Source organism: Phalangium opilio, unplaced genomic scaffold, assembly GCF_054372755.1.
Source record: "Phalangium opilio isolate 3A_F unplaced genomic scaffold, DU_Popi_V2 ptg000032l_1, whole genome shotgun sequence".
Taxonomy (NCBI): domain Eukaryota; kingdom Metazoa; phylum Arthropoda; class Arachnida; order Opiliones; family Phalangiidae; genus Phalangium; species Phalangium opilio.
In genome coordinates, this window is record NW_028324159.1 from 1385034 (window position 1) to 1457122 (window position 72089).

Sequence of the window (72089 nt, forward strand, 5' to 3'; positions counted from 1 at the left end):
CCAGTTGGGAAACGGTAGGTCGCGGTCGAATTATGGGAGGGACTGGGACGATAGCGGCGGCTTCTTGGTCGGCGTGGATTTCATCCGGAAGTTCTTCCCGGGCGTCGGTGGTGGTCGCAGGAAGTTCCCTGGGATTTTCTTCAATTGGGACTGTAATGGTTTCTTGAATTTCCCGTGGGACGTCTTCCTCCATAGCATCGGCTATGGCGGCAGCAATTTCCAACGGAACTTCGTCGGTTGGGTTTGGTAGGATCGGAGGTTCCCCTTGAGATTCATCCCCGGTTACATCTGGGTCAGCGGGAAGTTCCCTGATGGTTTGTTCATCTGCAACGGATGCGATTGAATTTTGGATTCGGATATCGATGGGGACATCGTCCACTTCTTCTTCCGGTAGTTCCGCGGCGGCTGCTCCGGTAACATCATCGGCTTGTTCCTCAGGATCCGGGTGGAGAATTATGACGTCATGGATAGGATGTGTAGGATTCTCGATTTTCGGGGTTGTAGAAGTTTCCGGATGAAAGTATGTGGCCGCAGGTAGGGAGACGATTTCAAAATCTCTTTCTAATGGAACTAACAGAAATTCTTCCGGCGCCATGGTTTCATTTTGTTGCCTCTTTATTCGGGGTCCTGTGGCCCAATATAAGGATTTTTTCTGGTTCTCTCTAAAAATTAATTTATCATTAGAAAATGAGGGCATAATAAAAAGATAAGAATAAATTCCCAAGGGAAGAAGTTAATTTATGTGTAAGGCTTCGCGATATTAGACGGCCGTTAGCACGGTACGTCGTGGGTGAGCCACGCGGACTCTTTCCCAAGGAGGTTTTGCTATCGGTACTCGTTTGAAAGTAAAGTCCTCTGGTGCTAAATTGACGATTCCTTGTTCGTGTAAATATTGGGATATCTCGTTTCTCGATCGTAGCATGCGGCTTTTTGGTCCTGGGGGATAGTAGTATACGTCCATGTCTACTTTTCCAGGTTGGACAGTGTGGCGGTAACATAACTCGCGAACCCAACCCTTTTTGAATGGTTTCTCGTAATTTGTCGGAAGTTGATCAGAAGACAGTATAGGTTGATAAACTTCTCCGCTACTAGGGGATTCTGAAAGTTCATCTACAGGAATTAAACGTTCAGGGGTCGAGGAGATGAGTGGTTCAGGATTTGTTTCTCGACGTTGTGGTTCTCCTTCTGGACTTGTCGATAGTGTATGAAGTTTTGGAGCCTTTCTCTTTGGTCTTGCCGAAGAACTCCCTGTTGTCGGAATTCTGGCTCGTTTTCTCCTTTTTTCTCTATCGGCTACTCGGTCTATTTCGTCTGAGGATGAACTTAGTTGATCTTGTGGTCGTCTTTCTCTTCTTTGAATAGGTGGATTTGGAATAATTAAGGGTTCTTGAGTAGTGGTACTACTCGATAATCTTCTTAATTGTCTCTTCTTTCGTCCTATGGAAGAAGAGGTGGTCATTGGGTGACTTCTCTTTCGGAGATCGGGGATCTCAGGTTCGTCACTGGAGAGGCTGCTACTTGATAATTTTCTAACTGGTCGCCTTTTAGGTCCAGGAGCGGCGGATGAGGTAGTCGGATGACCTCGTTTTTCCGGTTCCGGTTCGGACATTCTATCGTCATCAGTAAAAGTGCTCAGTTTTCGCAGCGTTTTTCTTCTAGGTCTGATTCCTTCTGTTGTCGTTGTTGTGGGGTGATCTCTTTTCGGTCTTTCGACTATCGGAATTGAAGGGGGATTCACTTGAATTTTCGCTGGAGGAGTTAGAGGTCCTTGAGGCAATGGCTCGGTTTCTGGATGCGTCTCTCCTTGATTGACAATGTTGTCCTGTAATTCCACTTCCGGCTGGATTTCTTCTGGTTGACGTATTTCTGGTTCTTGAGTTTTCTTTTTCGGTATTCTGTCAACAAATCGGAATGGGCCTATCATTTCTTCTACTTCCTCAAAAGACTCTGAGGAAGGCTGAGGTCTCTCTTCTAGTACTTCTGGGGGTGGTGTTCTTTCTGGAGTCGGAGCTCTTGATCTCGGTGGAGGAATAATTTCTTTTGGCTGAGTAGTTTCATCTTCCGGGATATTCTCCTCAGGGATGTTTTCGACCTGTTCGATTATTTCTTCTCTGGGAGTTTCTGAGTCTTCATTCTCCTCTAGGGGAACTTCTGAAGTTTGGTAAAGTTTGAGTTGAGCTATGTTTATGGGACCTGTTTTCTGTCTAGAGATCATGTCTTCGAGGATGTACAAAAGGGGACTTCTTTTTTCCACGATCTTGAAAGGTCCAGTCCATTTCGGGCACAGTTTTCCCATTCGTCCAAGATTGGCGTTAGATAGGGGATGAGTTAACTTCCATACTATCATTCCAACGTCGAATTCGAGATCTTCTCTTCTTAAATCGTAGTATTTTTTTCTGTTTGGCTTGAGCCAATTTTGAAAAGTTCTTTGTTAGTTTCCATTGGTCTTTAAGGATTTTTAGTGTCTCGGATCGGTCTTCAAATTCTTCCAAGGGCATACCGATGTCAATGTCCCATGGGAGTCTTGGTTCTCTTCCCATATTGAGGTAGAATGGAGATCTTCTGGTTGTCTCGTGCGGAGCTGAATTTATCGCGAAGGCGAGAGCGTTCAACGTTTCGTCCCACGTTCGGTGATTGTTCTCCACGTAAATTGAAATTGTTTCTCCAAGAACGCGATTAACTCTCTCTGTGATGTTTGACTGTGAATGATAGGGAGAAGTCTGGATGGGTCCAATGTTGAATAACTTGCAGGTATCGTGCCACAGAGAAGAAACGAACTGAGTTCCTCTATCGCTTAGTATCTGTTTTGGTGCTCCCCATCGGCAAACAAAGTTCTTTAGGGCTAGGGCGCAAGCATCCGCTGTTATTCTTTTCAGAGGTACTAATTCGACGAACTTGGTCATGTAGTCTGTGAACACGAGTAGGAATTTGTATCCTCTTCGGCTAACGGGAAATGGTCCCATGATGTCTACTCCTATCTTGTCGAAGGGTCCAGTCGGGACTGTGGATATCATAAGCCCGGGAGTTCTTCTGTTGCTTATTTTGTATTGTTGGCAGAGGACGCATTCTTTGACATATTGTCGGACGTCTTTGTCCAGATCGGGCCACCAATATCTATGTCCTACTTTTTCTCTTGTCTTATAATTTCCTCGGGGGGCGGAAAGTGGATGATCATGGAGAAGTCTCATGGTTTCTCTTCTGAGTGATTTTGGTAGATAGATTCTTGCTGGACGTGTTCCAGATGCTTTTCTGTATATCAAGTTGTTGACCATCTCGAAATCTGGGTGTTCTGGCGGGTTTTCTTGTCGTAATAATTCAATGATTTCGCGAATAACTGGGTCTTCTCCTTGGGCGGTAATGATGTCATCGCGGTCGAAGATGTGAAAGTTCGCGTGTGGAAATGGAGGAAGAATGTACGCACGATGAGAGTGATCCGAGGGGACATTCGAGTTTTCTGATGACAGTTCTTGATTTTCCTCTTCAACGTTGGAGGTGACTGACATAGCAAACAGTCCTAGTGGGGCTCTTGAAAGGGCGTCGGCGACAATATTTTCGACTCCTTTCTTGTGTTGGACCTTGAAGTCGAAAGTTTGGAGATACATGGCCCATCTGACGAGTTTAGAGTTCGGCTCCTTGAGTCCGAATAGCCATTGTAGTGCTTTATGGTCGGTTACGACGGTGAAAGGTCTACTTTCCAGGTACGGGCGGAAATGTTTATGGCCCAGTATATCGCGAGACATTCCTTCTCGGATGTGCTGTAATTTGCTTCGGCATTTCTTAGGTTTCTGCTGGCATAGGCGATTGGAACTTCAATTCCGTCTTGGATCTGTGATAGCATTGCTCCTAGGCCCGCGTCTGAGGCGTCCGTAGTTAGGATACTTGGCGCATCTGGCTTGTAGGCTGCTAGAGGCGGGGAACTGCAGATGGCTTCCTTGATTTTCTGGAATGCTTCCTCTTGAGCGGGACCCCATTCGAATTTGACTCCTTTCTTTTTCAGGTGGTTGAGCGGGGTGGCTATCTTTGAGTAGTGTGGTATAAATCTGTGGTGCCATCCAGCCATTCCAAGGAATCGTTGAAGTTGTTTTAACGTCTTCGGCTTCGGATAGTCCTTGATGGCTTCCACTTTGGACGGATCGATGTAGATTCCGGTTTCGTTGATGACGTGTCCCAGGACTACTGCTTCTGACTGGGCAAATCTGCATTTCTTCAGTTGAAGAGTGAGGCCTACGTTTTTCAATTTGGTCATGACCTATTCCAAAGCGTTCTTCTGCTCCTTCCAAGTTTCGGATGCGATCAGGATGCCATCTAAGTATTCGACGATAGAGAAATTTTGTCCATCTCGGAATACCTCATCCATCAGACGCTGGAATGTGCTTGGGGCATTGCAAAGTCCAAACGGGAGAACGTTGAATTCGTATTTTCCGGCGTGAGTGATGAAGGCGGTCTTTGGTGAACTTCCTGGCTCCATTTCGACTTGCCAGTAGCCTGATTTCAGATCCAACGCTGTGATGTATTTGGGTTTCCCCAACTTACTTAAGGTTTCGTCGATACGAGGAATAGGGTAAGGATCCTTTGCGGTGATTGCGTTTAGTTCCCGAACGTCGATGCAGAAGCGGTACTTCTTTCTTCTTGTTCCGGATCCGTCGTCTTGTTCCAGGATTACGACTGGTGAGGCCCATGGTGACGTGGAGGGTTTGATGATGCCATCTTTTAGCATATCGTAGATGTTTTGTTCGATGATTTTCTTCTTTTCGTCGCTAACGCGGTATGCTCTTTTATGTATAGGCTTAGCGTTACCTGTGTGTATTTCATGGACTACCAGACTGGTCCTTCCTAATTTGTCGCTGAATAGTTCAGGAAATCTGAGAAGGAGTTCCTTCAACTCTCTCTTCTGCTTGTACGAGAGAGAGGTTGAATCAACTGCTTCGTTGACGTTATTTACCATTTGAGGTGACGGGGGCAATTTGTCCTCTGACACCTCTAATAGTTTAAGTGTTAGTCCATTTATAGAGCATGTTAAAGTTCCAAAATCGATAATAGTATTCCAATCTTCTAGGAAATCTTGGCCTAATATTGCGTCACATAGGAGTGAAGGGACAATATGAAACTCTTGACTAAAATTCCTAATGATGTCTTGTTCAAATTTTATTTCAAAGTCTAATACTGTTGATCCTTTAGTAAAAGAGTACTGTCCGTTCCCCATGACTATGCATTCTGATCTTTCTGACTTAGGTTCTAGTTTGTTTTCTCCCCTAAATCTTTGTATGGCCCTCCATTGGTCTAGGCTTATCATGGATACTTCAGCACCATTATCGATTCTTGTATGTAGGATTGTGTGTTCAAATTTTATTTTTATTAAATGAGGGTTCCTCTTTGGGAGTCCTCTTCTTTGAATTGTGGCCAAGTGAAGTGGCGTGGTCACAATTCGGTCTTCTTTTTGATGGACTATTGAGTCGCGGGAGGGAAACGTCCTCTGATATTCCCCCCCGAGTTGGAGTTTCCCGGAAACTGACCTCGATTTCTTTCCATTCTGGCTGACGGACACTCGGTTGCGTAGTGACCTAAGCCACCGCAGTTGAAACAGGTTATTTGTCGTGCTCCTTGGTTGTTTACCGGAGGGTTTTGTCCTTCCGGGTTCTGGTCCTGTTGACGTCTGGGAATTGGTGGAAGGGCTAGCTGTCGAGGTTCACGTTCCCTTGGTTCACTAGTTTGATTTCTCGATTCAAAGACTCGTGTTCGGCGAGGATATTCGTCTCGTTGTTGGTTTTGTTGTCTTGGTTGATTTCTTGTTTCGGGGTTGGATTGCCTCGTTTGGGGATTGGGTCTCGGGAAAGGAACTCTATAATGTTGAGCTGGGTAGCTTTGAGGGACATATTGGACGTGGAAAGGATTTTGGGATCCTTCCGGAAGAGGGAGGGTAGTGTTCCCATGAGGGATGTACCGCTCAAAGTTTGTGTCCGTGTTTGAGTAATATGGTTCAATTTGCGGGATATACCCTTGGGGAGTTGTTACTGGCGTATAAACTGCTGTTGGGGGAGCTACCTGCTGTATAACTGGTTGTGAAGACATTATCGGGGGTTGGGGTATCACTTGCGACTGTGAGACTACATGAGGTTGTATCTGATATACTGGCTGTTCTCTGATTATTATGGGTTCCTGATATGTCTTGACTTGAGTCTCAGGGGTTTGTTGAGCTTTTTCCTCGCTGGGATTTGACTTACTGCTGGTTTGACTAGATTTTGGCTTATTTAGGCCTAACGTTTGCTCGATTTTTAAACAAGCGTCATGTAAATCCGCGGTAGTGTACAGGGGGATAAACATTAGAAGCCCTTTTAATTCATTTCTTAAATTCCGCTTTATCATTACGAGTAATTCATTATCCGGTATTGGGGGATGTAGATTTTGGTTTACCCTTGCAAAATAACCGAAAAATTCGTCTACTGACTCATTGGGTTTCTGTAGCCTATTATTTAGATCTATTCTAACCTTAGCTTCCTCATCCTCAATTTTATAATGTCGTTTCAGTCTCCCTTTAAATTCGGGCCATCCCATTCCTTGAGGGAGGGAGCGAAACCAGTATAGGGCATTTTCTCGTAAGAGGAGGGGCATAACATGCATTCTCTCATCCTCGCTAATTTTGTGGAAAGTCGCGTATTCTTCGAACTGTCTGAGAAACTCCGGTACACTTTCGTTTTGCCTGCCGTAAAAAGCTAGTCTATCCGGGGGATCTAAACCTTTTACGCCGCCTTGGCTAGCGATGGCCATATTTGCGAAAGATTGTAAAATAGAGGCTAGAAATGCAGCCTGTTGAGCACCTCCACTACTTGTATTATTCTGTTGGGGTTGAGGATTTGACATTCCTGGGGGCTGATTATAGCCTTGACCAGGAAGGGGTTGTGAAATCCCTTGTGGGATATTAGGTGACTGTCTAGGGGGTCTCTGTGTTTGTCCTACAGATACTGGAGTAGCTATATTCTGTCTAAGAGAGGCATTTGTGTATATCACCGAACTAGTACGTGGAATGGTTCCACAAGGAGGGGTATTAGGTACTGTGATTGGTATAGTAGACATAATTGGGTTATTCATTTGACTAGTTGGGGCCCAATTACTCATAAATCTCTTGGCCCTAGTATATGCGTTATCTTGAGCTACTTCTACTCTGGGTGTGGGTTGACTAGTTTGTAGGGGTTCAGGTACATTTACCAAGTCAGGGCTACTCCCTCCATACCTATTTTGAATGTTATTTGCCCTATGGGGGTTGTAAACTTGGCTTGTGCGACGGAATAAGGCTAAGTTTCTAGCGCGTTTATTCGATTCGTCCTCAACTGACTTTGGAATTGTTTCATTCTGCGAGGGATTTTCTATCCTTTCTTCTTGGGTATTTAAAAATCGGCTCAAATCATAAGTACTATCCCATAAGGGTTCATTATTTGGGTTAGGCGCGTATGCCATATTCGTTTCGGTTAGCCGAGAGGGACGTAGGATATTACTAAACACGAGGTTATGCTTAACTTCTGGCCACGTGTATCCCGAATTTTCCGATTCACGGGAGGAAACCGAAGAGGTATCCGAATCCTTGCGTTCGCGATATACTTTTAACTTTGGGCACGATTCGGGATGACTCATTAAAATTTTCAAAAATATTTAAATCCAAAAATCTATCTATTCGAAAAATAATTTGGGATATCACAAGATTCTATTCTAAAAATAAATAATACTAATCTAAATAAATACTATAATAATTAATTTCGATGATTGAAATCGATTTGAAAAAATGTGGAAGCACGCCTTCGAATGTTCGAGAAGGAAAGTTCCAAGATGGCGGCTATCTAACTCAAACTAGAACTATCCTATAACCAACACGCGAATCGGGCCCGACCACCCCGCCGACGAAGAAAAGCGACGGGACGGGAAAAACAACAACCAAGGGTTCAAAAAGACGGGCACGGCACCATTTGCAACGGTCTACCCCGGGGAAATTAAACTGGCCGGTCGTGGAAAAGGGGGATTTCCGTTACAGGACGTTAGGTAGCCCTAATTTAATTAAGGGGGACCTTGTGACAACGTTAAGTCTTAAAAACGGGAATTGTAAAGATAGGCCTAATTAATTAACTTCCTCCCGTTGGAATTCAATAAAAGAAATTATTCATACCTTCTGCTCATGTTGAAATCGACAAAAATTTTAATAACTTTAAATTTTACAAAAACGTCGCGAACTTTCCCGAAGGACGACGGCGCGAACAACAAGACTATCGCGTAATGTGGGAAGCAGGGCTTCTCCCGAGGGCGACTGCCGGCGACTTGACAGGAACAGAAAGAGAGAGAGAGCCGTGGGTCTTACACGCTCTTATATACAAAAATTAAAGGGGGGGGGGTAGAGAGAAGGAGGAAGGAGGTGACGTAGACGACGAAAGGAGCGGACATATTCCGGAGAATATGTCTGTCCCTTTTGTCGTCTGCAACGGTTTCTGGGCGAAACCGCTGCAAATGATCAAATCCAATTTGATAGGGAGAGATATTATCAAATAATGATCAAATTCCAATTGAAAAGGGGTGATATTATCAAATAAGGATCAACTTCTCTTTAATAGGGAAAGATATTATCAAATGAGGATCAAATTCAATTTGATAGGGAGAGATATTATCAAATAATGATCAAATTCAATTTGATAGGGAGAGATATTATCAAATGATGATCAAATTCCATTTGATAGGGAGAGATATTATCAAATGATGATCAAATTCCATTTGATAGGGAGTGATATTATCAAATGATGATCAAATTCCATTTGATAGGGAGTGATATTATCAAATAATGATCAAATTCCATTTGATAGGGAGTGATATTATCAAATAATGATCAAATTCCAATTGAAAAGGAGAGATATTATCAAATAATGATCAAATTCCATTTGATAGGGAATGATATTATTAAAAAATGATCAAATTCCAATTGCAAAGGAGTGATATTATCAAATAATGATCAAATTCCACTTGATTAAGAGTGATATTATCAAATATGGATCAAATACCATTTGATAAGGAGTGATATTATCAAATATGGATCAAATACCATTTGATAAGGAGTGATATTATCAAATATGGATCAAATTCCATTTGATAAGGAGTGATATTATCAAATATGGATCAAAGTCCATTTGATAAGGAGTGATATTATCAAATATGGATCAAATTTTGATTCATAGAAACAGATATTATCAAATATGGGTCAAATTTTGTTTCATAGAAACAGATATTATCAAATATGGGTCAAATTTTGTTTCATAGAAACAGATATTATCAAATATGGGTCAAATTTTGTTTCATAGAAACAGATATTATCATATACGGATAAATTTTGTTTCATAGAAACAGATATTATCATATACGGATAAATTTCGTTTGATAGGAAGGGAAAGAATCAAACAATGATCAACTTCTATTTGATAGGGAAAGATATTATCAAAAAATGGTCAAAATCATATCCAACCACCTTATCAAATTGTTATTTTATCAAACGTTCTATTTTTGGAAACATTTTTGATCAAATTCTTAAAATTGGATCAAGGTATTTTCGTAAGGGATACGTCGTTATCAGGTCGAATTTTCGTCTAGAAAAGTAATTCAGGTAAATAATTACAGTTAATAGAGGCTTTTATATCATTTAAAGTAAGCTTTTCGACGTTCTTTACGGCCAAGGCTTAAATTTTAGTTTGTCTATGTAATATGGTGTTTATAGTGTCTTTCCTTTTAAAGATTACAAGAAAGGTTATTTCGAGCACTGTTTTGGATTGGAATTACAAAAATACGCAGTCTGCTTCAATTCATGCTACAAATCCTAACCCTAGGGTCTAGGTTTTACGCTACGTAACTTAATACTGTATTCATCTTGAGTCGGATTATTATTCATGACTGTTTGTTGGCGCTTCTAGTTTGAAGTAAAAAATGGCATATCTATCCAAATTATTATGGTTTAGAAATCAACGGTAGTGTTTTCACCCTGTGAAGAATTCAACTTCAAAATATTACAGTAATGACAAAATGTTCAATGTGTTTTCCCTACGGCAGTTAAAAGAGTGGTGTTTACGTAAGCGCAGTTAATTCAACATTCTCATTTCAGGACAGGTATAGACGGTTTCATTATTTGTTAATCTCACTAAAATGGTACTAATTGTGAAGGTGTGTGTTATAATTCCTGAAACTAATGTAGAGGACCAGATTATTCGTTTAAACAATTTGGATCCTATTGAATCAGTCATACTGTGATGTTACGTTATCATTTTATAAACTATTTGTTACCAACAGTGGATTGTCTAATTCATAAGTAACAGTGATACTGTTTAGTCCAGGAGGCCAGTGTCGTTATATAATTCAATTAGTGAAATAATTTTCTGGTTTACATCACAGATTCTCTCAACGTAACCACGTTAGAAACGGAGGGTTATGTTGTTTGCTATTTCCACAGTCCACATTGCCGTTTGTTTACTGGTTTAAATTGCTATGAATTGTATAGGTATTTGATTAAATTACTGGTATTCAAGCTAAACTATAGAATAACATCATTCATTAACATATTGAATAGATAATCTTTACCACAAACCTAGCACTGGATATGAAAAAATTGAACGCAATGTGTTGGAAATAATCAAAAACTCCTCTAAACATTAGAATTAAGGTGAATTAATGGTTGAAAGTCCTTTTATAAGCTTAATGAGCACTGACGACAAGTTAATTTCAACGTAATTAAGTATAATTAACGTGAAATTAAACCCCAAATATACCTTTTTTTGAATAAAATCTCAAATAACTCTTAAATGATGTTCTTGATTAAGATCGTATCTATCCAAGCCGTTGGTAAAGCCCCATGTTTTCTCTTTCACACTTAAGCTAATTTAAATTATCTCCAAAGTACCTTAATAGGCGCGAAATTCAAAAGTTTTGCGTAAAATGAGAATCGAAAACTCCACTAAAAATTGCAATTAAGGTGAAGCATACATTTAAACTCGTTTTATAACCTAAATGTACACTGCCAAAACACAATTCTACGTTAATTTTAACTCAATTTAATATAATTAACGTGAAATTAAACCAAAATATACATTTTTGGATAAAAGCTCAAATAACATTTAAATAAACACTTTAATTATGATTAAAACTACCCAAGCCATTTGTAAAGCCCAATATTTTCGATTTCACTATTAAGTTAATTTAAACTATCTTTAAAGTACATTAATTGCCGCGAAATTCAAAAGTTTAGGGTACTATAATGATGAATATATGGCAAAAATATTAAACTGTACTAAACATTGCAATAAGGGTAAAAAATTCAAATAAATTTTAAGCTTAATCCACTCTCACGAGACACGCTCAAATTAAAATTAAAACATCAGAAGTTTTTCGTACAGCCACAGTAGTTTCCTATTTCACTTTCAAATTAATTTAAATGATCATTAAAATTTATCAAAAGCGCATACATTAAAATTTTAGGGTAATTGCAATTAAAGTTAATATTTTATTGAAACTTGTATTATAAACTAAATCCACATTAGATAAAAAAGATAAGCCGTTAAATTAAGCTCAATCAAGTATAATTAATGTGAAAGATTCGTGTTTTGGGTAAATTCAGGGATACCTTATAATTAAACTAACAAATTAAAATTAAAACTACACTTATCTTTCACCCAGCCTCCACTTTCCTGTTTAATTCTTACGATTAATTGAATTGTCATTTAAAAGCATTTTTCCCCATTTTGAAAAGAGAGCCATTGAAAAGGAGCGACATTTAAAAGTTTTGGGGGAAAGTAGTGATTGTTCCGCAAGAGTCAAACAGTCACGCCTCTAAAGTTTGCAGTTAGGCAGAATTTCTTGTTCAAACTCGTATAATAAACTGAAATAACTCTAGTAAAAGAAGATAAGCCGTCAATTTTAACTTAATAACCATATTTAACGTGAAATTAATCGTAAACAATAGGTTTTTTGGGTAACTATAGATAACCCTGAATTGAAATAATAAAATAAGATCAAACTACGCGAGTTGTTCTTTCAGCCTAAATGTTTTCCTATTTAACACTAAAATTAACTACATTATCACTATAATACATTAATAGGCTCCAAATGCAAAATTTTAGGGTAAGGAATGCGTCAAAATGAAACTTTTTCATTTAAATTTTAATAAATCATTAACATAGTTCGCAAAATCACCAGCGACAATTTAATCTGGCAACATTCAATGTAATAATGTTGACAAAAAAAGGGCGTCTAGCCCATAAATAAGCCATATCGCTAGCCATCTCTCGCTATCCCTAATTCAATAAATTTTCTTCTTCTGAAATATCACCTAGCATACCAGTCAAGTGGGGGGGAGCAACAGAAAATTTTAAATCACTGTCTTGCGATTAGTCTTGTAATTTGGGCCTCAAATTACAACCTCTAATCTGTTTGGTACACATCAACGTCAACGTAAATGTTCAATGTGATTACCATTGTGGTGCAGGCACTCTTCATCTGCCCATGTCTTGCAATAACTTTTCAATAAACGAACTCATGACGCAGGAAGTCCAATTAAATGCCTTCAGAGATTTTCTTATCAAGAAAAAGGGTCCGATAATTTGGTTTCCAAATTGCACGTTATGAAGGTTTAAGGTACCATCCAAAAATAGCCTCGTTAGAGAACAGTACCTTTCTAAAAAATAATGGATCGGCTTCAATTAGATCACGCAAAGGTTTTGCCGTCTTAGGTAATCCTCGTAAACATCATGCTCAATTTGCGCTGGTTTGAATACACTGGCATTTTGCTAAGAGACGAGACTAATTAAATTCGATCCTAACTGCTACGTAACGACGATTACTTTTCACTACGGCCTTTTTTCTCGGTTCTAAAGACAACTCGGACCTTCTTCAAAGTTATTCCCAAAGAAACCTTTATGTTTTCCTTATTTTGTCCAAAGTTTAAGGTTAGGGGTGTTTACAAATTGGCCAACCATTATTACAATGGTTTTTTTACAGTATTTGTGCCTTTTTAACAGACTTATTGTTACAATTGTAACACTACAGACCTTGTATTTCTAATGGGACCAGCAATACCGCAACACTGATGCGAAAAACCAAGATGGTAATTGTTTGGACCTATCGGGTCAGGACATTGGAGGATCAAGCATACCGTGGTGTCACGTTTCGAACGTTAAAGCGACCTTCATCACTATACACACCATGACCTGCTTAAGCTGGCAATCTTTGAAAACTCAACTTTGAGTTGATATACAGGGTCTTTCAGTGTAGCAGCTAAGTAGTAGAATTACAGTATTTAGTCTCGATTCCTAACAAAATGCCAACCTATTCTAACCAGGACAAATTGGCCAGCACGTTTATTTTGGGTGAAGGTCGCGGTAACGTTCAACTAAAGGCAGTTCTTTATGCCGAACGGTCTCCACACCGAAAACATTCGGGTGCGAGCACCTTCGTGATTTCGGTAGTGCAAGATCGTGAACGTAGAAGAGACTGTATAGTCTGTAATGAGGATAGAGACTTTGACATCGTAGATAGTTTTGAAGCCAATCTCATGCTAGTAGTAGATCGGTGGAACATGAAGTTGCACTAAGCCATTCTACTGTTCGTGCCAGTTTACAAGGGCAATACTACCGACATAATCATATCCCCTACATCAAGCCTTAACGGCAATACCATTAGTCTTACCATGCGTCATGAGTTTAGTGGTTGCAAATGTAATGTAAGACACGGACAATCCTCTGGAAGAGTGCCTCAACCACAATGGTAGACACTTTGAATATTTACGTTGAGTTGTTTACCAAACAGTTTAGAGGTTGCAATTTGAGACCCAGGTTCTAAGAGACTAAGACTTTTCGTAGGACTGCGCTTTAATATATTTTGATGCATTCAGGCATAGAATAAAACATGAATTCTAAAAATTTATTTACACCCTGTATAATTTAGTATGACATCTCCTGTTGGCAGTATTGGGGGTTTTACATAAAGGAAGCTGTTGGTCTGATCTCAACAACACTGTATATGTATACAGTGTACGAAACAAATATTTTTCTTCCATATTTCAAATACCGTCGTTTTTAAACTTCTTTCATAAATAAAGAACAACATTATTTGCTTATGGAAATCAATGTTTTTGAATATAAGTTAAATGTAATTAACGATACTTAAGTACTTCTTTAAGCAATTAGAAATAGATCAACCCCAAATGTATGACGGTAAAGCAAAAATAAAATTATTCAAATTTTAATTACAATAAGACTGAAGTGACAGATATTATAAAAAAAGTCTTGGTTTGGATCAAGGCCGAAAAAACAAACGATATGTGTGAGGTTTATCATTTGACTGAAGTTCAGATATTGCAATTGTTTTATCCATTTAATCCTTAATCAATATTAAATTCAATCAAATGATTTTACTGTTAATCGATCCATTCCCTCTAAATTAATTGAAAAAATTAATATCTACGCTTTTTCAAGAACAATTACATTTTCCGAAAACATTTTATCATGAAATTAATTATTTTGAAGGGATTTCGTGTCGTTGCTGACTAACTTGTAAGCACCTTGGCGGACATAGTTGTTGCTGGCTTAACAAATTTTCAAGTTTGCACCAAAAAAGTTTAAATCTGTAGTAAGTTTCTGAGATGACTGATGTTAGAGAAAATATGATAAAGAACTTTTTTCACAAACTAATGTCGTCTTCTTGAGACAAAGCAACAATGTTTATCCTGTGTGGTTTCGTTTAGTAGGTGGCTCTCTGTTCCACAGGAAAAATATGATACCGGTATAAATGTAACCAGCAGTAAGATAAGGGACTAGAATTAATTTTCCCTAGCATTGGTAATAGAGCCTAGCACTAGTGAACAAATTTGACGATTTTATGCCGCTTCCATCGCCAAGTGAAGAGTTTGGTTACCTCGTCACTTCTAGTCCCTTATGTTACTTCTGATATAACCAAAGGTAAGGGTAAAGATTACATAAAATGAAATACTTCTCAGTACCAATGACTTGTTATATTCATTTCATGCGGAAATAATATGGGTATACACATTATTCATTGCCAGTTATGCGAAGGTCACAATTCACTCCGACCCCCCTTCCTCTATTTTCCGAATATTAAAAATTTTAAAAGCAACAGTGGTTCAAGTGTATGGGTCATCTGAGCCGTCGCAACACACTCAGCCAATAATACTATATAGTTCGAAACCTTTTCACATTAGTGACTCTCCGGACTTGCTCGCGAACATTAATAACTATAAAACTATAGTTATTGTTTGCGAGCTCGTTTATAATTAAAAAGAGCCATTTGCTCTTCGTATCGTTTTGAGGGCAAGCAAGACGTTTCCCCAACTCGTATTTCTAAAACAGCGCTAACTTCAAAATGCCACTTTCCCGTTCAACAGCCTTTTACGTCACTGTGACGTCTCGAGCCCATCAACCACACATCAAGAAAACAGCGATTTCCTTGAGATTTTCGTTACTGAACGTACCCAATGATTTATTGAAGAACAGAAAGGGAAAGCTGGGGGAAAGTGACGGAACGACGTTATCTGGGCCGGACCGGTTAGCGACAGTGCCCAGTAGGCTAGCTGCGATGTCCTTTGTTTTTAGGCGTCGTTAGTCTGTTTTTAGGCGTCGTTAGTCTTTCATTGTAAGAGGCTTTATTGTTTGTAATACAAAAGATAATTCTCTCAGAGCAAATTTTAACATTTCAAATCAGGAAAATTCTATTCGTGTTAAAATGGAACATGTTTCCATTAAAGATTTTGACTGTCAGCCTGCTCTAAATTTATGGCTAGATTCTGTTAATAGCCGATACAAAAAAAACCTAAAGGAGCTACAATGAAAATAAAATCAGCATCTTCCTCATAAGATGATGAAAGCGATTTTTCTGACAATATATGTGACACAATCTTAATAATAATAGGGCCTAATAATGTTAAGTACAAAGATCTCTAGTCAGAAGTGAAATTATTTTGATTCTGAAGTATAAGATACTTTTATGAAAATAAAATTTGTTCCAGTTTTAATTAATTTTTTTAACATTTATAAATTAACCTTTTAGTGGTATATATAAATTAACTTTTTAGTGGTATATAGAAATTAATATATATATATAACACAGAAAACAGTATATAAAACCTAGATCCATTTCAGTTAAGCTCTGACAGTATGTAGAAATTTTAAGTGGTCATTGACCAGTTTTTTAATTAAAACCAGTATAAAAATTTTTCTTATTTCTCACCCTGATTCTAAAAGATCCATCTCGTCTCCATGCCAGTCTGGGAAATAAGGATATTTTTAAACTAGTCCTTAGGACCAGTGACCCCCCTAGCGTCCGAAATAATAAACTGATCTCTGGAGTGGTCCCAGCCTTGTTTCTCCTATATAAAAAACTGCTCCCGAGGACCAGTAACCCCCACTTCTTGAATTTAAAAACTAGTCCAAGCAATTAATAAACTGGTTTTGAACCAAAGGAAGTGTGCTATTTCCCAGACTACCAAGCATCTCTAGACCTCCAGTGTCGTCTGCTCTGACGTCTACGAGCAGTGTTGCCCCGATTGTAGGCAAAGTTTTTCAAAAAGTTACTATTATGCATGATAACAAATTTTTTTTTCTTTCAAAATTTTAGGATAAATAGGCACAAAAAAATTACAATAAGCGTGGTAGGACTGTAGGCAGAGGCCAATGAAGTTGCTAGTAGGGCAAAACCTTTAGGTAGGGCCAAGTACATTATAGATTGGGCCGGGTCAACCGCCCCCCCCCCTGATGCCGGGCCTGTATTGAAATTGAGAGTTTGTAGCATAAAACGTGTTTTTCATCTATTGTTTATATGACACTTGAACCAAAAAGCGTTGAAAATATTGAAAGTATTTGAAACCAATACACATCCAATTCGATTAGTGCAACTTTAGTTAAAGCTCTCCTTAAAAACCCTCACAAGTTGACCCAAGAATGTCTTTTTTAATAAAGGTTTGGTAATATTGACATTTGCTATTGGTATTTAGCTCAAAGAGAGTAGTACGCCAGTATGGGCTACTACAAAGATGGCGGCCACTGTTAAGGCGGGGAGCCTAGTTTTTACGTTTTCTCTCCCTTTTTTTTTGTAAACTTAAAGGTAGGAATAAATTTATAAAGACCATAATATAAAGTGAGAAATATTTATTTCACAAGAACAATGAAGACTAACTTGTGTTAATAAAAATGTCTGCAGACAAAGCCCCCGTCAATTAAAATATATATAATTTTACAAATTTAAAATTATTTAATGTAACCATAAGGTTCTGTAGTTTAATCGGGGCAAACGTGAACTTTATCTACGACCACCTGATATGTTTTGGTCAGTTCTAACGTAATTAAAGTATGATTGGGTAGGCGTCGTATTTGTGGTACAATGGGTACCTGCACAGAGTTTATTTCAGGTTTCCCCTGGTAGTTCACCCTTAATAAATTTTTCATGATATCAAAATTAACATAATTTTCTGTAGAAGTGTTTAAGTAGAATCCTTTAACTTTAATAATGTTAGTATATTTATCAGTTGCGGGATCGTAAATGTTCATGAAATAGTTTTTAGCCCCAGCACTTCCGAACTCACAAATATATGCGTCTTTTCCGTAAGGTTCTAGTTCATTTTTTAATTCCCCAAAATCATCCCCCGTCGGGAGTATAGGGACGCCATCTGGTGAGAGGTAGATAAGGCTGTACGTATCCATATAAAAACAGAGGTCACCTACCATCTCCAGTGGCGGCTCAAGTCAAGTGGAGGCCCCAAGCGGTAACCATTTTGGGGGCCCCAAACTCAAGATATGAAAATTAAATAGTAGTTGTAAGAAGAAATTTATATAAGAAGGCCTAAAATAGCGTCCGGTGCGCGCGTTATAGTCAACAATCCGCCCATAATGGATGGGAGGGGGGTTGAAAATGAGCCGGGACTTAATATTTTATCTTATACCGTTTTTCTTTGGGGTCGCCTGAGAGCGCTCCGAGATCGCTCCAAAATTACGTGTTACGTCATCGCTTTAGCTCGGAGGACCGAATGTAGTTGCTCCGAATGAAATACAAAAGTTTTTTCAGGGCGATTTTGAGACGTCTTCAGGCGCTCCGTCTCCAGAGTTGGAGCGGTTGGGATCAATCCGGGAGGGAACGACTGGGTCATTGTAAGACGCGCCACCGTCTCGCAGCAGCTCGTTTTAACCGCAAAGTAAAACGCTATATGTTTTCCACCATCTATTTCTTTTACCTTTTCGTTAAGCCTTGGTTTGGTTTTTGGAACTCACGAAATCATTGGTATAGTAAACTTGATTCAATTTAGAAACAATTACAGAACGAACGATTTTCATGTAGAGACACATATTCAAAATCCATCAAGTTATGTATGTTCAAAACCTTTAACTAACTTGTTAATTAAAACCAAAGGTTTCCATTAAAATATAGACGGGCTGAAAGGTCTTTTGGGTTCGATTTGATGCCATCTTTTTAAATGGCTGCCAAAAACTTAAAAACCCTTCTTTATGGAATAGTGTCCGCGTGGAAAGTAATAAAAAATGTCCCAACGGGCTGACGGGCAACGCCGAGTGCCTTCGTTCCTGGGGTGCTACAAAAGTATTAGTCATCAGTAAAATCTACCCATTCTTTATATCATTTTGATGGAAGTTCTTATTACACGAGAATCACTTCTTGGTAATACTGAAGGGAAAATATTCGTCATTTATTTCTTTTTAAAACTATTAGTCTCTTCCATTTTTTACTTTGAAAAAAAAAATTCTAATGGAAGAAAATTAATTGTGCTCAATTCGGGGCCCCATGGCATCCCGGGGCCCCAAGCGGCCGCTTAGTCCGCTTACCGTTAAACCCGCCACTGACCATCTCAAGATGTTTTAAAGATGAAGTCGCGCCATAGTTGTTGTATAACACGCTATTACCACGTTTGTATGCTTATGAGCTATCTCATTTTCGGCAAGGTCTTCTGATTTGACTAAGATGGTGTTATCATTTAAAGTCAAGAGACTTTTTACTTCTTTATCGGGGTTAAGGATCAATTCGTATAGTCTTGGCGTCTTTTTTATGTCTGTTGAGGCGTGTCTAGTGTGCTGTCCAAATTAAGCATAAGCTTACTGAGGCATCTCAACCCCTCGTTCTTTTAAATTTTATCTATATCTAGATCTATCCCCTCAACTTCTTTGTAATTCATGAAATATTTCTCTTTGTCCTCCTGTGTGACGCAATCGGGCAGGAAACCGCTAGCCAGGATTTTATATTCGAGAAAGACATTGACGTAGTCTTTTAAAAGACCACCCTGTTTAGTCACGGTGTCGTATTGTGTGATCTTGTACGACCAGGCTTCGTACATGCGAGTAATAGTGTACCCCCTCTCTACAGCATACCTTAGCTCGTCTGTAACCCAGGTACCCCGCAGCTCTCTCTCGTCAGGCCTGTGTGTACAATCACTTTGAAACTGAGTTTTGCAACAGGTGTAGCATAGGGGGAAGGTTAGCTTCCCGTTTATCCGAGCGGGTAAAACGGGGTGTGTTAGATTTCGAGCTGGTAGTACGTCGCATTTCAGTAGGCCATCAAAAGAAAATATGTCAGGAAAATTATCTAAAATAATTTGAGGATGGCCAATAGGAATTTTACTCGTTTTGTTCACGAAAGGATATAAACTGGTGAAATCAACGTAGTGTATTTTTTCAGTGATTGTAGTTTTATGATATAGTTTATTAGCGCAACACCTGCCTCCGAAGAAAGCATCTCGGGGGTTTAATCTTTTTGATGTTTTAATACGAATATCGTGACGTTTAAGAAATTCATTTATTTCGGGCTTATCTCTTTTGTCTTGCTGCCAGTCGCATTCCCATTTGACGTTTACTTTGTAGTGCAGGGCCTCTAGTTTTCAGATTTTTTTCTCGGTTTTTGTATACCTTGTATTTAAAGTCTGTGTCGGGTCACCGTGTAAAATCATGTTCCTATTTACGGGGAAATGAACTTTGCAACCATGATAATAGCAACCCATGTACTCGAACACTTCTTTTTTTGTGGAACAATAACCATCTACCTTTAGTGTCTGCAGCTTAACCTCCTTGCCTCTAAAAGAGGATTGAATGAGAATGTTTCTATCGTATGACGTCCATTCTAGCCATTCAATGGCCCCTAATGACTGATTTTCCCCAAGTCTATAGTAGTTTGAAGGAATGATACTAATTGTGTTTGGTTTGAGATAATTTTCCCGGAAGACATAGGAACAAACACCCGGTAGGGTAACGGAATTACAATTAAAGGTGTCTACACTAGTAACTTTAAGTAGGAGCGACCGAAAAGTTACACACCCTAAAAATAAGAGTAAAGTGTCGTTTTCGCAATAATAATACAGTTCGTTTAAAAATTAAAGCCTTTACCCTTATTGACTTCTGAAGTGTGCCATTTTAAAAAAGGATTTTCCTGGTGAAATACTGACACCCGTAAGCTTCTGTAGATGGTAGTGTTTTCAAAACGTAGTTGGTCTCCTCTTGTCTCTCAATATCGAACTCGTGATCCACTACATTGAAAAGGAAATGAGGAAAGTACCCTTTAGCGGCATTAGGGAGGCTGAAAGTAGCGGGAAACTTGGATAAAGCGACTGGGATGAAATTATATGAATCAAGGAATAACAGATTAGAAAGTTTCATTTCTAAAATACGTCTAGCGTTAATTTTCAATGATTCTGGTAAAAATTTCTCGTCACGATTAATTATTTCCCTTATTAATAGTTGGTTGTCGAAGTTACTGCCGAAATGAGATACCACGATGACTTTCTTCACATCGAATAAGCTGACTAAGTAGTCGAGGTAGGCAGCTATGGGTTTCCCACCTTTGAAGCGTTGTTTGCGAGGTCCAAATTGACTGCACTTGATGCAATTAAAATCGATGAACGTTTCGTCAATGCAATCTTCGCAGACAGAGATGCTAACGCATAAGATGGCTTGATGCTCGTACGCGCCCAACTTGATCTAATCTTTTAAAGGATAATTCGAGTTCCGAACGACAGTTTATACCTAGACTTCGTAAAGTTATTTGTACGTAATCTGTTGCTCGGTACTCGCTTAATATATGTTCCGTAATAGAACATATACTATCCACCGGATCGTCTGTTATATTTAGTATTATTTCCTTGCCATGCATATTAAAATGTTCGAAAAATCTATCGCTTTGCTCTAAAATTTCGTAAGAGGGTACATCTTCTACAGGAGAGGGGGGATACCCCCACCCTATTGGTCATAGACATAAGCCTCGTACATCTCCTTGGCCTCCTCTGAATCTACAATGGAACTCTTTTCGCTGGGGGCGTAGTCGGAAAAGTTCAAGGACATGTATTCGAATTGGTCGTTCTCTATCCCGTCTTGTTGACACGCGTCATCTAGAATCTCCCCCATCTCCCTGCCTCTTTGAGAATTATCGAAACGGGCTATCAAAGATTCTTCATCACGGCTATAACGTTCTATTTCTGCTTCCGCCTTTTCACGCGGTCCAAGTAAGCAATTTTTAAAGGGCTAGGAATTAAATTCCATAGATGTTCCAATTCGTCTAGTGTTTGACACTTTTCAGGTGTACGAGGAACCTGCTTCATATAGTCTATTTTGTCGAGGAACGTTTGAATAATATTTAAACCGCCATTTATGATAAAACCGGGTAATGTAGAAGGTATATTAGCAGGATGTAAGTAGTAAGTTACCACACTTTTAGGCATGCAAATTAGCCAACAATGATCCAAATTTGCATAATTCAGAAATCCCACTTTTGACTATGCAAATTAGGATCTAAATTTGTATAATTCAGAGATCCGACCTTAAACATGTAAATGAACCGAAAATGATTATAATTTGCATAATTCAGAATCCCACGCCTGTCAATCAAATGCGAGTCACGTGTGAGTCACGTGTGAGTCACGTGTAGTGTTGTGACGTAGGTAAAATTTGTAAGATATATCAGCAACAGGGTTTGAAATGATATTAGTTCGGGACAAAACGTAAAGCTATAATGAACTGGGAAAAACTACGGCTCGAAACTTTTAAAGATTACCCCGTTAGTAATATAAGACCGTCAGAGTTTGCGAAACATGGTTTTTATTATTTAAAGAAGGGCGACGCCGTTAAATGTTTTTATTGCGATATAACATTACATAGTTGGAAAGCTAATGATAAAATAAATGAGGAGCATCGGAAATATTCCCCGGAATGTCCAATTGTGAAAGGGTTTTCGACATGCAACATACCCATACATTGTTCTATCGATGAGATAGGTAGAGATGTACCACCAACGGAGAAATATGTTTCAACTACAAGCAAATCCAAGACTGAAGAATATTGTAATAATCGATGTTGTACGCAGCGTGTTTTACAGGTTGTAAAAGAAAATGTCTGTTTAGGTGGGTTATTACTTATCCTTCCCATAACTGTACCTGTAGGACTTATTTGTGGAATGTTATCTATGAACCCAGGAGTAGCGCTTCTTGGTTTTTATCCTGTACTCTTACCTATATTAGATCAGAATTTTTTTAAAACAGGATTGTGTCAATGGTGTAAAAAACAAATCAAAGGATGAAATAAATTTTTTAAAAAACAATGTTTATTTGTATTGATTACATCACGATTAAATTCTGCGATAAACATTCCAAAAATTTGGAAATAAATTTAAAAAGCGTGTTTCCATCTGTTCCAAGTCTTGACGATGATAATAATCAACAGCGTCTTTTGAAAATACATTAAAAATGGGGTCATACGCTAATATTAGGTTTCCATCTCTATCTCTATCTTCCAAAATATCTGGAAGATATGGAGATCTTGTAATGAGAGTAAATTTATTTTTAAATTTTTCGAAAGTGAAAGTTAAAAACATTAAAGAATACCTATATCTATGCAATTCTTCAATAACTACGTTAATATATAATAATTTTAACAAATTAATAGTATAACTAATAGGTGTAATAATATATATATTCCAGGGGGTGTCATTGTATTGTCTGTTCTTTATGATCAAACTAGTGTTGAATTCATACAAAAGTTTTATAATTGCAGTATTTAATACCGATTCAACACTAGCTTGATCGTGACAAACGTATCCCAGAACGTGCGCTGCTGCATTCGAATCTTGACATTGATCAAGTTCATTAGGGTCGTATTTATGTATACTTCCTAGTTTACATTCCGTTCTAAAAACGTAGCGTCCACAATTTCTGGTGTCGATAGAGGTCCATTCAAACCATTCACCATTTCGTAAGCGGGGAGATACACTTCGATAGTAAGATATTTTAACGATGTTGTTAGCGCACAAGTTTTTAAACATTTCGCGACGTACAAGTTGATTAATGACACGCTTCGATATTAGATTGTTTCCTTCAAACTTTATACGATTGTTCTCAATTTCGATCAAACATAATGTACCTAATCGAGGTATCGCGTTTGCACCTTCTGATTTAATACTAATAGGTTTGTAACACACGTAACTCGAAAACCGATGATTTATATTTTTACGCGATTCAATACCAAAAACGTTCTCCATTTTTGTGAATTTTTATTTCACCAAATGGTGATGGTTCACTATCTTGTAAATTATAATTGACAGCGTTCTTTCTGGGGTTAAATTCTGCGAAAATAATTCCAAAAACTTGGAAATGAATATAACATTTTTTGTTCTATTTTTTGCAACTCTAGGCGTGCATAATCAATAGCGTCTTTTGAAAATACTTTAAAAGTGGGGTCATATATTAAACCGATTTTATCTCTCAAAATTCTTGGAATATTTTTAGATTTTGTAAAGAGATTAAATTTTATTTTCATTTTTTCGAAAGTGAAAGTTAAATCCATTAACGAATGATTAAAGTTATGCAATTCTTCAATAACTACGTTAATATATAATAACTTTATCACATTAACAATATAACTAATACGGGGATCACCATTAATATAATAGAAGTAATCATCATTGCCATTTTTATCCTTTATGATCAAACGAGTGTTAAATTCATACAAAAGTTTTATAATTGCTGTGTTTAATACCGATTCAACACTCGCTTGATCGTGACACACATACCCTAAAACGTACGCTGCTTGACTCGAATGTTGACATTGATCAAGTTCATGAGGGTAGTATTTATGTAAACGTCCTAGTTTACACTCCGTAGTCAAGATGTAACGTCCGCAATCCCTGGTATCGATCGAGACTACATCTCTCCAAAAATCATATCGGTTACGAGATACTTTAACAATGTTGTTGGTCCACAAGTTTTTTAACATTTCACTGTGTACAAGTTGAGCAATAGCATACTTCGATATTCGATTGTTTCCTTCAAACTTTTTACGATTGTCCTCAATTTCGATCAGGCATAACGTACCTAACCGAGGTATCGCGTTCGCAGCTTGTGATTTAATACAAAAAGCTTCGCCACACGCGTAACTCGAAAATCGATAATTTATATTGTTACTTGAACCAAAAACCATGTGATGCATGCATTCTCCAAACCCGGAATCCATTTTTTTTTGAATTTTTATTTCACTAAAAGGTAAATGATGGTTCACTATCTTGCAAATCCTTACCAATCCCACTCTTCACCTTCAAGTTCTAGGAAAGATGGATTGGCATTTTGAAAATCTTCGTAAGATTTATTGGTGGCATTCTTTGAAAAAATCACTTCAGACACGTTATCAAGTGTTTCTTCGTCACAAAATTCATCGTTTATAAAAATACAGTATCGAGTCAAATAAAATTTCCTCTTAAATGATAAGGACGATAAAGAGTAATTGCCGAACCGTAAAGAATTGATTACAACTTTTATATATAACAGCTTCAAGAAATTTGTGGTGAAGCTGTTAGATGTTGCGTAATTCCTACGAAATGGGTTTTTATACGTCAGCGTAGAGTTGAATTCGTAAGTGATTTTAACAATAGCCGTGTTAAGCACTGCTTGAACAGCGTCGCTGTCGTGACAAACGTATCCCAGAACGTAGGCCGCCTCTTCCCGATGTTGACAACGCCAGTTTTGTTTTTTATAGTACTTGTGAATCCGACCTAATTTACATGTAGTAGTCGGTACGTGCTGACCACAATTTACCGTATCAATTGGTTTTAGAAATGTCCAAGCATATCTATAAGAATACCAAGATAGTTCTAAAACATAACACTCAAACTTGTTTTTCAAAATTTCTTCGCAAACGAGTTTTCTAATCACGGTATGGGTTATTTTATACTTTTGCGCAAATTTCTGACGATTGTCTTCAATTTCGATTAAACATAATGTACCCAACCGAGGTACAATAGTTTTGCAATCGTTATCGACTCTTAAAATGTTTGATAGGTTGAACGAACAAATTTCCTTCATTTGTGTTTACGGAAAGAGCAGAGATAGTAATTTGGTTCCTCTTCACTATTCCAATATGAACACTCTTTTTCTTGACGTTGGTTTTTGTAACAAAACTGATTACAGTTTATACAAAAAACTATTGTCCAAAATCGCGTAAGCGTTTTCAATATTGCTAATTAACACTTTACCGTACTGTTTGTATATAGCCCGTTTAAATTTAACGCACTCGGTATTCACACAGTAATGAATTTCACCACCAATAGATGAAAAACTAGCGATATCGTCTTTTTTACAAAAATGACAGTTTAGATCTTGACCACTCTGTAAAGTAGTCTCTCCTCTTGTTTTCAATTCTGATAATTGCGATTCGTTCAAGTCTGTTAAAAGTAATAATATCTTATAAGAAACACGTACGTTGCGAGGGCCTCTTTTAAAATTATACACCCCATAAGAGAGGTCTTTCTTTTCATATTAATATGCACCCTTCTTAAAAAACGACCTCGACAGGGAAAAAAATCGACGCTCATTAATATGGACCCTTCTTTAAAATCGTTAATATATAAAAAACCAACAGTTAGATATTTTTTCAAAGAAAACCAGGGATGACCTCGACGCTCATTACAAATTCCTAACTAGACTTCTTAAGCTAACAACCTTGAAAATTTCATATATAAACTGAACGGATTTCAAAGTTTCACATCATAACGCAAAAAACTTTAAGTTTGAAAATATCTTCAAAGTCTAGATTACTACTAGAAAAATGTGTCCAGCAAAATCTTTTGACTCAAACGCTGTTCAACCGGTTGAGGAATTGTAAGTTATTTTAGCTAGCAAGTTAAAATTATTTTTTAATACCGGATCTATTTTATATATAGCGCTCTACCCCAACTCTGTGATCTCGATGATGAATTGGAAGTAGAACCAATCATCATCCACGAGGAGCATGATATCCCAGATGGGGTGGAGGAGGAAATAAACGAATTAATCGCGAGTATTGATATGTTCGCCGAAGCGGACGACCCCGATGTGGTCTCTACCGAATCATCCTCGGATGAAGAAACGTAAGGTTTTAAATAAGTTTGAGGAATTATAAGATACCTAACAAGAAATTTTTAAAACAGCGAAAGCGAAGAACTTTACAACGCAATGATTCAAGAATACCCATGCATGCAAATTGATTTAAAGTAAAGCAAAAATAAATTATTATCTAAAAATTAATAAACTAATACATGTTTTCACAGTCTTAAATATCCCTATCCTACATTGTGTTCTTGTTGTTTTTCCACCGAATTTAATTCTCATGTCATTTTTCGTACTATTGAATCCCGCTATATATTATACTTTTGCGCTACTCCTAATTGCCCTCTTTTCCGAACTATCATCTGCCTTACCTGGGATCAGTCTAATTTCTATCCAATTAACATTTTCCTAGACACCTATTTCCTTTCTAAATATAAAGCATACCGACTTCCCCTATACGAAAAAGATCTACAAATTGACTTAAAGTAAGTTGTAAATGAGTCTTATTGTATATAAAAACTAATTTTAACCTATTTTTATAGTTCTACCTACGATATTCCTACTCGCTGCCCTAATTGTTATTGCCGTACTCCAAACCACTACACTATCAGGGAAACTGTCTGCGTTCCGGAACGACATACAACTGTCTACAAGCTCTACTTCTGTCCTATTCGAGACTGTCCTTTATACCAACATCTCATCTGCTTCTCCTATCATCAAAAATATTATCCTGTTCATATTTTAAATAATTCTCATTTCTGTTTTCTTATTGATCGTAGACGCTTACCTAAATTATTATCTCAAATTAATTCACAATAAAAATATATATATTATAACGAAACTTGTCTCTTATCTTTTTATATTAAGCTTAAACACTCTATAAGAATCCCCTCTCTTAAACCACCGTAGTGCCAAACATTTCTTAAAAAAGTAGTTAACCTTGACAACGCCCAATAATAATTCTTTTGAAATAGTAGATATCTCGGGGAAAACTTTATCATTTTCTTTTAACGCTTCATCCGAGAAAGTCTTTTAAAAACATGGGTCTCCCTAGCAAAAACGAAGAAGCTTCCGAAAACTAGTACGTTATTCTATCTTGGTAGTTTCTTATAGATTTTAAAGATTTGTCTTTTATACTATAGTTCTCAAACTCCGGCTACTTTGGATTTTCCGCGTCAAAATGAAATGGAATTGGCTAGTATCTATCGGTAAGCGAAAAAATCTATTTTTACTATAAATTTAAAAAATTAATAGTTATATACATTTTGTAGATTTAACTGTTCTTTTTCTGAAATCATGCCTTGCTCTAACTGTTTTTCGTCGCAATATCATATTGTATCCTATACTGTATTAGCTATTAATGGAATTGTTGACGCTTACTATTGTACTAATGTTAATTGTGTTTATTATTTAAAATTATTTTGCTATTGTGGACACTCCATTTATTTTATTCCTTGTCGCGGGTATTACGACGATTGGAGTACGCGATTTGCCCAAGAATTGGGCTTACCACTATTTTTATAATGTTTAAATATATTTTTACCATTTTTTCAAAAAACATATATTTTTATTATTGTAATTTACAAGTGATTAAAAAAGATTTTTTAAAATTCAATTAAACAGTACGAAACCATTTGTTGAATGCTTAAAACACATTGAATATTTTGAGGATTACGTAAATTATTTTCGAATGATTTTAACAGATCGGTTAAATTTAACGTGCTGCAAAATGCGTGTAAGGTAGTTTTATACTCGCGTTTAACATCCAATAGTTTTTTTTCAAAATCACCCAAAAGAATTCGAAAGGTGAGTAACATATTTTTTATGAAAATTCTTTGATTAATAATGAAGTTAATATGGGTTGAAATAAACCCGTTCACGGGGTCTTGCATAATAAGCGTAAATACTTCGGGTTTAATTGTCACTGGAACGCTTTCGTCATACGTAAAGACAAGACCTAAACTCGTAATAGATATATAGATGTTCTGACAACGATAAAATTTAATTGACGATTTCTGCATACAGGCCGCGAATTCAGATTTACGTTTGTTCAAGATGTACCATATTTTATACGGTATTAAAATAAAGTTTTCGCTTTCAACAATAACTGTTGGTTCTACGTCTCTTCCCCGCGGACAAACAGTTACCGTTACACCGCTTTTTGTTAAGTGTAAGTTCAAATCGCGAAACATAGCCATATTTTTATAAAAATAGTATTACTCACAACACATCACGGGTATTTTTATTCAGGAACGAGCAGTGCAGTTTCAAACATTTACTTTCGATTGACTTTCCTAACAAAAACTCGGGGTCTTTTTATAGTAAAATATCTCCACTTAAAAATTCCATAATATTACCCTTAAGCGATAGAAAAGTCTTATACCTGATAATTACGAGAAAATAAAAACCTTGGGAGAATTCACACGTGATTTTTGAAAGTATAATTAACTACGAGAGAGAATGTTTTTTTTTTTTTGAGCCTTCGACCTTTTTCCAAAAATATCATCCATTTTAAGATCGGAGCACCTTTCCCCCGAAAAATCCCTGTTTAAATTCCCACACTTTTTCGTTTTTTATAAAACCATTAAATACCAATTAAAGCTTTCCATCTGTGTAGGACGTGTATTGGAAAGCGTCTTTAGCCTTCTACATAAACTCCACCCAGACCAATTTGATCGAAGCAAAAAATACTTCTCGGTAATTACACCCAGGTGCATCGTATAAAAAAGCAATTATTTTTTTGATACAATGTAATTTGAAAAATATATTTTGTAACCTAGGGGAATTCAGGTGTTCCAATCGTATATCTAATATCATTAAAAAGTATACCCGCAGCCAGATAAAAAAGCAATTATTTTTGATACATTGTAATACAAAAAATATATTTTACAACCTAAAAGTATCATTAAGTATAATTAACGACTAGAATTCTCGGTAAATTACTTTTAAAAAATATATTTGATAACCTAGGGGTATCCAGGTGTTTGAAATCGTATATCTACCCATCATTAAAAAGTATACCCGCAGCCAGCAATTATTTTTGTTACATTGTATATACCTAGGGTATCATTAAGTATAATTAACGACGAGAATTCAAAATATATTTTATAATCAAGAGGTATCATTAAGTATCATTAACGACGAGAATTCAAAATATATTTTATAACCAAGAGGTATCATTAAGTATCATTAACGACGAGAATTCAAAATATATTTTTATAACCAAGAGGTATCGTATAATTATCCATGAGAATTCTAACTTTTAAAAATTTTATAGAGGCTATAATTATCTACGAGAATTCCTATCGTAATTATTACTGGGAAAAAAATATTTTTAACCGTATAATTAGGCGTTCCCCGCGCGCCGGCGTGCGGGGACGCCGTGTGTCACCCCCCTCCCCCGGGGGCGGCGGGGACGGTGTATATAAACTCTCGGGATTTTCGGATATTTCATTCGTTCTTCACTCGACATTCGTTATGGCATCTTCATCTTCACTCGGTAAGCGAAAAATTAATATATCTGATGATGAGGAGGAAATAGATATTTTTGAGCAAATTAAAAACGTTAAAGAGGAAACTACTATCGAAAAAACCGGCATTGTCCCTCGATACGATATTAAACGAGGTTTAGCTAGTTACGTGACTTCATTACCAGCGTCGCGTGACGATTTTTATTTCGATATTCAAATATACAAGTACGAGGATATAAAAGATAGAGATAATAAAGATATTTGGCAATGCGATGGACGAAGATTAAGATTTGTCGCGTCTAAAGATAGCGTCGAATGTAAACAAATTCGATCTATCGTGAACAAGATCGCCAAGCATATGATCGATAATCCCGACAAGATCACGAAAAATTATTCGTTTTTTAACAAAAACGAAAAATTAATCAATATGGAATCCCAATATCTATTACTCGTATATCTATTAACGTATTTATATATACTATATACCCAATATATCAATTATCACTACTATTTAATATAAAAAAGAAGACAATTATTACGTGGTTGATGGGATGGATATGAGACTCGAAGTTAACAGATTATCAACGTTCAAGATATGGTCTGTCGAAGGTATTAGCGTGGATGACATGGCAGCCAGCGGTTTTTATTGCGTTAGTCCTAAAACCGTTCGTTGTTTTTCGTGCCTTACCGCCTTGACTGGATGGAGATCCGACAATCATCCATTGGGTGTTCATTGGCTCGAACAACCGTTATGCAGATTTATTCGTGCGGACGGAAAGAGTTGTGGAAACGTCCCTATCATTGGACGTAATTTTTTCAAGGAAATGGAAAGGAAATACTCGGGACCGGAAAATGATCGCAGCAGAGTTTGTAAACTATCACCTTACGCATCCATGTTACAACACAGAGTCGAAATCGATTTAAAAGAAAAAGAAGAAAAACGAAAAAAAATATATAAAACTCTAAACAATTTGATAAACTTACTCATTTTAAGATGAGTAGTTCGAGCGATTCCGAAAATGAAGAACCGCTAAATTTAAGTGTTAAAGCTAATCCTAAACAATTTTATACTTGCGAAAAAATATTGGATAAAAAATCTCGAAAATACAAATGTAATCAAGTAGAATGTAAAATTAAATTTAAAAATTTAGAACGTATTAAATTAACCGAAGTAATACTCTTTGAATTATTACGCAATCATCAAGGATATAATAGAGTTAGATTTTGTATTCGTTCGGATGAGTTGGATAGTCCGATAAATTTAAGGTTTATGAATATTAATGAATTAACGGCTGAAAGAGTAATAGGAGCTATAAGTCAAGTTGCGCAATCAAATCGAAATTTCCATTTACAAAGCTCTTTAGTTTTTGACGTTATTTTTTTACATTGCGACGTACCCGTTGGACGTCGATCAAAATCATTAAAAAATAGAAATGTAGTAATTTTGGATACGTTTATAAAAACGAGTCCAAATTATATTTACATTGACAATACCGATAACTTATGTTTTGGAAGAGCTTTGGTGATAGGAATTTATTTGGCTGATAAGAGATTCGAAAAGAATACGAATGAAAAGTATCAAACAACGAACGAGTCAATTAATTATTTTAGAAAGATAAAAAAATGTAATCACCCCCTCCAAAAAGAAAAAGCGGAGCAATTATATAAAAACGCTAATATTTCTCCGGATACCGTTAATTTATTAGATATTCAAAATTTTCAAACTTACTTAAACGAATATCAAATTATTATATTCAGAGCTGATAATTTAGAAAAATATTTTGTCGGACCTTTCAAGGAAAAACAAATTTTTCTATTGTTAGTTAATGATCACGTGCATGTAGTTAAGGAATTGCATACAATGTTTGGCGGTATATCTTATTGTTCTAAATGTTTAAAAGTATTTCACGGAACTAATCAAAAGAATAATCACTTTTGCGAAACTCGAGTTAAATGTAGTAGATGTAGAACTTTAAATGTATTCCACGAAGATAAACTAATTAAACCTGTTAAATGTCGAAAATGCCATCGTTATTTTAAAGGAGAAGAATGTTTGAATTTTCATATATCTAACGGAACGTGCGATAACTTTAAAAGGTGTTTAAAATGTGGACTAGAACTGAAAGAAAAACACTCTTGCTCGAAACCATGTAAAAACTGTTTACGCGTACACGAGAGGAACCGTTGTTACGTTATGCCTCTTTCGAGAACGTACGAAAAAACCAGATATTGTTTTTTCGATACAGAATCAATCGTTAAAAATAACGAACACGTCCCTGTCTTACTCGTAAGCGCTATGCAAGAAAATGAAGGGAACAATTACGAGTACGAGATATTTCGGGGGTTCGACTGCGTCGATAAATTTCTAAATTATTTATTCCGGACGAAAGAAATGGTTTTCCAACACGCGACAAAACGGCTAAAAGCAACTAAACCGGTTTTTGAAAATATTACGTTGTTAGCCCATAACAGTAAAGGTTTCGATTCGTTCTTTATTCTTCGTGGGTTATTAAAATTGAACATCATACCGGATATTGTTTTTGACGGAAGCAAAATGTTGGCCATTTTTTTGAAAAATCAAAAAATGAAATTTATCGACTCTTTCAATTTCGTCTCGCAACCATTAAGATCGTTCCCCGCGACGTTTTCTTTGGGCGAAAATAGAAAAGAATTTTTCCCTTACATATTCCACACCGAAGAAACTTTGGATTATGTCGGTCCACTACCGCCGAAAGAGTATTTTCAACCGGAACATATGAAAGAAAAAGATTATAAAGATTTTCTCGAATGGTACGCGACGAAATCGAGACAATCGGTCTATAATTTACGCGAAGAACTGGAATATTATACTATCATGGATGTTAAGGTTTTACAACAGGGTATGGATAAATTTAGACAATTGTTCGAGAAGGAAACTGGTTTCGATGTTTTAAATATGAACGCTTTAACCATAGCGGGGGCCTGCACGAATATTTTCCTTCATAAATACTTGGAAGAATTTACACTCGGAGTAGTACCGTGTAACGGCTACAGGAATAACTACAATCAAAGCAAATCTGCTTTAAAATGGTTGGCGTGGGAAGAAAAAGAACGCGGAATAAAAATTCAATCGGTTCTCTCGTTGGAAGGGGAAAAAAAGATTGGACGATACCCGGTAGATGGTTATTCTTCTCAACCCGAAATAATATTTCAATTTGACGGAGATTTTATTCACGGATGTCCGAAACATACGAAAGGAGGCGAATGGAATCCGTTATTGCAAGATACGTTTAAAAATTTATACGAGAGAACTCTGGATCGAGATGATGATATCATGTGTAATGCACCGAACGCTGAATATGTTAGAATATGGAGTTGCGAGTTTGACGAAATGTTGAAAAACAGAATCGAGGTAAGAAAGTTTTGCGATTCGTTACACTTTCGAGATCCGATAGGACCAAGATCGGCATTATACGGTGGTCGTACTGAATGCTTCAGGCTGTATCATAAAACCAAACCAAACGAAAAAATTCTATATTACGATGTTTGTAGTTTGTACCCCTTTGTATGTAAAAACAGAGACTATCCTAAAAATCACCCGGAGATTATTACGAGAGATTTTTCATTCGATTTGAATCATTACTTTGGGGTAATGTCTTGTAAAATATTAGCTCCGAAAGACGCTTACATACCGGCATTACCAATTCGAACCAGAAAAAAACTATTTTTCGCTTTGTGTCGTACTTGCGTGGAAAACGATATACAAACAGCCTGCGCGCATAACGACTCCGAACGAGCTTTCGAAGGGATTTGGCCCACCCCAGAAATATACATGGCGGTCGAAACCGGTTACGTTATATTGGAAATCTTCGAGGTTCACCATTACCCCGAAAGGTACACCTATATCAAGGATAAAGATCCTGGTTTTTTCGGAAGTTACATTAATACATTTTTGAAACTAAAAATCCAAAACTCTGGCTGGCCTCGCAACGTTACCACCGACGAGGAAAAAACGGAATATTTAAGACTAATTAAAGAACGAGAGGATATCGAGATTAGACCCGAAGATGTAACAAACAATTCAGCTCTACGCGCGTTGGCGAAATTAGCTTTAAACTCGTTATGGGGTCGACATTGCTTAAACAACGATAAACCAAAATCGGTTTTCGTCAAGGATTATCAAGATTTCATTAAAATTATAATGGATCCGACATTGGAATTAACGGATATGCGGCCAATTAACGACGATGACGTTTGTTTAATGACCTACAAATTCAAAAAAGATTTTTGCCCGACATATTACAAAGGATCGGCAGTGTTGGGGAGTTTCGTTAGTTCGTACGGTCGGATCGAATTATTTCGAACTCTGAATAAATTAAAAGAAAGGGTTTTGTACTGCGATACGGATAGTATTATATTTATTCACAAAGAAAGTGACGAATTTCTTCCACCCGTCGGACAATTTATGGGTGATTGGACCGACGAAGTTCCAAATGGGTATATATCGGAATTCGTTACTTCGGGTCCGAAATCGTACAGTTACAAAACAAATACCGGGCATTGCGTTACGAAAATGAAAGGAATTTCGTTAAACAGGAAAAACGAACAGATAATTAACTTTGATTCGATCAAATCGGCTTTAGACACTACGGGAACTAGTTACACTTTGGAAATCCCCTTTAACGTTGTGCGTGACAAAGCTCGCGCGAAACTACTTTTAGGAAATCTGAAAAAAGGTTTCGGCGTGACTTTTAATAAGAGAATAATCGCGAACAATTTTTTAACATATCCGTTTGGATACTCGTTAAAGCAAGATGCATCGTGAAAGTCTTCGTTTAAAATCATTCAATGGTCATTGGACTTCCAATTCGTCGGAGTTGGAAGTTATCCCCGAGGAACTAGCAGCGTCGGGTCTCTTTTACTTGAACGACGGTTTAAAAACCATGTGTTTCAGCTGTCATAACTTATTCGATTGGGGAGGATCGAATGAGACTAATCCTCACGAAGTGCATCAAAAACAAGCTCCATTTTGTAATTATATTCTCGGACTCGATATTACTAACGTGAGTCTGGCTGATGAAGAAGGGGAAAAGAGACGATTAAAGGAAGAAATCGTGGAATATTTTGACGAATCCATCAAAACGTTTACGTCGAGTTTCGTCGATTTAATTCTCGAATCGTCGATAGATGCTTTCAACACGGAATTTCAACTCTAAAAGAAAAAAAGTGACTTTCGACGATATCCCCGTGGTTTTTATTATTCCGTACGAAGATCGCGTTAATTGGAGAGAAATAAACAAACTCCATTTTCAAAAACGAATTGACGATTTTAATAAACTTTTTGAGAAATGTTTGATTCGTGCGCTTGTAGAATAAAATTCCAAGCCCCCATGCAAATTTTACTGGCCGGTAGTACTATGGCTGGTAAAACGACGTGGATATATAACCTTTTGAAACACGCCCATTGTTTGATCGAACCACCTCCGGACAGGATATTGTACTGTTATAAAGAATATCAACCGAAATTTGACATTGCGAAAAAAGAAATTAAAAACATTGAATTTTTGGAAGGACTCCCCCCAGATGATTCTTCATTTTGGGATGAAAGTATTAATAATTTTCTAATAATAGATGATCTGGCATTCTCTTGTTATAATAGTTCCCATATCGCTAATATATTTTGCGTCGTCTCTCATCATAAAAATTTATCCGTCGCTCTTTTAACTCAAAATCTTTTTGGTCAAGGTAAAGAGAGTCGAACCATTAGTCTTAACTCTTCGTACATAATTGTTTTTAAAAATCCGCGAGACGGGTCTCAAATAACTTACTTGAGCAGACAAATATTTCCGAATAATAAAAACCTCGTAACTAGAGCGTATGATTTTGTTACCAAGGGTACTCCCTATTCTTTCTTGTGTATCGATTTAAAACAAAACATTCACGATGATTTGCGTTTAAGAACAAATATTTTTCCGCATGAAGGAAATATGACTATTGTATGCGATGACAAATAAAATTTTGTATATAAAACTATTTATCGTTTCCGTATGTCTTTTATTTCGCGTTGGAACGTTCGAGGAGTTGGAATGGTTAAGAGAAAGCGTAAATCGAGTTTGTTAAAAAAAGTATTAAAAAGAAATTTTAAACGAAAAATTCGAAAGAGAGGACGACATCCGCTACATAGACATTTACCATTTTTTCGTGGATTGGTACGTGCCAGTCAAAGTGGCGGAGGAAAATTAACCAAGGTACTGAAAAAAGCCAAGCAAAGTCAAATCAAAGCCGTTCACAACACGTTTTATAATTTGTTAAAGGGAAATATTCCATTACCCGAAAAGGATAGAATTTATATTAAAAAACATCGAGTATATATAAGAAAAATCGCTAATAAAAGAGGTCTGGCTAAAAACAAACGGAAACTTCTTATAAAACAGGCGGGAGGATTTTTACCCGGGTTAATAGCTGCTTTGGTACCGACCTTGATATCTACCATCACTTCATTAGCGAGATGAAACGAATGGTATTACTACCCGAATCCGCTGTTTTATCGGGAGCTGAAAAAGAAGCGACAGAGTTGGATCGTGAAATGAGTCGGATTTTAAAACAAAACACCTCTTCGGAGGATAAACTTCGACATTATTTATTAACTTTACAAAAGTATTTGACTATGAAGAGCCTGATAGAACCTCCTAACGTCAACGTTGCAAATATTCCACCAGTTTTCCAAGTTCAACAACAACAACAACCCGTTCAACCACCGCAATTTCTAACACCTAATCCGTTTTCAGTATTGCAACAGCCGCCTTCGCAACAACAATCACCTCAAGGGACCCCCCTGGCTCTCTCAAGGTCAACGCCGAGGTCACCCTCGAGGGTGCCCTCGACGATTAAGAAGTCATTCCCACGGCCTAAACTCACGTCGACTCCGAAATCGAAAAGACATCGACGATATACCAGAGGTATACCGGAAGCGGAGGAGGGTGATGATGGTGATGATGGTGACGGTCATCCTTATCGCCCGAGACGTCTCCTTACTGGTATGAAATTGCGAAAAGTCAAAACACCGATAAAATGGTCTAAATGAAAATGTACCAATTTTTTTAAAAATAAAAAAATTTTTTATTTCATTTTTTCTCTTGATTCAATAAATGTAAACACATATTTAACATAATAATAACGTCGTTGTAAGGTTTATCTTTCACGTCGTACAATTCTCGTATTATTTCATTATAGGAAAATCCGTAACACAAACTTGTTAAAACAAAAATAACGTGTCCCCCGCATGTAAATGAACTATTCGGTTGTATTTGACAATTATTGTAATACCAATTGGAAGCGTAGCTTGATAGATTAAAACCGTAATAACTAGGGTCTTTACCGTACGAGCAAAAGAAATAACCGTTATCGTTAGTATCGATATAGACTCCTAACCAATGCAATCCTTCGTTTGAGGATGGTTCCGAATTGACCACGAAACAATAGGGTTTCCGTTCTGGTGGGTCGGGTAAAATATCTTTCGGGAACACTCCTATGAAGTAGGGTCTCGTTCGAGGATCTGTGCTTAAAAAAAGGTTTAATTCTTCCGTGTTCATTTAACAACTTTTTGTAATTCCGGCTCGTAGAATGATCCTTTTATTATTTCGTCGTTTTCGTCTTTTATTATGTAAGCAGTTGGAGTACGTAGTAGTACTTTATGCACGACAAAAATTTCATTCGTCCAATATCCAGTGTATCCTTTACCAAAAGCGCCTTTGTCGGACGTAATTCTCACCAAATCACCCTTTCGTAATTTTGGCTTGTTGCTTGTACGTTTCTTCTTGTAGTATAATCGTTTCCATATTAAATGTTCGTTATTTATATTTACGTTTTTCGGAGCTATACCGATTGTTGAATGAACAGTGGCGTTATATCCATTTACAATTTTTTGTAAATGATTCGTGTAATTATAATTGTTATTTCTCGTCATTAATCGAAACATTCGCGTTTTCAATGTTCTATTCCATCTTTCTATCATGGCGCATTTTAAATTACCGTAACTAGCGTACCAATGGATATCCTTACTTTTAAGATAGGCTTGCACTTTTTTGTTTTTAAACTCGCTTCCTGAGTCGGAATTTAACCTCGAAGGTGTAGGTTGCTTAAAGATTGTACCGAGAGCTTTTATAATTTCTTTCGCCCCCTTTGTTTTTAACGGTAAAGCCCACGCGTATCTCGACAAGACGTCAATGACTGTTAGAATATAACGATATTTGTTATTGTATTTGGATAATTGGGGTAAATCGATTAAATCGCATTGGAAAACCTCGTTCATACTAGTGACGTACGTTTGATTTCTAGGATATATTTTTCTTCTGGTTTTATGTTTCGTATACGCGGGCTGGGAAATCAACCATTGCTCGATATCTTCCTTTGATACATTTGGTAGAGCTTTTTGTAATTTTCTCACCGAACCTAAACTCGCGGGATGTTGCGGATCGTAATATATATTTTCGATTTTACGCGCTATTCGTTTACCAACCATCTTAGAAGGTATTTGGTTAATAAAGAAAAAAACCATCTGTGAATAAGCTTTTTATTTATCAAACGTAATTGTAAAAAACATCTCTTTTCAATTCCGTTACATTGTCGGTAATAATAAGAAATAATTGATCCAAATTTTCATTCTTCTCTCCAAATCGTTTTTCAAACTCATTCTTCAGGTTCGTCTTATTTAACATCGATATCGCTTGTAGGATATTCAAGTCAGTATTCGAATTTGAGGTGCAGGATACGTGGTGCTCGATTTCGCCTTGGCAATTAAGATTACCGCAGCAGTTGGTGTTTTCCAGTAAATTTTCGGTAATGTCTCGCAAAATCATTGTTCTGAATAATTCCTTGGTATTGGCTTTTATTTCCAATTGCCGATCCAATTCCGGTTTTATTTGTTTCAATCGACTCCACGTGGTTTTATTTAAACAAAATCCTTTACACGTAGCCATCCACAGTAAATCGTAACGATGAATATTCGAATTTTCGCATACGTATTGTCGAATGTCGATATACTTTGTTCCGTTTCCAGATACGTAACCTTCAACTTGAAAATTTTCCGGTAGGGTACTGTGGAAGCGAGGTAAGACGTCTTGGAAAAACAAGTTTATATAATCCACCAGCAACCATAAGTTTTGATATACTTTGTTACTAATAGTAACCATATACTCCGTTCTCGCATTATCGGAAATGGAAATAATTAGATCATCGCCAGCTTCGGCTATCTCGATAGTTTGTTTATCGGAGAGATTGTACTGTTGTTGTTTCATGATTTTCACGCGATCATTTGACGCTAATTCGTTGGAGACGTTTAATTTTATATTTCTTTCAACACCTTTTTAATTTCCTTAAAATCCCAACAATTACCGACGATAGTTACGTGTCTTTTGTTATTTCTAACTGTTACGAGAAGATTATTATCTTTTCGAGTTGGAAAATAAACGTACTCGTCCATACTCTCACTCTAGTTTGTACAAAACGTTACGATCCCTCGTTATTAATAACTCGTTTTCGAACTCGGCGTATACTATAGCTGTTACCGCAAACGCGAGTGGTCTTTTAAAACGTATAGTTAACCTTAAACTACCGTGTTTTTCTAAAGAACAATGCTCGGCACTAGCCTGCTCTTCCGGAGTAAAGTCAACAGCGTATAAAGTGTTACCTCTAGGATAATCAAAAAGACTAATGTAGTTTCCTTTATTTTTCCCATACATATCTAGAGCCGTAAATAAGGTAGCGTATTCCCTACAGTAATGATCCTGAGTAAAATCCGGTGTGAAAGGTTGATCTGGATAGTTTTTATTCCCTACTGTAACTGATAAAAAGTTTAAATCTAGGTGTTCGAAATAAAATGGATTTTGAGATAAATTCCCATTAAAGGCTGATGTTTTAACGAATCCGATAATCATTCGATTAGGAATTCTACCCAAAAATAAGTTTTCTTTAATCGTGTCACTGTTCCCGGTTTCGATACTAAAATACTTTGCCACAGTTTGATTAATGGGATACACACACGGTGTTTTTTCCAAAACCATAGCATGCGCTAGCATAATTTCAGAGTTTGGTTTTATTTTCCGTACAAATAAAGAAGCTGATTTAATAACGATTTTATAATTATTAATTGGATCAGGAGGAGGAGGGTTACCACCTTGGGGCGGAGCAGCAGGAGGAGGAGGTTGGAAAATTATTGGAAAAGTATCCGCTGATCTATTAAATTTAAACTTTATATCAACGTTGTTCAATAAGAACTTGTTCATCTTACATACATCAACGTGTAATCTCCCTATCATTTCAAATATTTTAGATGCTCCGGTTCTAGTTCTTCTAGATTTCATTCCGTTATTCTCGGCATGGTGTGAATCGGTATTTGATAGTTTTGTATCTTTGTAAAACATTTCTAACGCCAATTGCGTGTCTTTAGCTTCTTTCCCATAATTTAACATTGTTTCGAAATAAGCGATATATGGGGCTAAATTATTCACGACTTGAACCTGGGTATCGTTAAACATAACTTCTATTTGATCAAATAAACTCCATAAGGTTAAATTAACCGGTCCGAGTTTATCGTTTCCCGCGATTTCTACCCATTTATTATCAGTTGTGTTAAATCCTAATATTTGAGCCTTAACGTACAGTTTAATTTTTGAAGTGTCTATATAACTATCAGGAGTTCCGGGAATAAAAAATTCCAATGGACCACCATCCGTTATAGCATTAACGGTTTGTAGTTGTATGTCGTTACTGGCCACAATATTCAAATTAGAGACGGGTTTAGCGAAAAAATCTAATTCTGACATCATTCCTTCCATTTTTTTGAATACCTTTATTTGTCACTGTTTAAGCGTAAACTAATTATTACTCGTGTAAAATCCCTACTTTTATACCCCCCCTTAGATATTTAGGGTTCTTCTTTAAGCTAAAAAATCAGACTTCTTCCTTATTCTTTTCACTTTTCTATTTCCTAACTTACTGGCTCTTTTGCTTCTTTTACGTCTTCCACTCCCAAATTGCGCTTCTCCTATTTTATCACCCGCTTTATGTAATAAATTAGACCCCGCAATTTTAATATTCTTTTTGAAAGAGCTTTTAGGATCTGCTCCCGTTGATATGTCGCCGAACCATCTACTTCCGACACCTATCGCTTCTCGTCCAACAGCTTTTGCTGCTGGTTTGAGTATGGGGGTTATGAAGCGAACTAAACTCTTAAATATAGATCCCAAACCATTTCCTCTTTGAAATACTGGCCCAACAAACTCCTCGCCCGATTGTTGTAAATAATAATTATAATATCTATTCCGAACAGACATTATTAGTGATTACGGATCCTTCTAAAATGTAAAGTCGTAACGGTTTTTCCGAGTTTGAATGGGATTTTCGTTCCCGAATCTGTTGTTATATCTATCTCAACTAAATTAAAATTGGGTGTACGTACTGGATAATAATTAATTGGATTGAATGTTAACACGTGAGGTTTATTATCTCGACTGTTTTCAGGTCTTGGAATTGTACGTAAAAGCCCACCCCAAGAGTCACCTATTACCTGGGGGTATATGAGACTCGTATAAATGAATAAGGTTTGTACACCTCTATTTATATCTCCGAGATGTTTACTTTTCGTATTGTTCCTCAACGGAGTGTCTACTTGACTCTTATCAAATCCTAACATGTAACCTAATCCGGGATTATCTTTTGGAAATGTAATTGAAAAATAATCCATATATTTTGCCTCATTTTTGGTAATTTTATGCCATGGGGTATTCTCTTTAACAATTCCAACCCCGCATTTGATTGTTACTGTTCCTGTTTTATTATACACAAAATCGAAATATTTTCGTTTCGATTCGGGTAAAACCATTTTCATTGCTTCGAGTACGGTATCTATACTTTCATACGTTCCGTGAGGTATCTTATAAGCTTTCGTTTCGATTGATTCTTTATTAACATCTTTATCAACATCAACGGCTCTATTTCTCTCCCTTGGAACAAATTGTTTGACTTGGAATTTACCCAAATTTCTGGTATCTAATTGATCCCGTGCAGTATCTAGAGGATTACTAGCTATATATGTTTCCCGAAAAATCCATCGATCCCAATCTAATTCCGCAATTCCAAGTACTTTCCCATATTCTTTAGGAAACTTAATAGCCGTTTGTTTGTCTCCGCTAATTTTAATTTGCATAAATGTCATTCCCTCTTTCGTTATTACTTCAAAATTTATATCATCCCCAGCTTTTGTTGTTATTGACTGTTTAAACGTTTCGAATAATTTTTGGTATATACTAGTAGGTTCGTCGTTCGGTCCCCTCACTATATTACAAAATTTACCACAACCCCCTTCACCAATATCGTACTCATAATCAAGATCCACCGATCTAACGACAAATTCATCAAAACAATCAGTTATGTTATCCCACTTGGAAGGCATATTTATTTCCGACAATCCAACCTCCCAATTTCCCTCCGATAAATTATACGTTGTAGGTAGTTCAGTTCTATAACTTGTTTTAGTATTTTCAGGATATAATTGCATGGAGGCATTACTAGGTAAAGTAATGTAAAAGGAATCGTAAGCGGGTGCTAACATTGCCATGTTTACTTGTCGAGTTATTTATTGCTAATGACTTATTCATCAATGTACTAATTGCTTTTATTAACAGTTTTTGATTGACAGGTGTGATTCTGAATTATGCAAATTTTAATCATTTTCGGTTCATTTACATGTTTAAGGTCGGATCTCTGAATTATACAAATTTAGATCCTAATTTGCACAGTCAAAAGTGGGATTTCTGAATTATGCAAATTTGGATCATTGTTGGCTAATTTGCATGCCTAAAAGTGTGGTAACTTACTACTGATGTAAGCGTAAATAAGAGCATAGAAAATAATTAAATTTGTATGTTTCGACTACGTTCCAAGGCTTATTTGCGGCCATATCATCAAGGGTCAATCGAAGTGCTTCAGCGTCCATGTTGAGGTTTTGACGATGGATGTTCGACTTTGGATTACTGTTATTTTCTCGCGTTCTTTTATACTAGATTTCTCTCCCCCTCCCCCACCTCTCTTCTTCTCGGGGGTCAAGGACCGTTGATTTTTCAAAATTGTTAACCAACATTACCAGGTACTATCTAAGGCTATCGACACTGATTTCAGACGTGTTTAATCACGTCTAATATTGTTCGTCAATGAATAATTGGCGACATAAGATGGACGGCCGATTGATTTTTACAGTTGAAGGAAAAGGCGTCAAATAGTTGTATAACAAAAGAATAAATTTGCAATAGATTTTTTAGTTCAACAAAAAGATTAATTTAAAAAAAGAGTTGACACGTCATTCCGTCAGGCGAGGGTATTCTTCAACAATGACCTTAGGTCTTTGAAGATGTTAGGAAAATATTTCGTCAATCAATCAATCAAATATTGACAGGTCTATTTAAGGAATGTGTGTAATAATAGATAAATAGGTCAAGTTTACTATTGTGTTATTTATTTACTCGTCAGCTGTTATGGAGGCAAGTACAGAAAGGTTGTCAAGAATTCGTCGGATCTTGGTGGTTAACCCCCAAAAACTACTCATTGTACTATTTATCTTATTGATCTTGGGAATGATAGAATCCCTTAATCTCTGGTTTCAGAACTTTGACATAAAAATACGCTTACAATCTAACAATGTAACAGTCAAGAACAATAGATATTTCGCGTTAGCTACGTAGGAAATTTAGTATAAAAACCCTCGAACTCGACAGAGGAGAGTATCATAATTCGAGAAGACCTTAAACGTGTAAGATGGAAAATCAAGAAGCTGGCAAGAGGAAGATTGGCGTAACTAACAAACGAAAAATCAACGGTGGATTCCACATTTCTAGAGAGTTGTTTCTGACAACGGGGTTCGTGATCGGCACCTTCGATCCCGAGATTCGCTTATGTAGGAAGCAATCTGTAAAAAGTTTCGCCATTTCAACAAGTACATGGGAGAAATTGATCCCGCGTTTACCCGTATTAGCAGGCTGGACGGCGGGCCACGAAACTAATAACTTTGAAATCGTTTTAAACGATAACGCAAATGTAAAAACAACTGTCTTGGCGTATCATAATACGTGCCACATTAAACATTTGCTAATTGAGGATTCCATAGTTTTGGACAGTCTGGAAACAGCGGCATTGAACCGAGTTTCGAACGCCGTTAAGGAGCATCTTATTAAGTTAAGTAACCATGAAATTGTATTCACGCACATGGCTGATATTATTTTAGAATTTTATAATGATATTTATGATAATTTATATGGCGATCACGATCGCATACCGTGTTTAGATGGGCTGCTGGGCAACTTCGACGCAGTGGTGGGGTACTTCAACAGTTTTGTAACATCGTACCAAGTGGTAATGAAATTTAATAATCTACTTGAAGAAGAAAATCTTCCAAGTAAATTTTATAATTATAATGTATTCTAGGTAATTTCGGGTCAAATAACATTTTTAAAAATCCGAATGCACATGTTAACGCATTTTTAAATTTTTATCTATTTACTAATTTGTTTTTTCTTTGATGTTTGAAAATAAATTGAATTTAAAACTGAAAAACTTAAGAAAAGAAATATAAAAGTAGATATGACTAAAAAGTAGGAAAAACTATTAAACTTGTCGATTTTTTTTGAAAGGAACTTATTTTAAATAAAAAGAAGTTTATAAGGTAAAAAGCAATTTATTTTACGTCTACAAAATGTTTTACATAATGTTTTTTAACTTCACCCTCCCCCACCTCAATTGATTGAGATTGTTTTCACGAGTGTACGGAGCCCCTCGAACATCAGATCGTTCCGGCTCTCGTACACTTGTGCTTGGTGTGCGGGGACTTCTAGAAAACGTACCCGACGGTACGTAAACAACTGCGCGAGTTCCTGCGTAACGCTGTGGGAAAGAGAGAGGGGAAGGTTAATAAATAACGTATAGAATAACAACAAATAATAAAATAAATAATAAAATAAAATAATGCATGAAAACTTACTCGTGGGGTATAGAAACGCAATTGTTATACACGACCTGCCGAACATGATATAGCAGTTCGTGTATAAAGGCGTCGTCCTCCACAACCTCGGCTAGTGCCGCCAGGTAGTGTGTTACTTGGTGTATCAAGCTGTAAATAAAAAAGGTATGCTGTAGAGAGGGGGTACTCTAATAGTCGCATGTACGAAGCCTAATCGTACAAGATCACACAATACGACACCGTGACTAAACAGGGTTGTCTTCTTAAAGACTACGTCAAAGCCTTTCTCGAATATAAAACCCTTGCTAGCGGTTTAACGGCCGATTACGTCACACAGGAGGACAAAGAGAAATTTGTCAGGAATTACAAAGATGTTTAGGGAATAGATCTAGATATAGATAAAATTGAAAAGAACGAGGGGTTGAGATGCCTCAGTAAGCTTATGCTTAACTCATTTGGGGGAAATTAGGACAGAACACTAGACACGCCTCAACAGACATCAAAAAAGACGCCAAGAATTGATCCTTAACCCCGATAAAGAAGTAAAAAGTCTCTTGACTTTAAATGATAACACCATCTTAGTCAAATCAGAAGACCTTGCCGAAAATGAGATAGCTTTTAAGCATACAAACGTGGTAATAGCGTGTTATACAACAACTATGGCGCGACTTCATCTTTTAAAACATCTTGAGATGGTAGGTGACCTCTGTTTTTATATGGATACGGACAGCCTTATCTACCTCTCACCAGATGGCGTCCCTATACTCCCGACTGGGATTACAGCCATACGAAGCTCTTTCGGGAGTACGCCGCACTTGAGCCGTCGCTAACGATGTGCTCTGACAAAACCGTTACCAGTTTTGATTTCACTAAGCCATTCAGCATCCACTTCCCCAGTCGAGCAGAGTGGACTAACCTGCTGCCTCTTGGCACTGGGGGTGAAACTATTTGGTTCACCGATGGTTCCGAGACTGATTCCGGCGCTGGCGCCGGCTATTACTGCCAAACCACAAGGGTCGGCTTTTCTGCCTGCCTGGGCACCTTCGCTAGTGTGTTCCAGGCGGAAATTGCCGCGATCTGTTATTGCGCAGATTACTGTATTAACAAAGGGTATACCGGACGGACTGTGAGAATTTATTCTGACAGTCAGGCCGCCCTGAACGCGCTGAACCAGTGTGAGATTACCTCTCAACTGGTGCGCAGCTGCCTTGATCTGCTAGCGCAAATCTGATGGGTTTTGCCGACGACCCTCTCTGTAGGTCGTGTCAGGAGAAGGAAGAAACATCCGCTCACGTACTTTGCGAGTGCGACTGTTTCGCCTCGCTTAGACTAGAATATTTTGATTCACACACTTTGGAACCCTCGCGGGTCTCCTCTATTACGGTGGAGCGAATTCTTCGCTACGCTGTGGCCACGGGTCTATTCAAGGCCTGAATACGTGGGTGCACAATATGCCTTTTGGCATCGGTGCAAGGGCGCGAGCCCCCCTACTCACTAATAATAATAATACTCCCGACGGGGGATGATCTTGGGGAATTAAAAAATGAACTAGAACCTTACGGAAAAGACGCATATATTTGTGAGTTCGGAAGTGCTGGGGCTAAATGCTATTTCATGAACATTTACGATCCCGCAACTGATAAAATTACTAACATTATTAAAGTTAAAGGATTCTACTTAAACATATGTATAGAAAATTATGTTAATTTTGATATGATTAAAAAATTATTAGGGGTGAACAACCAGGGGAAACCTGAAATAAACTCTGTGCAGGTACCCATTGGACCCCAAATACGACGCCTACCCAATCATACTTTAATTACGTTAGAACAGACCAAAACATATCAGGAGGTCGTAGATAAAGTACGCGTTTTCCCCGATTATAATACAACACCTTATGGTTACATTAAATAATTTTAAAATTGTATATATTTTAATTGACTGGGGCTTTGTCTGCAGACCTTTTTATTAACTCAAGTTAGTCTTCATTGTTCTTGTGAAATAAATATTTCTCACTTTATATTATGGTCTTTATAAATTTATTCCTACCTTTAAGCTTACAAAAAAAGAGAGAGAGAGAGAGAAAACGTAAAAACTAGGCTCCCCCTTCTTTGAAGCCCATACTGGCGTACTACTCTCTGCTCAAACACTTCGTAAAACCAATAAGAGTCAGGGCTTCTCATTCATTTAAATAGTTTACTTTGTTCTAAAAGTAGGTTATAGCTAATTTCTCCGTCGGAGACGCATTGCCATTTGTTAACGCAGGCTTAACACGGCTTTGCCTGTCCATGGCTAGGTGGTCTTGGTAATAAATTAAAATACGTTCACGGAGAAAAAGCGTCTCATCGGTTACTTGAAGTAGGCATGAAAATCTTTTGTGTTCCACTCTAGCCAAATACCCCTGACAAAAGCCAATGAGTCTTGGATTTTCTGCTTACTCCCGGTAATCACCATGAAAAGGCTAATATATAGTGTCAAATGCGATTTCGTCAGTTATTTTAAATGATTAAACTAGTAAATTTTTTGCTTCCAGATTATCCACACTATTTTTACGATTGCGATGCCACAACCGTCTACTGTGTTGAGCTATTATTTTGTTCCACCCAGTCATTATACTAAAGTGGGAATATTAACTTGCAACCCAATTAAGAATGGAGTCGTGACTCGAGAATCTGAAGAATTATCCGTTCAAGGATTGGATTATTCAGTCTGGCTTGTTTTAGTTAAAACTATAATTTTGATGGCATTCCTTTCGAAACTTTTCGAGGAGTTTTCTTTTCCAAATTTTAAATCCAAATTGCAGAAATTGGCCAACGTATTTTGGTATTTCGTAGCAACCCTTCTTAATGGTGATATTTTTAACGTTTTAAAGTGATACTGACAAAAACTCTACAGGGTGCTCCAATAAGGGTGGTGGGAAAGACGTACAGTTGGTTGTATGACATTTACTTGTCCATGCCATCATTTACGAGTTACGGCCCTTCAAATAAATTAACTTTGTCTTAAATATTTAATTTAAGATGTCCAACCTAAAACACTCTGATCATAAATTTCAAACGGTAGCCCGGACATCAAAACGTAATAGAATACATTCCACTCAAAATCGCTCATTGAACACTTTCTTTCCACCACTCATTTTCAAGCCTGTGGCACTCTCAAAACGATATTTTTCTACATTTTGTAGTCCTTCATCAAGTATGTGATTATTGATATGTAATTTTTTGAATCCACCTCTTTTTTTACAGGAAGTGATTTACAAACTACATATTTCGCTACCAGAATATTTATTGGCACTTGGATTCTTCTATCGAGCATCATAATGAAAGCTTACAATGGCAACTTGAAAAGCGATCTCGTTACAGACAGATCAAGATTTATTGAGTCGATTGGGGACCTCTCATCGAACAATAAACTAACACCAATAACCGCACAAGAATCAGTGGCTTTATATAGAGCAGATGTGAGTTTCAGTTTTTATAACTCTGAAAACAATCATGATTGTAAGACACTGTACATGTGCATCTCCTCCGACCTCGCTTTTGCATTTCGGGCCCTGAATTCGTATTAGGAGAATTGAAACTATAATCTCCAAAACTTAAAAATTGTGTTAGATTTTCCAAATTTTTTTCTCCGTTGATGTTGTGTTCTTATGTGCCTACACATTACTAGTGACTAAGACTATGAAGTTGATATAGGTAAAGGTATTTAACGGTATTTGCAATGGTTACAAGTCATAGTTCTAATCCTATGAAAAACATTAACATGTACAAATATGGGCCAAGCCTCGCTTCGTGCCCTCTCCGCCGTAAGACGTTCTGAGATCCCATGTAGAGCCAAGTCTGCCTTTTGTTCTCATTCAATCGCCAATTGAACAATTATGTTATAAATTAAGTCGTTTTCCTTATTTACGCTGAATTACCGACCGCTGAGAATATGTAATAAAGATTGTACGCGATATCCTAATATAAGAATGTAGCATCAGTTACGACACATTTATTTTAAACTACTACTCTTATAAGCTTTAATATATATTTAACTTTCGGTTAACTTTGGAGCTTTACGTCCTTTCATCAAGAACACAAACTATTTCTGTTGAAACGACGGCAGTGCCATCTAGTTTTAAAATAAAGAACTAAAGAAAAATTATATAAAAATTTCGGAATGTTTTAATTTTTCTGTGCTTTATAAAATAAATGAAAACTAAATCATGAATTTTAAAATTCTATCTCCCCTAAAAGTACCTTAGAATTTAGATGATCGGTGAGTGAGTGAGTGAGTGAGTGACAAAATGAGGTAAATTTCACCTAAAATATTTCGAAAAGTATATAGGGTAGAAACTTGAAATTTGGAAACTATAGCCAGGAGTGACAGTCCAAGCGGCAAGCAAAATTTCAGAATTTTACCTGTATCCATCACAAAGTTACAGTGGGCTTAAAAGTGCCAAGAGTTGCTTCGAGAAAAGGATGTCAGTGCTGCCTGGAACTAACTGTAGAGTTATCGTTGCCTGGGTTTATATACTAGCCCAGTAGCGTCGCTAGGGTTTAAAATTTGGGGGGGGGGGCTAAATCTGGGCAAACTAGTTATTATAAGAACTTAATAAAAAAATTGCATAATGGGTTCATTGGAACATATGCATAATGGGTTGGAAAATATGCAGACCTTTAAAAACTATCCGTAAATTTGTGACAACGTGAATTATTCGCATTTGAAAGATATCCAACCTTTTATTGATAAAGAGAACGGAACCGATTATGAAGGATTTTCACTCGTCTTAGGTTTATTTTTAGTTTTGGTTAGCTTTTAGTCCACACTATTGGGGCTCCCTTCGAAAGAACATGCAACATTTTACTTGTCTCCATCTGTTCTTTTCTTCAAAATTGTACTGTTTGATATTGAAATTCATCTCTGCAGAGATGAAACTTAACGAATCTATCATTATAATTTTTTATATATTACTACAGAATTTTAGGTTGCTAACAGCGATGTAGGGTTTACGGATTATTTTTTTTGGGGGGGGGGCTAAGTTTGGGATTTGGGGGGCTATAGCCCCCCCCTAAAAAAGGCCTAGCAACGCCACTGTACTAGCCGTTATCACATACATATAGATGAGGTAGTATGTCAATTAGTTTTTTAGATAAAAACATAACAGTTGAGAGTAAAAAACTTATACAAATCCGGTCTTTAACTTATACAAAACCGGTCTTTAACTTTTAAAACCTTGTTACATTTTCTCTCCTAAAGGAATTGCAGAAATTAAACGACTCCATGTTTACGAAGTTGATGGAGAATTTGAAAACTATTCCTTCAAGAGAATTAGAGAAAGTTTTTGTCTGCGGTAAACACGCTATTTTTCACGACTTTGACTATTTGATGTACCGTGTTTCCTTGCCACCATTTTCTTCTTGTTCATGTCATTTGGGAACTGAGAAATACTTTTCTACTTTCTACGCTATGTACTTTTACAAACATACGCCTTGAATCGTTTTCGAAAGCGCCAATTACATGTAAGTACATAAATTATATTTTACGGGGATTGTATCTTCATAACTGTTATGGACATCTTTTAGCATCGCCTTTATCTTAATTCTGTGGTGCCCCGCGCCTGTGGTGCCCAACCCCTTCAAAGTGTCTATACTTTCGAAAAAACTGCTTTCTTCAGGCTGAATTTACTATAATTAGAAAAAACAACAGTAATCGAATTAGATTTTGGAATCGTCCACATGGGAACTTTATTTCGATTACAAAGGCGTTCAGTCAGTCCTTATAAAAGAGCACCGTAGTCACAACGCTGTGTTAAAACCAGGGCAAAAATCATTTTGCATTACTCCGTGTGGTTTCCAATGTGCTATGGTTGTACCGCACCCAACAACTTTCTAGAATATACAGTGTCTTGCATACACTATGAAGTTACGATAGTGCCAAATTAACTTGAGAAATGCCTAGCCACTTCAATACTCACGGGATACAGTGACCAAGACATTATAAGGTGCCATTTATAGTTTCACAAGGAAAAAATTTAAGCTTTAATTCAGCTGCATAGAAGCTTCATTATCGCTAGCACGCTGTGATAGGTATACAATAAGGCTACATTTTCTGCAGCTCGAAAAACGAGAAAGTTTCACAGGAATTCCTGAACTGCAAATTGTCTGCCGTTTCTACATTTTCTGTTTTTTAACTGTTAATTTTCTATACTGGCAGAAATATGCAGCGCGATTCTGCAAACGAGATGCAAAAGTAGAAATACCAGCTGCTAATTTAAAACTATATTTTTAACTACATTTATGTTACAGGTCTGCAAAAGTGATGGAAAAGTAAAAATCCAGCTGCTAGTTTAAAACTGTATTTTGACTACATTTATAGACATGATGCAGGTCTGCAAAAGTGAAGGAACAGTAGAAATCCAACTGCATTTTAGAACTGTAATTTAACCGCATTTATAAAAATGTTACAAGATGCGTTTCACAATTCGTTTTAGAACAAGAGCTTTATAGTCAACTTCCAAACCATCCTCCTGCCACGATTTTTAAACTATCAAAGCCGTAACTATTACCAGTCCACTCTACGATTGCAATTAGCAAAGAAATTGCGTGCACTGCCTTTCTACGTTTACACTAACTAAATAATTGGGTATCAAAACCTTACTCCGTTGGTTAATACATAACCACACATCCTCACTGAGTGTGAATGCGAATGTTTTTAACAATGGAAAATTGCCTTTTATTCATTCCTTGTTTGAAAGAACTAGGTGTCTGGGGTTGAGTTAGTTACATGATGGCAGTGGACTGAGCATAAACCAAAGGTCTAAATATTAAAGCTTCGGTACACTGTTGTCTGAAACGGTAGGCCTAAACCAATGCAACGTCATTATCCTGAAAGTTATTCAAAAACATACCGTCCTGTGACTTCTCCCGTACAATATTAAACACCATCACTGTTTTATACCTAATCCGTGTATCCCGGGAATCTGTTTAAAAATCTAGACGACACTGGATGCTCTGTAGCTAAGATCTGGAAAGAATAAGAAAATACTAAAATTAGAAACCATCGGATCCATCTATCCTGCAAGTTTTTACAATCACGCATTGCATGGACTCACTCAATAGTCTGCCTAAGTAAAGCAGACTAACAAATAAATTAAAAAGGTATCTTAACAATTTCAACTGAGACAATTAAACAAAAATTAGACCCGCCAGTGAAGTTTTTAATAAATATAGTGTTATATTAACTGAACAAGTTGGAAAAACCAAAATCTTACCTCTCTGAATCAATAGGAGGACTAATACTACAAACTTATTGACCTAGATATAGAATCATTTCTCTATTTTTGAAGTAAAACTTTATGAATTATTAAAGCAGTATTAAAAGCTTAGCGAATAAACAATAAAGCAGACGACATTTTATATCCAATAAAGAAATGTCTTGAACACAAGGGAATAAAAAGGAAATGAAGTGTATAATTTTAGGAGAGATATTACCTTGCTGTGTTAGAAAAGGCCCAATTGTCTACGCCTCAACTTTTAACCCTATATTCTCATACCTACATTCACAAATGGTTTGCAGTGTAAACACTATTGTCTCGTTTCACCCCAACGATATTCTTAGTTTGCCAACATGAGTGTGAACGTTAAATATTACCAAAGCTGAGTTGTGGTTAGACGCAATGAAAGTCAATGCGCACCATAACATTAATGAAAACGCCGAAGCTAGAAACCGATTACGATTACCCCTTCGCTGATCTAATTGCCACCATGATGCTTTCTTCTACTATAAAATCGAAAACTTATTATTTATACTTGTATTTAACTATCGGCTCATTCTGAACCGTAAATGTCTCTTAGTTACAAACACTCAGGTCTCAATTATTTACTCTTTGGTTCACTAAGCCTATTGCGGTAATATAAAAACAGCCATTTCAAATAGAAATATTAATAAATATCCTTGGAATATTAAAATGAAACAGAGCTTTACAGGTAATAAACTACTAAAGGCATCGTAATTACGAAAAATATTTCCACATATTTACTTTATATTATGGATAAAGGGAGAATTAAGGTTCTCTAGGACTAATTTACACATCGACACTAGGCAAACTGCTAACGCAGCGCACTAGTGTAACAACGGACGGACACACACAGACAAACACATAGACTGCTGTTTAACTCTTTCTGTGTTAATTTTGAGTTGAGAAACAACATAATCTTAAAAACTTATAAATATAACTAATATTATTGCGTGAACCTTTGGTGGAAGCCCCACCACTGGGTGGCTAGACGTTTCTCGTAACCTTAGCCGATCGCCGTGTATGTCTTTACCTCAACGATGGTGATGGAGATAGAAGCCAGTATGTACAGACTGGTGTCCATGTGTGATGGACAAAAGACCGGATGATGGTGGTGTTTAGAAGCCAATAAGTACAGATTGGTGTCCAGGTGTGATGGACCAAAGATATGGTGGTGGTCTGAAGCCAGTAATTACAGACTGGTGTACATGTAGGATGGACAGAAGAGCGGATGATGGTGGTGTTTAGTAGTCAAAAAGTACAGACTGTTGTCCATGTAAGATGGACCAAAGACAGGGTGATGGTGGTGATTAGAAGCCAGTAAGTACAGACTGGTGTTCATGTGTGATGGGCAAATGACCAGAGGACGGTGATGTTAGACAGATGATGGAGTAATAGCCATTGTAAGTTGAATACAACTTTCCGGTTTGGAAATTGAGAACACATTTGCCCCGATTTGCCAACTGCGAACACGGTCCCCTGGGGTGTAACAACAAACAGATTCACAGAAACAAACACAGACAGAGACGTTGAAATTAGAACCTCTCCGTGACATACGTCACTCGGAGAGGTAAAAAGTAAAAGTTTCAAGGCGGTTAGACGGCAAGTTAGAGTCGTCTGCTGTAGAGTAATGAAAAATTAGCGTAGTCTTCTCTAATCTTTCGAAGTACTTACATTTTTAATTAAATTGACATACTTAAGACTTAATTGATTTTGATGAGACTTGAAAAAGGCACACCTTGAATAGTTACTTTTTAATTTGAAAGTATTCCGAAACGTAACTTCGCATTAGTTTTTAAATGATTCGACGTGCTGGAGGACCAAAAACCCGTGTTATTTCTATGGGAAAATAAGAGAAGAACTGCGAATTTTCATTTAACATTACGGGAGGGTGTGGGATCTTATCTAGAAGGGCGTACCGGCCCTCAGGAATAAGCAGGTGACAGTCAACCAGTGTTGAGATATTGGTTTGTAGTACAAATTTTCAGCAGCAGATTCTAGCAATTTTAGGGCAGAATAAATTTTATTATTATTTGTTTCTAAACTTAATTCAACCGAGTGACGATGACTTCACGGTGAGGTTTTACACAGGACGTGTCGGTGTGCGTCTGCATAAGATTGACAAGTGGGGATACTGACAATCTTTTCACCCACATAGTGGGGACCCGACTTACATGTGGGGACATTTTAAAGTCCTCACATGTAAGTAATAGAGCCCAAATTAATTTTTTTGAAAAAGTCCCCACTTGTAAGGTACTTGGGTTTTTCACATTACTAGTGGGGACCATGGAAATTAACACATATCCGAGAGATGTCGCCAGAGGTTTTCACACACCCGGGTACCCAGTTGTACGAAATGAGGACCATATGGTCTCTTCGGCGTACATGTTGGGGCTCAAAAATGGGTTTTCATTACAATAAGCACAGATAGATGTCGCTACTTTAGAAATAGAAAATATACATTATTCAGCTATAACAATATAAAATCTTGTATCTCACAAACCGAACGGTGATTTTTTCATAATTTAATTACACTTGACGTACGAAAACTACCTTTCCTAATTCTTTAGGCGTCATTAAATTAACTACGTTTAAAACATTAACTCGATTAAAAAACTGTATGTCCCCAAATGTACATTAAAAAGACGGCCAAGTTCCCCACATTTTAAAATGGGACCAACGTTACATATAATGTAAATTTCATCATAATTATGAATATTTTAATAAAAAAAAGTGAATTAAAATGAATTTTGAAAACATATATTTTAAGGACCCCACTTGTCCGTTGAAATGACAGCGAAGGTCCCCACTTGTAAAATTTTCGAGTTTTAAAAAATATCTTCAAATACTTGAAGATCCTATTTCGTAAATTTCATCATAATAATCAGTATTTTAATTACAAAAGTATAATATACATGTAATAGCTCGATCCATAAAATTCTGTCATAGACGTAACATGGAGGCTGTATCCTATTAGATGTTGGACGGGAAACTGTCGTTATTCATGTAGTCCTTGCTTTTTAGGGGAATTATAGTAAACATGGCTGCCAGTCAACGTAAGATTTATTTATGTCGTCTGCTCGCGGGTCATCGGTCGGGGATTGTTTTGAAAATGAGTAATAACAGAAAGAAGGGTAATACATGTTGTATCCCAAATTGTTACAGCAATAATGTGTCTTCGGAGGGTGTAAGTTTCCATCTTTTCCCAAAAGAAGAAATAATTAGAAACGAATGGATTGGAAGAATTCGTTTCGTGGCGTTAAAAATGTGTAATTCGCCAAGTCCAAGTGTTAGTAAAACGAAAACCCGGGCCCTTACTCCAGTCAAAAATCCTTTGAATTGGGTGCCAGCAAAAACTCATTTGGTGTGTGGGTTACATTTTCAAAGAGGTGGCAAGAAGAAAAGCGGTGATTTGTATCCAATTTATATTGGCGACTACGAGTTTCCTCAGGGAAAACTAATTGCTACTACTGTAGAGTATAGTGATGTTCCGGAAGTAGCTGCATTTGAGACTGTAGATACCGAAATAATGCCAAACCAAAAAAGGAAAAGGATTTCAGGTATGATTGTTAGTTTCATTTTGTGCCAAAAAATGACTATAACACGCATAAAATATTTTAGACCATACATATTCGAGCGAGGGGTTTTATGGGGGACGAAGTTTTACTTCAGCTAGAAGTGACAGAGAGCTTGAAGCGAAAATACTTTTGTTAGAAGATAAACTGTCAAGAAAAGAACAAGAAAACTGGCATCTGAAAGACAAAATAAAGCAATTGGAAGAATTGATAGTGAAAAATGATGAATTAAACAAAAATAAGAGTGCTCAAGATTTCAGTTTTGATAATATTTCTACAAATGCTCAAAAACTCAAGTTTTATACTGGGTTTCACTCTGTTGAAGATTTCAATGATTTATTTGAGTTTGTAAAAGATGATTTGCCAAGTTTGAATTTTTACAATAGCGCAAAAGCCTACGAAAGAAAAACTCCACGAAATGAATGTTCGAAAGGGAGACCTGCTAGCCTAGATTTTAAAAATCAAATGTTTTTAACCCTTTGTCGGATCAGAGTTGGATTGTTAGAGGAAGATCTTGCGTATCGCTTTGGTATTAGTAAAACGACAGTAAGCAATATATGGATAACGTGGGTGGATCTCCTTTACAGAAGACTTACACGTGTGCCCATTTGGCCCTCCCGAAAAGTTATAGATGAATTCATGCCTGAATCCTTTAAAACGCTGTATCCATCTACACGTGTCATAATAGATTGCACAGAACTTTTTATTGAAAAACCAAACCATTATACTACGCAGAGTGACACATACTCTCAGTATAAAAAGCACAACACAGCGAAAGGATTGCTTGGGATTTCTCCTAACGGACTAGTTACGCTCGTTTCTAAATTATCCCCTGGAAGAATTTCCGATAAAGAAATTACAATAGAAAGTGGATTGTTAGACCTCTTAGAAAATGACGACTCAATAATGGCAGATAGGGGTTTTATAATTGAAGAAGAATTGAGGAGTAAAGGCGTAAAATTGAATATCCCCCCATTTTTAGGTAAACGATCGCAACTTTCAAAAGAAGAAGTTGAAAAAACCAGAGAAATAGCTAACTTGAGGATCCATATTGAGCGTGTGATAGGGGAAATAAAAAATAACAGGATACTTAAGTATGTATTTCCAAATTCTATGCACATCCAACTTAACAAAATTTGGACGATTTGCGGATATTTAACAAATTTCATCAACGAACCACTGCTTGAACGGGTCATTGTAAAAAATACCTAAAATTGTGATGAATTTGAAAATTGTATCAAATAATTAAACTAAGCCAACTTTCTGTAAATTTTTGTAGCGTTTATTTTATCACAGTAAATCTTATCTATATGCAAATTACAATAAATAAGAAAACAAAATGAATTTGGCAAATTTTTGTACTATTTATTTCATCACATTGTTTTTTACTGAGATCATATTTGGCAAATTTTCGTACTATTTATTTCATCACATTGTTTTTTACTGAGATCATATTTGGCAAATTTTTGTACTATTTATTTCATCACATTGTTTTTTACTGAGATCATTTTTGTCAAATTTTTTATTTTTGTACTATTTATTTCATCACATTTTTTTTACTGAGATCATACTTGGCAAATTTTTGTACTATTTATTTCATCACATTTTTTTTTACTGAGATCACATCAATAATAGGAATACTAAAAGTGTTTCGTGTAAAAATCACATAGTTTGGGAACCATCGTTAAGTGAAAAAGTTCTTTGTCAAAATTTATTCTTTGGCAAAATGAATCTTTTTCAGTAACTATAAAAAAATCGCACCACTTGAAGCCTGTAACACCAAGTTGACCCTGAACCTGGTAAAAATAGTTATGATTTTCTTTCAGTTTTATTTCTCCATTTTTTTCTAATTTTAAACATGGTGCAGCTCTATTTAAAATAGCTTCTTTTATCGTCAAGTTTTCTTTTTTAGCTTTTGACAGGGTCTTAATTTCTATAAGTCCATATTCATTACATGTTTTATCATAACAAATTCTGTCTGGGGAAGCTCCAAGAATTGGTATGGAGGGATTAACGCAGAATCCAACCTTGAAAGTAACTACCTCTCCTCTTTTCATTTCATAATACATTTCAACAGCTTTATTCTCGTTATTCAGTCCTTCTTGAACATAAACATTTGAGCTTAAATCCGTACCTTTTTTAAGCGTTTCTATGTACTTGGGTGTTACCTCTTTCCTTCGTTTTATTACTTCCCCGAATTTGGACGCCGTTAATCTATTTTCCCGCTCGCTTTTCCAAAGTTGGCAATTTTTGGATTTCTGATCTGCTTGATCTCTGGTTAAAGTTTCTAATTCTTTTGCCTGCTCTATTGTTATTACGCAATTGGGTGGAAAAATTAAATCTTCAGATGGCAACAGATTAGGGAATGGAATTGCTGGTTCTGATATTTTTAACTCGCTACTAGCTTCTTCAAGACTAGATTCTGGCACTGCTGATTTGATTATTGCCGTTGGTTTAAAATCATTTTCAGCGATAATCATTCTTAGCATTCTTCGCTTTTCTGAAGATTTGTTTACAAATTTTTCTAGTCTTTCACGTAGCTTGATGTTATCTTCCTCTGTTTGGGCTTCATTCAAGTTTGGTAAAGATGTAAAACATTTCACCTTGGAAGATGTTTGTATAATTTTTGGTTCATTGAAACGATGCAATAATTTATGCCTCACAAACTCTAAATCTGAAAAATCTTTAGATACCAGCTTCGAGGTTCTAGGCGTGGTATTCCCCCATTGCCTGGGACCTTCTGTACAAGATTTATCATCCCGAACATAAGTGAGCTTATCAATTTTACAGTCCCATAAATAAAACAATAATGCACAGACATGTTTGCAGACACCGGCAGTCCCGCAAGGGCATTGGCAATACCCGTTTAAAACTAGACCGCTTCCACAATCAATCTCAAGTTGAACGTCATATTGTTTTGAACTATAGGAAGAAATTATCACACACTTTACAAATAACGAATCAAGAGTAGAGACTGGTGAGCACAGGAACACTTTGCCAACTTTCTTCGCTTTGACCATTCTGTTCCCATCTTCTAGATGCTTCGTCGCTTTGTGTAGATAAAAGTAGTCCATAATGCTTTTCATGGTAAAACTTTTCGGAAGACATTTTAACTGTTTTGTCCAGGGTCCACTGGGTAAATTATGTAGTTTCAAACGTGCCGCCTTTTTATCAAGTTGATTTTCAGCCTTTCTTTTAGATCTTTGATTTAGGTCTTTTTCTTGCAACACTAGCTTAGGCTTATCATAGGAGACTTTGTCTACAGCTTTTCTACCCAAATTCTCCATAATTAAGTAGGCCTACATTAAAAAATTATCCATTTTAATCACCTTGACGTTGGCAGTTAATTATTAATATTAAATTATTACATACCTTTTCAGTCTGACACCCTCAATTTCAGTTATAATTTATAAAGCCTCGGACTTAAGCAGCCGAACTTAACAGTTGTAAAATCTCCCGTCATAGTAGGCACCACCCACTTTTAAAACGGGGAAATTTGGAGATTCAGTTGGGAAATATTTTCTAGGAAAATACGCTAAATCTATGGCAGCCCTGTGGCTCAGTTTTGTCATAGATTCCCACCTTGCCTGGAACAGGGGGGGAAATCACTTCTGCCGGATTTTATGGATCGAGCTATTAGAAAATGTGTGTATAAAAGACCCCACTTGTCTGTTGAAATGACAGCGAAGGTCCCCACTTGTAAATTTATCAAGTGTGAAAAATTATCTTCAAATACTTGACACTAATTCAAAATCTAAAAATTTATACACAAATGTCCCCAGATATAAGGTAGGAAGACGGTTTAGGTCCCGACTTGTAAACCTGAAATTAGCTCAAAACTTAACTGTTAAGCTAGAAATAGGACTGATTACTTAAATTTCATTCTGATAATCTATATTTTAGCTATAAAATTAAAATATACATGAAATTTGAAAATGTGTGTTTAAAAGACCCCACTTGTCTGTTGAAATGACAGTGAAGGTCCCCACTTGTAAATTTATCGAGTGTGAAAAATGATATTGAAATACTTGATGGAACCATAAAGGCTTTGACACTAATTCAAAATCTAATAATTTATACACAAATGTCCCCAGATATAAGGTAGGAAGACGGTTAAGGTCCCCCACTTGTAATCCTGAAATTAGCTCAACACTTAAGTGTTAAGCTAGAAATAGGTCAAATACCAAAATTTCATTATAATAATCAATATTTTAACTATGAAATTATAATATACATGAAATTAGAAAAAGTGTGTTTAATAGACCCCACTCGTCTGTTGAAATACCTAAAACAATCTTATAGGATTTGACACAAATTCAAAATCGAAGTGTTTGTTAAGAATTCTCCTCAAATATATGGGGAGGAATTCATAAATTTCATCTGCTTGGAATCTTTAACAGCCGTGTTCTGGGTCTTTCTGCGTCAATTAATGGGGGCAGGTGTAGAAGTCGTCACTCGTGACGTCATGCATAATGTATATTGACATTTACCTGATATTGACATGGCTAAAATCCTACTCTGAGATTCCCTATTAGCACCGAACCCTAATGTAAACAAATTCACTTTGCGTGTGCTGAACGAGTAAACCTTGGGTTGTATTTACTTTTTAAGTTTTAATTTATGGAGTTTAAATTGAGGTTCGTCTTAAGTCAATGCGTAACTTTCTCTTTAAGCTCGATTTTCACCATTCTTAATATTTTTATTTTTTGGTTTTAATGGCTAAACATTTGTTGATAACAGAAGAAGTTTTTTGTGTAAGAGTATGAGTTATTAAGTCTTTGCGAGAGGAGGATTTATTTTGTTGTTTGGTAGATTAGATTAATTTTTTCCTGTGGTTTTATTGATTTGAATGGCGAGGAAGGTTTTTTGTAAATAAATTTTTAAACCGTTCGATGGGAACTTATTTTGATTATTCGATATATACTCTGTTCCAGCATTAGTTTTCAGCACTAGCCAAACTAGGTCTCTATGTAACGACGAACAAATATTTTTTTCAGTATAGATAGTTTTCACACATGGAGAATTCATACCATTTACACCAGGAGACCGGGCTATCTGGCGGACAAAAACCCGTCTGCTTTTGTCCTCTAGATAGCCCGTCTTCCTTGTGTAAATGGTATGAATCCTCCATGTGTGAAAACTATCTGTACAGAATATCGCGTTTTAAAATCCTAAATATCAGTATTGCTTTCTTCTGTTGGCAGTACGCAAAAACCTACCTCACATAGAGACCTATCATTGCGCGTACTGACAACCGAAGCTGGAACAGTGTACATATCGCATCAGCTGCCGTCGGAGATAAGGAGTAGAGCGAGGGGTCGGACGTTTTGGATAAAATGTACGGGATTTTGAATTACAATTTGATTTCTTCGGGTATCGTTTGATTTAGTCGGATTTTGATTCATTTCAAGATTCGATAAAATCCCACGGATTTTGCTAGATTTTCCCCGTGATTTCCACGGATTTTGAGATATTTCCTGTGATTTCCATGGATTCTGAGACTTTTTCTTGGATTTCGTGAATTCAGTGGCGGGTTTAACGGTAAGCGGACTAAGCGGCCGCTTGGGGCCCCGGGATGCCATGGGGCCCCGAATTGAGCAGAATTAATTTTCTTCCACTAGAATTTTTTTTTTCAAAGTAAAAAATGGAAGAGACTAATAGTTTTAAAAATAAATAAATGACGAATATTTTCCCTTCAGTATTACCAAGAAGGGATTCTCGTGTAATAAGAACTTCCATCAAAATGATATAAAGAATGGGTAGATTTTACTGATGACTAATACTTTTGTAGCACTCCAGGAACGAAGGCACTCGGCGTTGCCCGTCAGCCCGTCGGGACATTTTTTATTACTTTCCACGCGGACACTATTCCATAAAGAAGGGTTTTTAAGTTTTTGGCAGCCATTTAAAAAGATGGCATCAAATCGAACCCAAAAGACCTTTCAGCCCGTCTATATTTTAATGGAAACCTTTGGTTTTAATTAACAAGTTAGTTAAAGGTTTTGAACATACATAACTTGATGGATTTTGAATATGTGTCTCTACATGAAAATCGTTCGTTCTGTAATTGTTTCTAAATTGAATCAAGTTTACTATACCAATGATTTCGTGAGTTCCAAAAACCAAACCAAGGCTTAACGAAAAGGTAAAAGAAATAGATGGTGGAAAACATATAGCGTTTTACTTTGCGGTTAAAACGAGCTGCTGCGAGACGGTGGCGCGTCTTACAATGACCCAGTCGTTCCCTCCCGGATTGATCCCAACCGCTCCAACTCTGGAGACGGAGCGCCTGAAGACGTCTCAAAATCGCCCTGAAAAAACTTTTGTATTTCATTCGGAGCAACTACATTCGGTCCTCCGAGCTAAAGCGATGACGTAACACGTAATTTTGGAGCGATCTCGGAGCGCTCTCAGGCGACCCCAAAGAAAAACGGTATAAGATAAAATATTAAGTCCCGGCTCATTTTCAACCCCCCTCCCATCCATTATGGGCGGATTGTTGACTATAACGCGCGCACCGGACGCTATTTTAGGCCTTCTTATATAAATTTCTTCTTACAACTACTATTTAATTTTCATATCTTGAGTTTGGGGCCCCCAAAATGGTTACCGCTTGGGGCCTCCACTTGACTTGAGCCGCCACTGCGTGAATTTTGTAATGGACTTCGCGAATTCTTTACTGATTTTGTGATTTATTTACTAATTTTTTCATTCTGTTATTTCGTTACCGATTTTGTGATTTCGTTATTTCGTTACTGATTTCGGTTTTCTTGTGAGATTTCGAAATCAGCGAAATAAGTTTGAATTGTTGCCGGATTTGTGATTTTGTTATTGTTTTCGGATTTCTTAAGTTGGATTTCGTGAATGGCCGACCCCTCGGAGTCGACTATCCTATAGCGGGAAAATAATTTTTCTTCGGGAAACAGTGGGTGGGTTAACAATTTTGTTCCCCCCTCACTACTGGTAGTGGGACACATTCTCTCCCGTTTAGATTATTTTTTACTACAAATCGGCGAAAGAGATTAATTGAAAATCCAATTGGCTAATATGCCAAAACTAAATCTAATTAATTTTTAAATAGATAAATGCCTTTCCGATGCACACTTATTTATTATAATTAATTCTCAATTAGCAGTAAAGTAGTTAAAATTCAATTACCATTTTCAATTAGTGAAAAATGCCAATTAATTAGATTTTTAAATAGCTAACTAATTAATTAGCACAGCTCGGATTTCTTGAATCTCTTTCCCCCGAGTAAAATCTATATACTATACTCAGAGTTTGAGCGAAATCTCAAGAATTCTCAGTTTTGAAAACATCAATATATTTTTGAAATTAACGTAACCAACGATTCATCATTTTCTGATTTAGGGTAAAAACTGACATACATTTCTCACGTAATTACCTTGATATTTCGGTGCTTCAGGAAAGTTGTGAGAGTCAACTAATAGAATAAATAGAAAATTTTCTTTAGTATTTTTTAACACTCGAAAAACTTACAAGTGGGGCCTTCACTGTCATTTCAACAGATACGTGGGGTCTTTTAAACAAAATTTTCAAATTTCATGTATATTATAATTTTATAGCTAAAATATTGATTATCAGAATGAAATTTAAGTAATCATTCCTACTTATAGCTTAACACTTAAGTTTTGACCTAATTTCAGGTTTACAAGTGGGGACCAAAACCGTCTCCCAACCTTATATCTGGGGACATTTGTGTATAAATTAAAAGATTTTGAATTAGAGTCGAAGCCAATATGGTTCCATCAAATATTTCAATTTCATTTTTCACACTCGATAAATTTACAAGTGGGGACCTTCACCGTCATTTCAACAGATAAGTGGGGTCTTTTAAACACACATATTCTAATTTCATGTATATTTTAATTTTATAGTTTAAATATTGATTATTATAATGAAATTTAGGTAATCGGGCTTTTAAAGGCTTAACACTTAAGTTTTGAGCTGACTTCAGGTTTAAAAGTGGGGACCTAAACCGTCTTCCTACCTTATATATGGGGACATTTGTGTATAAATTAAAAGATTTTGAATTAGAGTCGAAGCCTATATGGTTCCATCAGGTATTTCAATTTCATTTTTCACACTCGAGAAATTTACAAGTGGGGACCTTCACCGTCATTTCAACAGACAAGTGGGGTATTTTAAACACACATTTTCTTATTTCATGTATATTTTAATTTTATAGTTTAAATATTGATTATCAGAATGAAATTTAAGTAATTAGTCCTATTTCTAGCTTAACACTTAAGTTTTGAGCTGATTTCAGGTTTACAAGTGGGGACCTAAACCGTCTTAAAACCTTATATCTGGGGACATTTGTGTATAAATTATTAGATTTTGAATTAGTGTCGAAGCCAATATGGTTCCATCAAGTATTTCAATTTCATTTTTCACACTCGATAAATTTACAAGTGGGGACCTTCACCGTCATTTCAACAGACAAGTGGGGTCTTTTAAACACACATTTTCTAATTTCATGTATATTTTAATTTTATAGTTTAAATATTGATTATTATAATGAAATTTAGGTAATCGGACCTTTTAAAGGCTTAACACTTAAGTTTTGAGCTAATTTCAGGTTTACAAGTGGGGACCTAAACAGTCTACCAACCTTATATCTGGGGACATTTGTGTATAAATTATTAGATTTTGTACTAGTGTCTAAGCCTATATGGTTCCATCAAGTATTTCCATTTCATTTTTCACACTCGATAAATTTACATGTGGGGACCTTCACCGTCATTTCAACAGACAAGTGGGGTCTTTTAAACACACATATTCTAATTTCATGTATATTTTAATTTTATAGTTTAAATATTGATTATTATAATGAAATTTAGGTAATCGGGCTTTTAAAGGCTTAACACTTAAGTTTTGAGCTGACTTCAGGTTTAAAAGTGGGGACCTAAACCGTCTCCCTACCTTATATATGGGGACATTTGTGTATAAATTAAAAGATTTTGAATTAGAGTCGAAGCCTATATGGTTCCATCAGGTATTTCAATTTCATTTTTCACACTCGAGAAATTTACAAGTGGGGACCTTCACTTTTATTTTAACAGACATGTGGGGTCTTTTAAACTGACATTTTCTAATTTCATGTATATTATAATTTTATAGTTAAAATATTGATTATCAGAATGAAATTTAAGTAATTAGTCCTATTTCTAGCTTAACACTTAAGTTTTGAGCTAATTTCAGGTTTACAACTGGGGACCTAAACCGTCTTCCAACCTTATATCTGGGGACAATTGTGTATAAATTATTAGGTTTTGAATTAGTGTCGAAGCCAATATGGTTCCATCAAGTATTTCAATTTCATTTTTCACACTCGATAAATTTACAAGTGGGGACCTTCACCGTCATTTCAACAGACAAGTGGGGTCTTTTAAACACACATTTTCTAATTTCATGTATATTTTAATTTTATAGTTTAAATATTGATTATTATAATGAAATTTAGGTAATCGGACCTTTTAAAGGCTTAACACTTAAGTTTTGAGCTAATTTCAGGTTTACAAGTGGGGACCTAAACAGTCTACCAACCTTATATCTGGGGACATTTGTGTATAAATTAAAAGATTTTGAATTAGAGTCGAAGCCTATATGGTTCCATCAGGTATTTCAATTTCATTTTTCACACTCGAGAAATTTACAAGTGGGGACCTTCACTTTTATTTTAACAGACATGTGGGGTCTTTTAAACTCACATTTTCTAATTTCATGTATATTATAATTTTATAGTTAAAATATTGATTATCAGAATGAAATTTAAGTAATCAGTCCTATTTCTAGCTTAACACTTAAGTTTTGAGCTAATTTCACGTTTACAACTGGGGACCTAAACCGTCTTCCAACCTTATATCTGGGGACATTTGTGTATAAATTGTTAGGTTTTTGAATTAGTGTCTAAGCCTATATGGTTCCATCAAGTATTTCCATTTCATTTTTCACACTCGATAAATTTACAAGTGGGGACCTTCACCGTCATTTCAACAGACAAGTGGGGTCTTTTAAACACACATTTTCTAATTTCATGTATATTTTACTTTTATAGTTTAAATATTGATTATTATAATGAAATTTAGGTAATCGGACCTTTTAAAGCTTAACACTTAAGTTTTGAGCTAATTTCAGGTTTACAAGTGGGGACCTAAACAGTCTACCAACCTTATATCTGGGGACATTTGTGTATAAATTATTAGATTTTGTACTAGTGTCGAAGCCTATATGGTTCCATCAAGTATTTCAAATTCATTTGTCACACTCGATAAATGTACAAGTGGGGACCTTCACAGTCATTTCAACAGACAAGTGGGGTCTTTTAAACACACATTTTCTAATTTCATGTATATTATAATTGTATAGTTAAAATATTGATTATCAGAATGAAATTTAAGTAATTAGTCCTATTTCTAGCTTAACACTTAAGTTTTGAGCTGATTTCAGGTTTACAAGTGGGGACCTAAACCGTCTTAAAACCTTATATCTAGGGACATTTGTGTATAAATTATTAGATTTTGAATTAGTGTCGAAGCCAATATGGTTCCATCAAGTATTTCAGTTTCATTTTTCACACTCGATAAATTTACAAGTGGGGACCTTCACCGTCATTTCAACAGACAAGTGGGGTCTTTTAAACACACATTTTCTTATTTCATGTATATTTTAATTTTATAGTTTAAATATTGATAATTATAATGAAATTTAGGTAATCGGACCTTTTAAAGACTTAACACTTAAGTTTTCAGCTGATTTCAGGTTTACAAGTGGGGACCTAAACCGTCTTCCTACCTTATATCTGGGGACATTTGTGTATAAATTAAAAGATTTTGAATTAGAGTCGAAGCCTATATGGTTCCATCAGGTATTTCAATTTCATTTTTCACACTCGAGAAATTTACAAGTGGGGACCTTCACTTTTATTTTAACAGACAAGTGCGGTCTTTTAAACACACATTTTCTAATTTCATGTATATTTTAATTTTATAGTTTAAATATTGATTATTATAATGAAATTTAGGTAATCGGACCTTTTAAAGGCTTAACACTTAAGTTTTGAGCTGACTTCAGGTTTAAAAGTAGGGACCTAAACCGTCTTCCTACCTTATATCTGGCGACATTTGTGTATAAATTAAAAGATTTTGAATTAGAGTCGAAGCCTATATGGTTCCATCAGGTATTTCAATTTCATTTTTCACACTCGAGAAATTTACAAGTGGGGACCTTCACTTTTATTTTAACAGACATGTGGGGTCTTTTAAACTGACATTTTCTAATTTCATGTATATTATAATTTTATAGTTAAAATATTGATTATCAGAATGAAATTTAAGTAATTAGTCCTATTTCTAGCTTAACACTTAAGTTTTGAGCTAATTTCAGGTTTACAACTGGGGACCTAAACCGTCTTCCAACCTTATATCTGGGGACAATTGTGTATAAATTATTAGGTTTTGAATTAGTGTCGAAGCCAATATGGTTCCATCAAGTATTTCAATTTCATTTTTCACACTCGATAAATTTACAAGTGGGGACCTTCACCGTCATTTCAACAGACAAGTGGGGTCTTTTAAACACACATTTTCTAATTTCATGTATATTTTAATTTTATAGTTTAAATATTGATTATTATAATGAAATTTAGGTAATCGGACCTTTTAAAGGCTTAACACTTAAGTTTTGAGCTAATTTCAGGTTTACAAGTGGGGACCTAAACAGTCTACCAACCTTATATCTGGGGACATTTGTGTATAAATTAAAAGATTTTGAATTAGAGTCGAAGCCTATATGGTTCCATCAGGTATTTCAATTTCATTTTTCACACTCGAGAAATTTACAAGTGGGGACCTTCACTTTTATTTTAACAGACATGTGGGGTCTTTTAAACTCACATTTTCTAATTTCATGTATATTATAATTTTATAGTTAAAATATTGATTATCAGAATGAAATTTAAGTAATCAGTCCTATTTCTAGCTTAACACTTAAGTTTTGAGCTAATTTCACGTTTACAACTGGGGACCTAAACCGTCTTCCAACCTTATATCTGGGGACATTTGTGTATAAATTGTTAGGTTTTTGAATTAGTGTCTAAGCCTATATGGTTCCATCAAGTATTTCCATTTCATTTTTCACACTCGATAAATTTACAAGTGGGGACCTTCACCGTCATTTCAACAGACAAGTGGGGTCTTTTAAACACACATTTTCTAATTTCATGTATATTTTACTTTTATAGTTTAAATATTGATTATTATAATGAAATTTAGGTAATCGGACCTTTTAAAGCTTAACACTTAAGTTTTGAGCTAATTTCAGGTTTACAAGTGGGGACCTAAACAGTCTACCAACCTTATATCTGGGGACATTTGTGTATAAATTATTAGATTTTGTACTAGTGTCGAAGCCTATATGGTTCCATCAAGTATTTCAAATTCATTTGTCACACTCGATAAATGTACAAGTGGGGACCTTCACAGTCATTTCAACAGACAAGTGGGGTCTTTTAAACACACATTTTCTAATTTCATGTATATTATAATTGTATAGTTAAAATATTGATTATCAGAATGAAATTTAAGTAATTAGTCCTATTTCTAGCTTAACACTTAAGTTTTGAGCTGATTTCAGGTTTACAAGTGGGGACCTAAACCGTCTTAAAACCTTATATCTAGGGACATTTGTGTATAAATTATTAGATTTTGAATTAGTGTCGAAGCCAATATGGTTCCATCAAGTATTTCAGTTTCATTTTTCACACTCGATAAATTTACAAGTGGGGACCTTCACCGTCATTTCAACAGACAAGTGGGGTCTTTTAAACACACATTTTCTTATTTCATGTATATTTTAATTTTATAGTTTAAATATTGATAATTATAATGAAATTTAGGTAATCGGACCTTTTAAAGACTTAACACTTAAGTTTTCAGCTGATTTCAGGTTTACAAGTGGGGACCTAAACCGTCTTCCTACCTTATATCTGGGGACATTTGTGTATAAATTAAAAGATTTTGAATTAGAGTCGAAGCCTATATGGTTCCATCAGGTATTTCAATTTCATTTTTCACACTCGAGAAATTTACAAGTGGGGACCTTCACTTTTATTTTAACAGACAAGTGCGGTCTTTTAAACACACATTTTCTAATTTCATGTATATTTTAATTTTATAGTTTAAATATTGATTATTATAATGAAATTTAGGTAATCGGACCTTTTAAAGGCTTAACACTTAAGTTTTGAGCTGACTTCAGGTTTAAAAGTAGGGACCTAAACCGTCTTCCTACCTTATATCTGGCGACATTTGTGTATAAATTAAAAGATTTTGAATTAGAGTCGAAGCCTATATGGTTCCATCAGGTATTTCAATTTCATTTTTCACACTCGAGAAATTTACAAGTGGGGACCTTCACTTTTATTTTAACAGACATGTGGGGTCTTTTAAACTGACATTTTCTAATTTCATGTATATTATAATTTTATAGTTAAAATATTGATTATCAGAATGAAATTTAAGTAATTAGTCCTATTTCTAGCTTAACACTTAAGTTTTGAGCTAATTTCAGGTTTACAACTGGGGACCTAAACCGTCTTCCAACCTTATATCTGGGGACAATTGTGTATAAATTATTAGGTTTTGAATTAGTGTCGAAGCCAATATGGTTCCATCAAGTATTTCAATTTCATTTTTCACACTCGATAAATTTACAAGTGGGGACCTTCACCGTCATTTCAACAGACAAGTGGGGTCTTTTAAACACACATTTTCTAATTTCATGTATATTTTAATTTTATAGTTTAAATATTGATTATTATAATGAAATTTAGGTAATCGGACCTTTTAAAGGCTTAACACTTAAGTTTTGAGCTAATTTCAGGTTTACAAGTGGGGACCTAAACAGTCTACCAACCTTATATCTGGGGACATTTGTGTATAAATTAAAAGATTTTGAATTAGAGTCGAAGCCTATATGGTTCCATCAGGTATTTCAATTTCATTTTTCACACTCGAGAAATTTACAAGTGGGGACCTTCACTTTTATTTTAACAGACATGTGGGGTCTTTTAAACTCACATTTTCTAATTTCATGTATATTATAATTTTATAGTTAAAATATTGATTATCAGAATGAAATTTAAGTAATCAGTCCTATTTCTAGCTTAACACTTAAGTTTTGAGCTAATTTCACGTTTACAACTGGGGACCTAAACCGTCTTCCAACCTTATATCTGGGGACATTTGTGTATAAATTGTTAGGTTTTTGAATTAGTGTCTAAGCCTATATGGTTCCATCAAGTATTTCCATTTCATTTTTCACACTCGATAAATTTACAAGTGGGGACCTTCACCGTCATTTCAACAGACAAGTGGGGTCTTTTAAACACACATTTTCTAATTTCATGTATATTTTACTTTTATAGTTTAAATATTGATTATTATAATGAAATTTAGGTAATCGGACCTTTTAAAGCTTAACACTTAAGTTTTGAGCTAATTTCAGGTTTACAAGTGGGGACCTAAACAGTCTACCAACCTTATATCTGGGGACATTTGTGTATAAATTATTAGATTTTGTACTAGTGTCGAAGCCTATATGGTTCCATCAAGTATTTCAAATTCATTTGTCACACTCGATAAATGTACAAGTGGGGACCTTCACAGTCATTTCAACAGACAAGTGGGGTCTTTTAAACACACATTTTCTAATTTCATGTATATTATAATTGTATAGTTAAAATATTGATTATCAGAATGAAATTTAAGTAATCAGTCCTATTTCTAGTTTAACACTTAAGTTTTGAGCTAATTTCAGGTTTACAAGTGGGGACCTAAACCGTCTTCCAACCTTATATCTGGGGACATTTGTGTATAAATTATTAGGCTTTGAATTAGTGTCAAAGCCTATATGGTTCCATCATGTATTTCAATTTCATTTTTCACACTCGATAAATTTACAAGTGGGGTCCTTCACCGTCATTTCAACAGACAAGTGGGGTAATTGAATTTTAACTACTTTACAGCTAATTGAGAATTAATTTTAATAAATAAGTGTGCATCGGAAAGGCATTTATCTATTTTAAAATTAATTAGATTGGCAACACTCTAGGGGTCGCGGATGCCTTATTTGTTTGGGCCGTATGGTACTGTTGTGCTTGGAGGGAACTCTTTCGTCCCCTCGAGCCTTCTGCTGCCTTAATCCTTCCCTGTCACCGACCACCTCCTGACTGGGCTCGCCGCTGACGGTGTCCAGCTTCGGTCACCTGCTCAAGTGGCGTTTGTCGGGCCCGCTGGTCGATCCCGTGTGCCATGACGGCGGTTCCGCAGGTTCAATTTGGAATATGATGGGGAGGTTCGCTGATAAGGCCCCGAGCTAGGTGTAGCGCCTAATCACGGGTTCTGGCATGCAATTATTATGAACAATCTTCAGGGTGACGATGAATGTGTATGAAATGTTAGAGATTTGTCTAAATTCTAATCACAAACAACACTAGAATGTATAAAACCCATATTAAATCATATTCTCTAATCAACGTGTTCTGAATTTAGGGCAATGATTTTCGTGTGCCCATTTTTAAAGATGGCGTCGATAATTTCGAATTCGAGATATCCATTATTTGATGTTCATTACGTTAATGAAAATCATCTATTCAAAATAGGAATTTCAAAATAGGATTTATGAATTTGAAATATATTTAGCATTTCCAGCAGTCATTTTCGAAGATGGCGCCCAAACTATCAGTAGCACATCTTCAATATTCAAGTATGATGTTAAGACGGTCTTCAACATAATTATTACCAATTTTCATAATTTTGAACAAAATACTGTATCTATATGACATTGATGGCGGCCATTTTCCAACATGGCGGCCAAATTATCTGATTAATGGCTTTAATATTTTACTGAGGTTCACACAGCTGTGTTTATAATACCTATCAATTTTCATCATTTTCCAACAACATGGTGAAATATACTGTACCTAGCATTCACGTCGGCCATTTTCCAATATGGCGACCAAACTATTGAACACAGAGCTGTAAAATTTTGTCATGATGTTCATGTGGTTCCAATCATTTTGTGTACCAATTTTCATAATTTTTGAAGAAGAACATGGAATACATTGTAGCTGGCATTCCCGGCGGCCATTTTCCAAGATGGCGGCGAAAGCTCGCGTTCTACAGCAGGGGACTTTTAGTATATTTTTTGTTGGGCAAAAAACAACACATGTACCAATTTTCATCTTTATGTTCAAATGTTCTAGGTCAAACCCTAAAAGTCCTGGGCTACTAAGTTCATGGAGATTTAACGTTTTGCCTGTACTGGTTGATAGCATTATTAGCAGAGCTGGGAATTTTTAAAAAATATTTTTAGTTTCACCAAGCTTGGCAATACAAATTTT

The 72089-nt window shown here is 36.2% G+C and overlaps 1 protein-coding gene and 1 long non-coding RNA gene across 2 annotated transcripts; both read left to right on the plus strand.

Annotated features, from left to right (window-relative positions):
* Nucleotides 1–26359: 26359 nt before the first annotated feature.
* Nucleotides 26360–26667, plus strand: LOC149684729 (uncharacterized). Its single transcript, XR_016383981.1, has 3 exons — nt 26360–26394; nt 26455–26517; nt 26575–26667. It is a non-coding gene; the product is annotated as an uncharacterized LOC149684729 (long non-coding RNA).
* Nucleotides 26668–55875: 29208 nt separating this feature from the next.
* LOC149684730 (uncharacterized) lies at nt 55876–56983 on the plus strand. The gene has a single exon (XM_089870906.1). It carries the CDS (start codon nt 56129–56131, stop codon nt 56873–56875), a length of 747 nt encoding a protein of 248 aa, XP_089727032.1. The 5' UTR covers nt 55876–56128; the 3' UTR covers nt 56876–56983.
* Nucleotides 56984–72089: the final 15106 nt, after the last annotated feature.

What these genes read in the sequence shown, in the direction of transcription:
- LOC149684730 (XM_089870906.1), top strand. Translation starts at nt 56,129, where the DNA reads ATGTTTTTAACCCTTTGTCGGATCAGAGTTGGATTGTTAGAGGAAGAT.